The sequence below is a fragment of the Solanum lycopersicum genome, chromosome 3, assembly GCF_036512215.1.
Source record: "Solanum lycopersicum chromosome 3, SLM_r2.1".
Taxonomy (NCBI): Eukaryota; Viridiplantae; Streptophyta; class Magnoliopsida; order Solanales; family Solanaceae; genus Solanum; species Solanum lycopersicum.
In genome coordinates this window covers 31,814,062-31,886,150 of record NC_090802.1, presented here as the reverse complement: position 1 = coordinate 31,886,150, position 72,089 = coordinate 31,814,062, and the positions used below count along the sequence as shown (strand labels likewise).

General features: G+C 34.8%; 1 protein-coding gene across 1 annotated transcript; it reads left to right on the top strand.

Annotated features, from left to right (window-relative positions):
- Nucleotides 1-30,049: 30,049 nt before the first annotated feature.
- On the top strand, nt 30,050-63,800 carry LOC101248082 (protein PHOTOPERIOD-INDEPENDENT EARLY FLOWERING 1). Its single transcript, XM_010319601.4, has 21 exons — nt 30,050-30,226; nt 38,252-38,347; nt 40,161-40,241; nt 40,336-40,443; nt 40,573-40,653; nt 40,744-40,832; nt 47,027-47,178; nt 47,269-47,330; nt 49,499-49,634; nt 50,214-50,285; nt 50,370-50,437; nt 50,526-50,660; nt 51,163-51,213; nt 51,400-51,468; nt 51,620-51,682; nt 51,758-54,824; nt 55,270-55,334; nt 55,495-55,559; nt 60,229-60,985; nt 61,814-62,334; nt 62,921-63,800. The coding sequence occupies exons 2-21, from the start codon at nt 38,288-38,290 to the stop codon at nt 63,339-63,341; spliced, it is 6,123 nt and encodes a 2,040-aa protein (XP_010317903.4). The 5' UTR covers nt 30,050-30,226; nt 38,252-38,287; the 3' UTR covers nt 63,342-63,800.
- Nucleotides 63,801-72,089: the final 8,289 nt, after the last annotated feature.

Below are 72,089 nucleotides of genomic sequence, written 5' to 3'. Positions count from 1 at the left end.
ATTCAATCACCAACTCATTCTTCCCAAGTACAAGCATTTGATGTAAATGATTTAAAGGCTAATACAACCGAAAGAAATCCAATTTTGATTTATCATCTAAACCTTCATGATGAGATAAGGAACACATACATCATTATTGGTCCTTGTCAACCTCGAACTCATTAGTTTCCTCAAACTGATTTTTTTGGAACACCACATTGTTTTGTTTATACTTGGTTTGATAAATATTGTGATTGGTTTGATATAATATTAGTGCGGATGCTTCTTATTGTTTAACTTGTTATTTATTTCAAGAAGAAAACTTTAATCAAGGTGGTAGTAATGTATTTTTTACTAAGGGATTTACAAATTGGCATAGAAAAGATAACTTTACTACACATATTTTTCCACTAAATAACGTTCATAATCGATCCATAAGAAAGTGTGAAGATTTCATCCGAGAACGGCAATCCATTCAAGCCGCATTTTACAAGTTGTTTGATAAAATTAAGCATAAATATCGGGTTCGCTTAAAAACTACAATCGAAGTGGTAAGACTTCTCCAGAATCAAGGTTTTGCATTTTTTGGTCAGGACGAGATTGAATAGTCATTGAACAAGGGCAATTTTCTTGAAGTTCTCTCTTGCTATGCTGCTAAATGTGATGCAATTAAACTTTTGTGTTAGAAAAATCTCTAGAAATAATAGAAATGACTTTTCATGACATCCAAAAATATATTGTGACTGTGTAAGAGTGAAACAATTAAGGTTATAATCAAGGATATAAATAGTGACTACTTTGCTTTATTGGTTGATGAATCTAGAGACGTGTGATGCAAAGAGAAAATGACTATTTGTCTAAGATATGTTGACACAAGGGGGTTTGTGCTGGAGGTATTTATTAAACTTGTTCATATTAAAGATACTAGTGCTTTCTCTCTAAAGGAAGCAATTTTAGATGTACTTGCTCACCATTCTTGGGCTTCGTCTAATGTATGTGGGAATCATTAGGATAGGGCAAACATTATCCAAGGTGATCTATGTGGTCTTAAAATGTTGATTAAACAAGAAAGTAGATCGGCTCAACGTGCAGTTTCTAAAAGTATGTTCAAGTTGGTGAACTTGTATTATTAATTTCAAATATTTTGAATGTGCTGAGAGCTTCTTTTACACGTATGGATAATTTTTGAGAATCTAAAAAAGAAGTATCTTAGAATGACATTGGATATAGGTGAAAGAGAAATGGGCAGAGGGTTGAATCAAGAACTTGGTCTTGTCAAAACCGGTGATACTCGTTTGGTATCTCACTAAAAGTCATGTGGAAACTTTATTAGTAGCTTTGACTCTATTGTTGATGTACTTGATACTCTTTTTATAAATGCAAGTACTTTGGAAGAAAGAGCAAGCACATCAGGATTTATCAGAAGTTGTCAAACGTTTGAGACTATTTTATTGTTGTATTTGATGACTAACGTTTTAGAAAACACAAATGATTTTAATTTCGTTACAGAAAATAAGCAAGATATTGCAAATTCTAAGATTATTGTAAAGATAGCAAATAGAAAGTTGCAAGCTTTTAGCGATAATAAATGAGATCCCATCGTAAAAAATGAATGAGATTCACATAAAGAAAAGGTACAAGCATTTTGTATCAAGCATGACATTTCATTACCCATTTTTTATGATTAATATGCTAATTCTTGGAGATCATGACAAAAAGTGGTTATTTGTACAACTTTGCACCATTATTATGTGAATGTGTTTCATAAAGTCATTGATTGGAAGCTACAAGAACTTAATGATCGTTTCAATGAGGTGACAAGTGAATTGCCTAATGGAGTATCTTCCTTGAATCCAATTGATTCATTTTCTGATTGACATAAAGAAGATAATGAAAATGGATGAATTATATTTTGATGGCTTTGATGGGTCCAACATGAGAGCTCTTGAGAATCAACTTGTTAGTTAAATTATTGATGTTTGTTATATTGATGAAAGGTTCTCCAATCTGTGTGGACTTGAGGAACTTTGAAGAAAGTTGGTAGACGAAAACAAGCATTTAAATTATTTTCTCGTATTCTTTTTGGGAAGTTTGCTTTGCTTCTACTGGTTGCCACTGCTACCGTTCAAAGAGCATTTTAGCAATGAAGATTATCAAGAATGACTTGCGAAATCGAATGGATGAATTCTTACATGGTTGCATAGTGCCTTATATATAGAAAAAAAGTATTAAAAATATTTCTAATTAGTGTATTATGAAAATTTATAGAGATAATGTGTCTTCAAGTGCAAATGTAGTTACCACTTAGCATATTTTAGTGTATATGAAACTATTTGTTAATATATTTTTCCTACTTCATATTTGTTAGTTTATCCATTAGTATTTTGTAAGTTTTCGTTTCAAGAATTTTCATTTAGGAAAATTGGTTAATTTGATATTGTACTGCAAAAGAGTATGAACAACTTGGAGCACTATTTAGAAATCAAGAAGGTGCTGTTTGGTAGAGTGTATAAGAATAATGCTAAATAGAGTGTATTAATAATGCTTGCTGTTTGGTAGAGTGTATAAGAATAATGCTAAATAGAGTGTATTAATAATGTTTGCATTAGCAATGCATGTATTAGCTGTGCTTGCATTAGTTATATACAGATTATTTTTTATGCATTGTTTGATTTGATGCATTAAAAAACAGCATGTATTGCATAAAAAATTGATTTAAAAAATATATCCTCCACTATATTGGTGGAAAAGATGCATAAGGGGTTTTGAGGGTCTTTACTCCTGCTTATGCATGCATTAAAACCAATGCATTGCTAATACATAGAAATCAATGGTATTAGCATTACACATCTAAATACACAATAGAGCTTTTCACTAATGCAAACATTGGTTATACATAGGTTGGCAAAGAGTACTAAACAAGTAACTATAATACATAAGCCTAATGCCTGCAGTTTTACCTAATAGACTCTACGAAACAACCCCTAATTGAAGTATGACTATTTTGTAGCCAATCTTCATAATATGACCAACAAGGTATATTTTTTTACTTATCCTAAAGTATGAACAACCTTGAAAAGACATAAATCTTTATGCTTTATTAATGGAAGTAAAACCAATAAACATAATATTAGAATCTTAGAACCAACATTTACTCGTTTAAAATCAGGTAGACCAACCTTAGACAAACACCCCCATACTTTCAAATGTTTCAACTTTGGAGCAAACCCTTTTCACAACACATTTGAGATCTTGTCTAAATTCTTATGATGGACTCTATTGAGAATATAACATGACGACAACACTACTTCTCTCCACATGTTATCGGATACACCACAACTTAAAGTATATAGTTCGTCATTTCTTTAGGGGTTCTATTTTTCATTCATCTAAGCCATTTTGTTGGAGAGTATACGGAGCACTAACCTCATGAATGAATAATATATTTTTCTCAAAAAAAATCGTCGAGAGTTCTAGTACTATATTAACCACTCCTATCAGATTTACATCTCTTGATTTTCCTATTTGATTGATTTTTGTTTTGAATTTCAAGAACATGCTTTCAGCTTGATCTTTAGATTTTAAGAAGATATACCTTAGTGTATCTAGAAAAGTCATCGACAAAATTAATGTAATACTTTTTCCACCTTTGTTAACAGTGTTCTTGAAATCTGTTAAATTTGAATGTATTAGTTCAAGTAATTAGGTCTTTCTACTTATAACATATTTGAAAGGTTTCTTGGCATGCTTTGCTTCTACTCACACTGGAAATTTAGGAAAACATAAGCTTTTATCATATGAAGTAATTTCATTTTTTAATATCTTTTAATAGAAACAATATTAGCATGACCTAGTCTACCATGTGATGAGTCCACAATTTGGACTTATTTAGGGATTTATTTGAATAGATTCAGTGTCCTTCAATGCTTATTTTGTGCCAATAACTTATGTAAAACCCTTGATTTCCAAGTATTTGGATTAAGGAACAAATCACGGACATTATGAAGAAAAAAGAACAAGGTAACTAAAAGAACGAAGAAAAGAAGGCATGTTGATCACCTAATTCGTTGGGCGAGTCACCGAGTAGCTTATCGCTTAAAGTCCAAAGCAAAAAGGTGATAGAACTGACAAAAAGGAGGATCACCAAGTTGATTCACGATCCTTACTTACTACGTCGAATGGTCCTTAGCAGCATATATTTGGCAACTATAGATATATTTTTGAATATTTAGTTTAGTATTAGTTTTCAGAACATAGTGAGTTTTTCATACCGTTTTTTTAAGTTGGAACTCTGAGTATTGAGGAAATATCTTTTCCTTAGCTTTGAAGAATTGAAGTTTCCTTATTTAAGAAATTGGAAATGGGTCGTTGAGATTTTTCAATTTGGACCTCTTTGTTTAAAAATTAAATTAATCTTACCAAGTTGATGGAAACACAATTTGGTAACGATTTCTATCTTTTTATGATGTCTAACTAAACCCCCAATTCTTGGGGTGTGATTATGTGATTATGGGTTGATTTAATTTGTGGGTATTGTTAATTGTTAGTGAAAATGTTGTTTAAAAGTGATTTCATTCAGTAATTTTGATTTAACTGAAAGGGTTGTAGTTGCAAATGCAACTCTATCTTTGTGTTTTTGGCTTGCCCGAGAGAGAGGTTTTAAAACTAAGATTATTGGATTGATGGTATGTGGAGGGTTTTCATGGTTTCAGCTCGAGAGAGTGAATTTGAAACCTTTTTCCACACATTCATCTCGATAAAGTGAATGTACTAAGTGTAGGTTGTTCTTAATTGCTGCTTCTTGGTGTTCGAGAGAAACCAACTTGATTTGGGGTAAATTATTCGAGAGTAAGTTCACCCACTAAAGTCTAGTTTACTCACTGATTTACAACTATTTATTAACAGTTGCAATCACCCACATGTCTACATTAGCCTATAATCTAATCACATCCCAAGAACCTGTCTTATTACTTGTTAGTAGTGTTATTTGTTGTTGTTGTAGTTGATAATTACAACCAAACACACCCCACCCTTTGTTATTTGACATTCGTGTCACACTAATTTGAACTATACTTTAATTCTATTCCTATGATTCACTTGAACATATTTGTACTTTGTTATTGAATCTTAAACATGTACAACTTTATGTGGAAATGATCCCAACCCAATTGGTTAGGTTATATATTGACTAACGATGGTTGATAGCTTTATTCAATCACCATGCCAGAAAATAATAGATTCAACAATATAAGCAGAAATTGAAATACTTACATTTTTATAATCTCTTGAACAATGTTAAACACAAATAATCCTCCACTAAGATATCCCTTCCCAACAAAGTCTCCTCCATTAGAAATTATTATTTTATCATCGCCAAAAATAATTTTAAGACCTACTTTGTTCAGAAGTACTTAGAAAACTAAGTTTCAATGGAGGAAGGAACATACCAAACATTGTTCAAGAATAAATTTTTTCTAGAAGTTAATTTAAGTAAACCTTCTCATATACTCGTAACTCTAGTAGTAGTGGATTTACCAATATAAAACCCCTCTCCATCTATGAACTCCTAAAATTCATGTAATAAATCTTTTATTGGCCCATAAATGCCTTGAAGCTTCTATATCTAGCACCCAATCAGTTTTGTTAGCCATCAGATTTGCCTGAACAATGACATCAACAATCACTTCATTACCCTCAGCAAGATGATCTTAGACATTTCTTTGTTCTCCCTACTTTAAGTAGTGCCTTTTATTTGATAGCACTTGGTAGTCTTGAGACCAAGTTTTTCACAAACAAAACAAGGACCCTTAAATTTTTTAATTTGGATCTTGGTTTGTTATATTGATTTTTCATATGCTTCTTTTTCAAAACTTTCTTTTGTTTGTCTTTGAACTTGTCTTCCACAACACTACCAAAAGATCAACAAGATTATCTCTAGAAGAATAAAGATAAAGTTCTTCCACCTTATCTTTAAGACCGTTCGCCTCTTCAGTCCTCATATAACTAATAAGTTCATGTAGAGTTGAATTGTTTTTTATGTTTTAATTTATTTCTATAATCACTCCAATATGATGGGAATTTTTCAAGAAAAACATTAGCTTGAAAAATCTCACAAATCTTCATATCCCTGTTGAGAACAACACTCAAGTTCTCATATTCGTGAACTTCTTTCATTATTAGCTTATTTTCAAACATATGAAATTTAATCCACTGATGGACAACATACTTTTCCTTTTTTACATCATCCGTACCATCTTTGTTTTTCAAATTATCTCATATTTCTTTAGCAGATTTGTAGGTAACAAACAAACCAAATACAAGATTAGTCATATGATTTAGCAAATATCCTCATACTGTTCTATTATCCTTTTCAAACTTCTTTTCAGCAATATCATCAAACATAATCAACTTCTAATTGTTCAAACAAAAGTTATGAAAACAAACCTAAGTATAGAACATGCCTCTCTACAAAATATCCTAGTATTCTGGATGCCCTATTTGGAGAGTATATTTGCAAATGTATTATCTTTTCTATGGCCTGTTATTTCAATTTATCATCCTAGAATGCAACTCATTTCTTCTTTCATTTATAAGAAACTTGCAAGATTATAATGTTGATGGTCTTCATTTCCTTAGGGAAAGGATAGTCTATGTACTGCTTCTATGACTCTACACAGTCCTTAATCATTTTTTTCTTCTTTCAGTTCAAAATCCAAATATTTCAAGTAAAAAATGGCCATATTGAAAACATCTCTAGCAAAGATCCTAGTTTTTATAAGTACTTCAGCTTATTATAGAACAAATACAGGCAAGAAGCAATAGAAATGCAACAAACTGAGATAGGTTAAAGATGTTTCATCATATTGGTATAGCCTACTGGAGATATCTATAAAAAGGTAATATCATAAAATTATTTTCTTAAAGAGACTATTTATGAGGTGTATGTTATTTGACATGTTTGACTTTGATGTAAAGGGAAGAAAGATGGAAATCCACCAGATTTGATGACAATTTCTTTGAGACTCATAAGAAAGATAACAAGCTTGTTAAACCTGACGTAATTGAAAAACATGTCCATTTGGTATATTGATTACTTGAAATCGATGTGTTGTGATAGAAAATGTTCTTTGATATATTTTGTAGGCTCAACTTGAAAATATGTTCAAGCAGATCCATCCCTACAGACTATAAAGATTGTTGAAAAATGTTTTGGACCTCAAACTCATAGCCATGTATTTGAATTTGGGTGGAGTAAACGCAAAAGTCTTTAAAGGTGAAACTTCTTATAAGGTTGAACTGTTGTTTTCTACGTTAAACTCAAGAGGATATCAAATCCTTGAATGAATAAAACAATTCTCTGGACGAGGAACACAAACCTTTGAATGATCAATTGTACGTCATATAAGATGAGATGAAAGAAATAATTAAAATTAAAGAGTTCTTCGCTGCTCAGAAATCATATGCCCCACCTATAACATCACCTGTTTTAACTGAATGACCACAACAATCAGTTTGTAACATTATACCTAACTTTTTAATTAATTTTGTTGAAATGTCATATCATATTGAATGACCACTGCATAAGGTCTAGTCTATATTTCAATCATTTTAGCGATATGTACCTTTTTTAGACTCATGATATTTGTATTCCTCTACCTTACTTTATGTCGGGATCTATTTTTTGTTTTATGCATAGCTGCATAACGATAGAAACCTTTTGAAAATAAATTATGTACGGTTGTAACATTGCTGCCAGCTTCTCTATGCACTGATGCAATATTTCTTGATAGCAATAGCTTAAGGCATAGTTTATAGCGCAACCGTTTAAGTGATATGTGCCTTATTTAGACTCGTGAAATTTGTATTTTCCTATTTTACTTTATGTCGGAATCTATTTTTATTTTCTGCACAACTGTATAACGAAACAAACTTTTTAAACATTTTACACTACTACAACATTGTTGTCAGCTTCTCTGTTTTATTGTTTTCTACACTACTGCAACATTTCTCAATAGAGATAGCTTGAGGTATAGTGTATATTTCAATCGTTTTAGCGATATGTGTCTTCTTTAGACTCATGAAAATAGTATTTTGCTATCTTACTTTATGCCGAGATCTGTTTTCTATTTTCTGCATAAAAGCATAACCACACAAACTTTTTTAAAAAAAGTCTGCACTGTTGCAACATTGTCGCTAGCATCTTAGTATTATTGTTTTCTGCACTACTGCAACATTTCTTGATAGAGAATGCTTTCCTAGCATATACTGACAAGAGCCTAGTGGATAAGTTTCTAGTGTTCTTGGTGTAGTGATAACGTTATGAGATTTTGTCTTTATATAGTATTTGTGAATCCATTGTATCCACAAATAATCTTTTTTCCTAGATATACTCTATAGGTGCTTCAAAATAATTTCTTTGTTTCAAAGCTCCAACTGCAACATATTTAATCCTCCTACAACCTTTGGTTTTCACACTTTTTTCCATAAAACCAATGCCTTCTTTGAGACACAAAATATTTTCTTCTGTATTTGCTCACGAGGAAATTAGTTGGCAGCTAGCATCCTCGCAACTATTGTGGTAGAGAATCTTTTGTACACAGTACATCAGATAACATTGTGAGGTCCTAACGATTTCTTCATCGATTTCATTTATACATGCATCATACTTGTATCATTTGTTTCTCAAACACAAATAAGTCATGTAGTAAAGAGGTCCGAGCAACCTACGAAGGATTCACTTGGCTTACTGGCCTTACTACCAAAATCCTTTCGGTTGGAATTGCACACACTCAAGTTAAGAAAAAATGACTAACATTTCATTCTTTTTTCTCCTCTTTCTTTTTTGAGGTTGTTCGAACTCCTTTTCTGCACAATCTTTCTACTCCTTTGTGTACTTTTTATACGAGCACTCAAGATTAGTAGACCACCTATGCTAGAAACCTTACTAAGTAATGCAGGAGACCAGTATTCAACTAGGAGTTAAGGAAACTTAACCCATATATGAGTGATACTCAACACATCCTGGTTGAAATAAAAATTGACCTGCCCCAACTTGAGCACCATAGGTTTATTCTAGAACGTGTACGGCCCTACTTGTAGGATCTGATCCCTATCCTTTGTGGAATGAAATTGGAATATGAAATATCCCTCAAAGTTGCACCATGATACAAATTTTATTTTACAATTTTCTGCATATAATGTTGTCAACTTGTCTGTTTTACCATTTTTTACCCGGTTGTTATACATCCAGAATGTGCCCATTTTCTATTTTATCATTGCTGCAAAGTTATTTAGTTATTATTCTTCAAAATAAATGTTGGATTCTTGATTAAAGCATCTAGAAGTTTTTCTATTAGTTTTATCTTATTTCTTGCAGCTTTTGTAGATGTCTTTGGATTCACTTGACAAAGACTCAACAGTAAGTTTTCTACCCAACTTTTGTTCATTCTTCAGTGAAGATACACGTTTAGATGATGCACTAACTTATTAATATTACTTTGCTATGAATGTTATATAAAACCTTAAATGTTATATATGTTTTATTTTTTGTTAATTAATGAAATATTAAAACTAACACCATGGAATAGTAACAAATTTACTGTAATTAATCACACTCTTTAGTTCTATCGTCCTGCCTCCTCTCTCTGTATCATCTTTTTTTATTTCAGATTTTAAGTAGTAATTAATTTGATATTTGTTGATGAGTATAGATTCTTGTGATATCAATGGTTGTATGATCAGGGTTGTCAATTACAGACAAGAATTATTGATTGTCTTTAAAGGTCAATCTATGACCAAATTGTTGCTTGTCTATAATGAATAATCTAGGACTAGAAATGATGTTCGTTTCTAAAGCTATTTTAGGACCAGATTTTTGTTCTTTTTTAAAACTTCTCTAAAACTAGTTTTTTATGGTCGCTAGACCTATTCTAGAGCCGATTGTCAATGCTTTCTGATGGTATTCGAGAACCAAGTCATACTCGTATCTAATGATTTATTAGGACCAGGGTGCAAAAGGTCACAAAAGAGGTTTAACGACCTGAATACCAAGATATCAATGGCTTATTTGAGACTAATATGTAGTCTCTAAAAGGATTTCATGATCAGAAAGTTTTCTTGTCTGAAAAAAATATTTAGCGACTAGTTCTTTGAAGTATTCCTTATTGAACAATGGTGACGGCAATTTCTAGGACGAGTGACGACCAAAATTTTATGGTCTCAATTGCGAATTTGCAACCAGATTAGCACTTTAAGAGACTAGATTTTCATTCTTTAAGGACTATTTTTCTAGTGTAGAATAACTCCTAAATTTTGGTTCAAATTTTAGTTGAGAAAACCCTTCAAACATATGAATCCTTCATGTGAGAATAACAATTCACAATAACAACATCAATTTTTTAGTATCAAAGCAAACTCAAATCATACATATCAATTTCATAAAAAGAACATGCGTCTCTTTATAAATTATTAGTTAAAAAACTTAAATCATATGATCATATTCTACAAATTATGGTTCTTGCATGGGCTCATGTAAATTTAACTTTACAACGTGTAATTACTTTAATTCATGCCTAAAAAGAAAGAAAGAAAATCAATTGTATATTGAAAAGAACCCATGAAGATTGAATCAAACACTAACTTCAATTGGAAAATATAACTGGTAAAATTGGAGAATTTAGGAACCCTAAAGAAGAAAGGACTCCATTGGTGAAGACTTTCATACCTTGATGTTAAAAACCCACAATGATTGGAGGAATGGAGACTTGTACTCGAACCCTAGATCAACTTATTGTTCCTTAGTCTTGGGAGATTTTGCGAGGAAAACTTTGTTTAGTTTTAGGGAATTTTTGGACAATGAGTTTAAATTGGTTAATTTGGGGATTTTTAAAATGTTATATAGGGCTTAGAGGAGAAGGAAAAACGACATAGTTTAGGCATTAAACGATTAAAGAAAAGACTAAAAGCTCTTCAAAATAATGGATAACTCAATTCTACAGGTTGTACCAACGGTCCGTTCGTCCTTCTATGGACTTGCAGACCGTACTGGTCACCCATAGAAAGGATACTGGGACCTTAAACTATAGCCTTGTTTGATGGATCCCATATACATTTCATAGATTTTCATACGGTTAGTACATAAAATCCGTAGGAACCAACTTTGACACTTAAAATTTCACTAACTCTGGATTCAAGACCTATCTACAACTCGTACATGGAATGATAGACTGTCATACTGAATCGTAAAAAGAGTACTAGACTTGATTTCAACAATTTATTTTCCCCTATTCCTATGATTGACATCTACGGCCTGTAAAAGCTTTTATGGATCGTAGATAGGACCAGTAGACACAGAAAACAGCCCAAAAACTACATTTTTCTTCCATTCCAAATTTGAGGAATTACATCTCTCTTGTCACATTATAGGTGCCATCTTGTCAAGATCAGACCATCGTGATTGTCACCCTCATTATCCATCCAGTGCGAGAACCATTAATACTAATGAACTAACTAAGAACTACACAACTTAATCAAACTAAGGCATTTAAAGATACGGAAGCAAGTTTAAATGCTAAAGGAAATATAGGGAGTTACCCTAAACTCCAATAAAGTCTAACAACCAAATGCGGAATATAATGCCTAGAACCTGAAAGTCAATGTACCAAAACTCTAACAAGGACCGTAAGTCTAAGGAAATGGGTACAACCCAATTAAAAATGGAAAAATCTAAAGTGCTAGTCTAAGTTCGAAGATGTGGATATAAACAAAAAGAGAACTTATGGCAGCACGGAAGAACTGGCTCACCCTTGAATTCGAGTCGACCACTGGTCCTCTAAATGAGGTTTGTAAATAACCGTCTGAAGATGCCTTGTACTTAAAAAAAAGAGCAAGTGCAGTATTATTATACAACCACATTGTACTAGTAGGATCACACGGCTATCCCAATAGGTGAAACACATATAAGTCATTACCACAATAATAATACACATGCATACACCGGAAAAATATAGAATATCAATTATCAAACAACGTAAAATTTCACAATCTCAAGATATATAATTATGCCAAGTCATTGCTTCTCTCACAGAATCCACACCCTAACTTGTATTCTACTGGTACGTGGTACCTGATCCACGTTAATGTGCCTGACGTGACACCTAATGCCATATATGCCCCGGAATGTGGAACCAATCCAAGTTAGTGTATTGGAACGTAACACCCGATCCATTCAATAATCCATAGTCACAATCACAATATACATTCTCATAAGCATACAATCAAGTCATGATTCATGGCGTACAACTATTCAATCATACTAATTTATGACTAGTGTGACCAATAAAGCAACATTCAAATATATAATACATTATAATAAAACAATTACAAATATATATCACCCCTTTATGAAATAAAAATCGTAACATATCTCGAACAAAGCTTGAATCCCCAAAGAAACTTGAAATTTCCCTTATCAATTCTTTTCGCATATTCTTGGTATACAAACATTCAACATAACACGGAAATCAATAAATAATGTCTGATTACCCGGATAAAAATCAAAACTATCCATAATCCCAATATCCAAATTAGGGATTTTTCCACCATACAAACAATTCCAAAACCCTTGCCCAATGATAACCCACGAATTTATGTTCAATGGATCGAAAAATGAATGAAAACACATGGGATCATTCCTTAGATCTCAAGGTTTAAAAGTGCAGAATAGAACAACTTTGGGTTTATTTCTAACTTAATTTGTGACTCTCCCACCACAACAATCCTCACCCAGCTAGAGTGGCCCCGCCTTGGTGAAAAAATCCCACCTTAGCGGCTAGCACGAAAATAGTGAGCAAGTGTTCCAAACCCCCATTTCATAACAAGCTTTCATCTCATGACACACAGAAATACTCAATCACGCTAAGATGAGTTTCTGGAATTCTATTCTCCCAAATTTGATTTCGTAAAGTCATACGGGTTCCCTAATGCCTTAGTCATATAGTCATGTGATCAAAATCATAATTAGATCTCCCATTTATTACAAAATTTATGTAAACCTCACTAACTCCAATTTTTTTGGAATTCGAACTAGGTTGGGAAATTTCAATTTACCACGAGAAAAGTATGTCGGCCCAAAAATCCCCATTGACTTTTCTATTACAACAATCACTAATCGCTACAATAGATAGCAATTCAGCCATCCATCGTCCCCTAGTGACAAACTAGAAAAAATGGTTCAAGTAAGAGTAGAGTAGTACCTGAATCGACGTACAACTGGGGATACTTGTCTCGCATATCCTTTTCGGAAACCCAAGTAGCTTTCTCAATTGGACGATGCTTCCATTGAACTTTCACGAACTTAATCTCCTTAGTCCTCATTTTTCGAACATCATGATCAAGAATTTCAACCGGTTCTTTCTCATGTAAGAGGTCTTTTTCTAATAAAGTTGAGTCCCACTTAATGATGTAATCCCTGTTACCATGATATCTCTTTAACATAGATACGTGAAATATGGATTGCCTCTAGATAAGTTAGGTGGTAAAGCCATCATATATGCCACTGGCTCTTCACATTCCAGTATCTCGAATGGACTAATGTATCTAGGACTAAGGTTCCCCTCTTGCCGAATCTCATTACCCCTTCATGGGTGATACCTTAAGAAGAACTTCCTTAGTTGTTCGAATGTCATGTCTCTTACCTTATGGTCTGCATACTTTTTTCCATCTACTTTAGGCTTCTAAAAGCTTATCTTGAATACTCCTCACTCTATCTTGAGCATTCTTCACTAAATCAACCCTTAAAGGTTTCACATTTCACACCTCTAACCATCCTATGGGTGATACATATCCCCTCCCATACAGTGCTTCAAATGGTGTCTTATATATGTTGAGTAGTAACTACTATTATAAGAGAACTTGCAAAAAGGTAAGAATATATCCCAATGTCCTCCAAAGTCAATCACACATGCCTTCAACATATCCTCTAACACTTGGATAGTCCCTTTCAATTGCCCGTCCGTCTACGGATGAAAAGTTGTACTAAAAGTGAGTTGTGTACCCAATTTGTCGTGTAACTTCCTTCAAAACATGGTGTGAACTGCGTACCTTAGTTTGAGATAATAGAAAGAGGCACCCCTTGAAACCTCACTCTTTTTTACATACACCTTAGACAATTGTTGAGCATTATAATCAACTCTAACAGGAATAAAATGGATTGACTTAGGGAATCTTTCAACCACTACCCAAATAGAATCAAACTTTCTCAAAGTTTTGGTAAGACCATTCTCTAAAGCAAACATGCCATCCTTTGATGCTCATATTTTACTTGTTGCAATTTTGACGCTTAGCCAAAAACTCTGCTATATTTTTCTTCATACCAGGACACTTTAAGAGTCACTTCAAGTCTCGGTACATCTTAGTCACACCTAGATGAATCCAATACTGTGAACCTTAGCATTATTCAAATAAATTTTGAATCAAGTCACCCACTCTAGGAACACAAATCCTTCCTTTAAAACTGAGTACACCTCTGGCATCAAGATTGATCTCTTGTGTCTTGTCGTACAATATTTTATTTCTGATCACTTTCAAATGCTCATACTCAAACTCTTTGGCCTTGAATTCCTCAATGAATGAGGACCTCACTTCACTGCTAGCTAAAACCCCACCTTTCTCTAAGATGCCCAACTGAATGAACTTAGATTCCAAGCTTTGAATTTCCTTAGCCAAAAGTTGCTTAGATGTACTCAAGCAAGTAAGACTACCCATGCTTTCCGTAATGCGTCTCCCACCACATTACCTTGCCAGGATGATACTGTATGGTCACATCATAATCCTTGAGTAAACCCATCCACCTTGGTTGTCTAAATTTCAGATCCTTTTGAGTGAAAACATGTTGCAAGCTATGATGATCAATAAACACTTAACATTTGACAATATTGAGGTAATGTTGCAAGATCTTAAGAGCAAACACTATCTCTACCAATTCATAATCATGTGTGGAATAATTCCTCTTATGCACCTTATATTACCGTGATGCATAAGATATGAAATTCATATCCTATATCAATACCACAGCCAAGCCAAAATGTGAAGCATTACAATAAACAATAAAATCTTTACCTTCCACCAGTAGTGCTAAAATAGATGATGTAGTCAAGAAAGTCTTGAGCTTTTCAAAGGTCTCCTCAAATTTTTCAGTCCATCCAAATGGTATCTGCTTTTTGGTCAATTTATAATGTGTATGGTAATAGAAGCAAAATTTTCACAAATCAATGATAGTGGCTAGTGAGCCCCACAAAACTCCTAACTTCAGTCATAGCCGAACCCAATTCTTAACTGCTTCAATCTTTAACGGGTCTATCATTACCCTTTCTTTTGTAACTACATGACCCAAAAAAAGGCAACCGAAGTCAACCTAAATTCACACTTAGTGAATTTTCCATACAATTTTTGTTTCCCAAGGACACCCAGAATAATACGAATATGGTAGGCATGCTCTTCCTTACTTTTCGAATAAACCAAAATGTCATCAACAAACACTATCACAAACAAATCCAGAAAGGGTTTGAGCACACCATTCGTCAAACTCATAAAAGTTGTAGGCATATCTGTCAACCCAGACATAACCAGAAAATTATAGTGCAAATAGGGGTCCTATACGCCGTCTTAGGCACAACCTCATGCCAAATCATTAATAGATGGTAACCACATCAATCTTGGAGAAATAGGATGCACTATGCAATTGGTCAACAAATCATCTATTTGAGGCAATGGGTACTTGTTTCAAATAGTGACCTTATTCAATTGTCAGTAATCTATACACATCCTCACACTACTATCCTTTTTCTTAACAAACAATGCATGAGCACCCCATGAGGAAGCACTAGGACGGGCAAAACCTTTATAAAGAAGTTCTAGGATTTGAGCCTTAAGCTCTCTCAATTCTACCAGAGTCATGCGATAGTAGGAATAGAAATGGGGCAGGTAATAGATTCCAAATCAATGCACAAATGTTTATCTCTATCCAGAGTCATACTAGGAAAATCAGTAGGAAACACTTCTCTGAATTTTGGAACCAAAAGAATAGACTCAATAGAGGGAGATTCGACCTCACCATCCCAAATATGAGCCACATAATCCAAAAAACTCTGTCTTACCAGTTTCCTAGCCCAGATGAAGGATACGATCTTAGCTAGCTTAGACTTGTACACCCTTTCCCACTCTAGATTTTTCGTACCCGAAATCTCTAGAGTACTCTAGATTTTTCGTACCCGAAATCTCTAGAGTCACAAACTTAGCGTTATAATTCAACACAACATAATAGGGGGACAACAAAGTCTTTCCTAAGAATATATCAGAGTTACTCATATCCAAAATTTCTGAATCAGCCCAAGTTTGGGGACCCATAAACAAAATACGAAAAAAAATGATAGACATGGGTAACTATGACAAACTCTAATACTAGGGTAGAAACATGGATGAGGACATCAAGTATATAATAAACCATAGAAAATTATAAGGAAAATTGCACAGACACATAAAAATAAGTAAAACATGGACATAGTAGGCATCAAGTCATTGAAAAAGAATAGTACATGTGATAACTGCTTCGGACGGCTCTACCTCGATCTTGCTCAGAAAGGAAGAATATTGAGCCCTGTGATTGTGACCGGTGACGTCCCTGCCTGAATACATTGTACCTCTGCATGTGTTACCATTTCCCCTATCTCTGCAGCCTCACTGATTTCCTCCTCGCCCACCTTATGGACTCCCTCGACCATTACCATTTACTGTGGGTACCACTACTCTAGTTGTTGCTGCGTAAAATCCATCAAGCGCGAGTGGGGAAAATCTCTTCTCATATGCCCAGGTTTTACACAGTTATAACAAGTGCAATCAAAAGATGGGTTTCTACCCATCGAAGGTGCGGCTCTCTGGCTATCTTGAATCAAATTTTGAGGCGGAGTTATAATTAATTACATGTAGAAACGGGGATAGCAGACTGAATTAGTCGTTCGCAAGTTTCAACCTCCCTAAACCTCTAGAGTAAGAACTCTGATAGTAACCTGAATTCTTGTCTTTCATAGCCGATGTCTTAGACTGACAGTCTCGCATCACCCCCTCCACTTTCTTCACAAATTCTATTGCCTCATTGAAGCTTTTTCCTGCAGAGGTCATGAACAGATAATACCTGCAACTCAAAATTTAGTCCATTAACAAATAAGCAGATCCTATCTTCCTCGTTAGTCACCAATTACTTAGCATAACTAGACAAAGAATAAAACTTGGCCTCATAAGCAGCCATAAACATACAACCATGCTCCAAATTCATGAACTTATCCTTCTTATGGTCTCTCAAAGTACGGGGCACATACTTCTCCAAGAACAGAGCATGAAACCGGGTCTGGGTAAGTGGGGGTAAACCAATGATTTGCATTACACATAAGTTCTCTACCATTACTTAGTTTCACCCTGAAGTTGGAAGGTCATAAACTCCACTCCATGTTGATGGACAATTCCCAACTTATGAAGAATCACATAACAATCTAGGATGAACTCGTAGGCATCCTAACTATCTGAACCATGGAACACACATGCGGTTTCAACTTCAAGAACATAGTCAACATCTCATGTCCATTACCAGTCATAGCAGGACCAGCAAAGGAAGGAAGAAAGCTCATTACCTACAGTTGCACCCACCTTAGGGACAATGACAACAATAGGGGGATTGAGGGGACCTTAAGTTGCTTGAACTGAGGAATGCACTCTACGACCAACCAATCCTTTCAGGAACAACATAATTTATTGAGCGAACATTGGGTCTAAGGAAGAAATACTTGTAGTCTCATCCTGGACCTCTTCCTCTTGTCCCACATTCTCCTCATTCTCAACCTCTACTATCCTCTACTTCTTCATGATGCGTATGAGGAGCCTCATTTCTTGGAGCGTTCTCAATTGGTGCTCTGTCCTTAGTAGGCTCCACCCTTTCCTTGGAATCTACCTCTAGATTTTCCTCTATCCCTGCCTCAACCGTGACTTCTTGTTCTCTGTTGGAGCATTGATGGAAGCTACTGGCCTAATGCCGTTGAACCTAGTTTTAACCATCAGCAGACAGAAGTGTGAAAGATATTGATACCAATTAGAATCACTAGATACTTATTGGAATCACGTTATAGCACGAAAGGAAACAAAAGAAAACAAAGAGATTTTTCTAAAGTCTTAAAGCCTCTCGAAAAAAAGTAGAAATGTCTTTGTACTGTTCTAGAAGACTCTACTCGACTTCGTCACGACCGAGATCATTGTGATTTGCACCCACATTATTCCTTTTGTGGGAGAACCATTAATGCTAATTAGCTAACAAAGAACTACACAACTTAATCAAAATTAGACATTTAGATACGGAAGCAAGTTTAAATGTTGAAGGAAAAATAGGGAGTTCCCATAAGCTCCAATAAGGTATAACAACCAAATGTGGAAAATCTAAAGTATTAGTCTAAGTCTGAAGATGTGGACATAAACAAAAAGAAAACTCATGGTATCCTGGAAGAACTGACTCACCCTTGAATTCGAGTTGATCACTATTCATTGGTCTTATAAACAAAGATTGTCAATAACCGCCTGAAGATGCCATATAATCAACAAAGAAAGAGCAACTGCAGATCACACAGCTATCCACATAGGTAAAACACATATAAGTCATTACCACAATAATAATATATATGCATACATTGAACATATACAATACATATGTCAAACAAAGTACAATTTCATAATCTCAAGATATATATTTATGCTAAGTTATTGGTTCTCTCACGAAACCAACACCCAAACTAGTAGTGTACCGTACGTGGTACCCAATCCAAGTTAGTGTGCCGCACACGACATCCGATCCCATATAGGCGCCGGAATGTTGCACTTGATCAAAATTAATGTCACAACCTGAGTGTACACCCTGGATGTGGACGACACTCGAAGACCACTGCTGGTTCTCAAGCGAACCCTCATCTTGACTGACTACAAGAGGAAGACTAACTTAAACATGCAAATGCTTAAAACTAAAATAAAATTAATTAAGCTAATCTTTACAAAGCTTTTTAACTTAAATGAAAAACATTGAATAAAAAAAATATATCAAATACACCATAAAATAGACAACTTAAATTCTTAAAAAATTTAATAAAACAAATAAATGATACAAACTTTTTAACTAAACTAAGTATCTATAAAGCCTCTAAGTTAAAAAGATAAGAGTTAGGACAACACCCACGACATGTTAGCTAAACTGAAAAGTAAATACAATCCTCCGGAAATAAGGAGGCTCACCATAGCTAACTAAAAGTATACTCAAGATAGGGAAATCTAAAGCATAAAATATACTTACCTCTTTAAAAACATACTCAACTGAAAGAATAATCAAAATACTCAACAATACTCAACTCTAAGATATGATATTCGACTCTGGATACTCAACTCAATATAAAGCAAGAATATGCATCGAATATATAGAAAGCTTTATAAAAACATTAAAAATGACTTAGTTAGTTAAATAAAATGAAATAACAAACACAACTTCACTTATATAATAATGTAATATAATTTCTCTGGGAGATTCTCCAACTGGCAACCACCACTATGAGCCTAAGTGGTGATATAACGTCTTCCCCACCTTGCCAGAACTGTTTATACTTTGTTATCGCATAGAACTCCTTAACTTAGTTGATCCACTAGCTTAACTTGCGTGATCATCTAAAAGGTATAACCCATTAATACTCATGATGGCTACATGGTTTACATGGAGACTTGAGTTAATATAAACTCTCATCCCCATATCGGTGCTCAAAACTACTCCCAATATATACTTTACTCATGCTTTTAAAATAACTTCCTTCATTTGGGTTGAGAAAATTTTATCAACACTTTAGCTTTAAAAAGCTCTCTTGTAATCAATGTTCCCTTTTCTCGTTCAAAACTTTTTTGAAAAACCTTGCTTTCCTCTTAAGTTAAATGTGAAATTTTTTTGTAAAGTTTTAAGGAATACTTAGTTCCCTTATAAATTTTGAGAAATGAACTCAACTCTTACGGAATACTTATTTCCCTTATATTACTTGCTTCAACTCTCTATTATTTACTTGACTTGAAACTTGAGCCTTAAAAAGAAGTTAAAACATTTAAACAAGACTCTTGAAAACTTTAAGAAACATTACTTTGACTTGATTCTTAATTTCTAACACTCTTAACTCCTTTGACTTTGATCTTAATTTTACTTGAATTAGATTATGAATTCAAGGTTCATGATAACATATTTATGGATGATTCCATGATGTTCAACTTAGAGGGTTCATGCGGAATTATGAGTATGAACTACTCATCTCAAGGACTTCATGGGTAACATGTAATAGTCCCATGATTAGGAACATACTCTCAATGGTTTAGAAACTTATTACTCAAGACTTAGGACTTGAATATGCTACTTATCTCAAAGGTACTCAAGTAATTGGAGTGCATGTGAATGTTATGGGCATGAACCACTCGACTCAAGGGTCAAAATATAAATAACGAACTCATGTATATGACTCTTATCATTCTCATATTTACTTCGTCAAAACATAGTTCAAATCAATGATTTATCTCAAAGGGTTCACTATTAAACTCAAAAGTTTTCTTGAACTCTAGCTACTCTTAACTCTCTTTCTCTTGAATATGAATTATGAATTCAAGAGTCTTAGTTCATGACATAGAGGATCTCATGATTACAAGGTAGACTTATGAATACATTCTTTTCATTCTGATATACTCACTTGCTTGAGTCTTGAAACAAGTTACTAGAAATTGTAGAAGACTCCACAAAAGGACTCAAAGGGCTTTCTTAGAATGTTGCAAAAAAATCTCAAACTTAATCCTCAATTCCAACTTGAATTTGAGTTATGAATCCAAGGTTATGACCATGTTAGGAATGATTTTAGGATTTAAAAGTATCTTAGAGTAGTTAGAAATGAAAAGGAGTGAAGGTGCACTTTAAACAAACTCAAACGGAGCAACCGAGGGCAAACTGGATGGGGCAAGCGACCCTGGGGATATGGATGGCACGGGGAGGCAACCCGTGAAGTAGAAAGAAGGTTTTGGGGCGCTTTGGCAGGCGCGTCACGCCAGGCCACAACCCAGAAAATCTGCAAAACATCCTTGGTCGTTTTCTCACCCTAACTCGCCTCAAATTGAAAAGTTTATTCCCCAATCACTTGGATTCGATTACTTACCTTAATTACATTCTAATATACTGGGGGGAAAACACTCCAATAACTCAGTTTCATCTCAAGAATTTTAAAAACTCAACTCAACAAGATTTAGAATGAACCTCAAGAACACCTATCAAGGATATTCGGTGAAAAATAACATATATGGCATGTGGTGAATTAAACCAACACTATGGAAGCTTACATACCTCTTAGGGGTTAAACCCATGGCAAAAATCTGCAATTAAACTCAAGAACGTCAACGAACGCCTTCATCCTTTCCTTTTTTCTCCTCTTTTCTCTTTTTTTCTCTTCTTGTCTTTTATTGAACTCTCAACTAAACCCTAGGTGCATACTAAGATTATAAAACAGAACCTAAAAGGATTAGACCCTTAAAATATTACTAAAAACGAATTAAATCGGATTGGGTAAGAAAAATACCAAACTCGAAACTTAGCAAACTCGGCGACATTGGAAAGATAATCGAAAGATCATTCATATGGTATCTTCTAGCACACCTAAATCATCATGTACTATGAGTTATGGTGGTTTGAAGTTGATTAAAAACACATACTTATCTTAACTTGCAAAACTTCAGATTTGCTATTCCCAATTTAATTCTTTTTGGAACTCAAGGTGCGAAATCTAGTTAATTGATGTTAATACTTAAGAAATTTTAAATTCCTTTGTAATATGTCACTCACTACGATCAATGGTTCCAGTCTTAGTTCAAATTTTTTTTTTGGTGTTACGGTATCTCCCCTTTGGGTCGAATGGCGACTGAACTGGGTATAGAATGGTTTGCTCTTACTAAGGTCTTTGTCTAATGGTCTTCTCTTACTTTATTCAAGATTAACTCAAATATTTAAGTTCCGATTCTATGCCTCTATAGGGAATCTCCTCCCAAGACTATTACACTTTATAACCACATTGCTCATCTCAAGAAATCCACCTAATGTTTAAAAACACCACATTCAACATTATTACTCTAACAACTTCATGGACTCTTACTATACAGCTCTTTTGAATCAAACTAAATGCTCTCATTTAACTATTTCTCACAGTTAAACCTAATCCTCTTAATCCCCTTATTAATAACCTTATAGAATTATCACACCATCATAACACAATAAGGTTATCAACCTCCTCATTCTAACATCAGTTCATAACTAAAAGGGCCTCGGAAAAGATATCTCCCCTACTGCTTGGAACTCATTACTATCTCATTCTCAACAATTGACTTGCTTTCTCATCTTATCATCTCCCCATTAGGTATAAAGCTAACACTTGAAAGCTATAGACCTATTCCATATCTCTAACTGGTGTACATTCTCTTAATGATCTTTTTACACTTGTGACTTAGCCACACTTCACTACCCTTATCTCAAGGTTAGGGTCTCTACTACTCAAGTTCATTGCAACAACCATCTCAATATCTCACCCATTATATGTCAAGTATACCAGATCAACTCCTAAGACTGACAACATCACCCTCATTTGTCATTCTTTTGATCATGACACTCATCTTAAATTCAAGTTTAATGTTTATTACTAAACCCGAATATCAATATGATTGCTTGCCTACTATGCAAACTAACAACTACTATGCGCAATTTAGAAACACTTGTCCGCTAGAACCTTATGACAATTAGTAAATCCTTACCATTCAGTTTGCATACTCGAATTACCATCACATTCTACTTCAGAACATAAGTATTACTTATTTACCCACTTACTGCGCATTATCTCTCAAACAACTCTATTATCCTCTGAATACCATGTGGTTCTCCTTTCAAAATTCATAAGCCTAGATTGATCTTTAAACTTATGAATACTCTAGATCATCTATATATATTCACCACTTACACTTGGGCATTACTAACACAATGAAACATCAATATAACCCATTTTAGTTAAGGTATACACTAATCATATTGACTTGCAACACTTACTCTACCTCCTACCCTAAACTCTTTATAAGTATTCACTTCTTATTCTACCACAAGTGGAAACTCTTCATTAATAACTTATTAGGTTCATGAATATAGAAGTATAGCTTGTCAAAACACCATCTCCCTTACTTAGATCACTAAACCTCTGCATATTTTCCTCTAACTCTGGCTCTTTCACTAGTACCACTAATGATCTCATAACTCATGTTACCCCTTTCGGGTGAAAAGCATACCCAAGCTCTAAACATACTTCTTAAAAAAGGACCTCAGCTGAAACAAGACTTAAAGGAAAAGAGTACAACTCAATTCTTTCTCATATGTACAATTCATAAGAAGGCATTACTCTAAAACTGAACACTTAACTTACTCCTGGACTTCTCTTAAGCCCCTCTGATGTCTCATGACTTTCTCAAGATTTTTCTAAGAACTACTCATTGACTAAGGACTAAATCTGTTTTTCAACCACCTCCAGTATGATGGGTAGTCGAATGGAAATGAGAACACACGAGTTGGAATAGATCTCCATGACTTATCTCTATTACACAATTAAGAGTATGAAAGAAGGAAAACTTTTCTTAAATGTCTATAGTCCCTCATTTATAGAAGTGGGGCCCTCACAACCGTAGACAAGATCCTACTTGATACGGCTTCATAGACACCCTAGGACACTTGAACTCTATGCTCTAATACAAAGTTTGTCAAGACCCGAGTCTACACCCTGGACGTGGCCGACACTCGAAGACCATTGTTGGTCCCCAAGAGAACCCTCATCCTGGCTGACTACAAGAGAAAGACTAACTTAAGCAAGCAAAAGCTTAAAACTGAAATAAAATTGATTAAGCTAAACTTTACAAAGCACTTAACTCAAATGAACAACTTTGAATGAAAATAATATATTAAACACGCCATAAAATATGCAAATTCAATCTTTAAAACATTTAATAAAACAAACGAATGATACAAAATTCTTAACTAAGTTGACTATCTATGAAGCCTCTAACTAATGAAGATGGAAGTCGGAACAAGACCCACAACATCCTAGCTAAACTGAAAAGTAAATGAAATCCTCCGGAAATAAGGAGGCTCACCATAGCTAACTCGAAGTCTTGGATGTATCAACGAAGCTCCTATTGATGATCCTGAATACTTATGTCTACATCATGAGAAGATGCAGGCCAATTGACTCAGCACGTGGAATATACGAGCATGTAAGGGGAAATCTAAAGCATAAAGCATAGTCTTGAACTTGATAAAAAAGAAAACATACTCACATCTTTACAAACTTACTCAACTGAAAGAATACTCAAGATACTCAACAATACTCAACTCTAAGATATGATATTTGACTCTGGATACTCAACTCAATATAAAGCAATAATCTGCATGAAATATATAGAAAGTTTTATAAAACATTAAAAACAACTTAGTTCGTTAAGGAAAATCGAATAACAAACTCAACATTGCTTATACAATAAAGTAATATTATTGTTATGTGGGAGATTCTCTAACCGACAACCACCACTATGAGCCTAAGTCGTGATACAACATCTTGCTCACGCTGCCAGAATTGTCCTATACTTTGTCGTTGCATAGAACTCCTTAACTTACTGGATCCACTAGCTTAACTTACGTGATCATCTAAAAAGTATAACTCATTAATACTTATGATCGTTACATGGTTTACATGTAGACTTGAGTTAATATGAACTCTCATCCACATATCGATGCTCAATACTACTCCCAAAATATACTTTAGCTGATGCTTTAAAAGTAACTTCATTCCTTTGGGTTGAGATAATTTGCTCAACAATTTAGCTTTAAAAAGCACTCTTGTAATCAATGTTCCCTTTTCTTATACAAAACTCTTTTGGGAAATCATACTTTCCTCTTCACTTAAATGTGAAAACATTTATGAACTTGTAAGGAATACTTAGTCCCCTTATAACTTTTGAGAGATGAACTCAACTCTTAGGGAATACTTAGTTCCCTTATATTACTTGTTTTAACTCTTTATTCTTTACTTGACTTGAATCTTGATCCTTAATACGAAGTTAAAACGTTTAAATAAGACTCTTGAAAACTTTAAAAAATATTACTTTGACTTGTTTCTTGACTTCTATATTTCACTCTTAACTCCTTTGACTTTGATCTTAACTTTCCTTGAATACATTATGGATTCAAGGTTTATGATTTCCTACTTATGGATGATTTCATAATTTTCAACTTGGAGGGTTAATGCGAATTATGAGTATGCACTACTCATCTCAAGGACTTCATAGGTAACATGTAATAATCCCATGATTAGGAACATACTCTTAAAGGTTTAGAAACTTATTATTCAAGATTTAGGACTTGAATATCCAACTCATCTCAAAGGTACTCAACTATTGGAGTGCATGCGGATGTTATGGTCATGAACGTCTCGACTCAAGGATCAAATATCAATAAGGAACTCATGTATACGACTCTTATCATTTTCATATTTACTTACTCAAAACTTGGTTCAAATCAATGGTTTGCCTCAAAGGATTCACTATTCAACTCAAAAATTTTCTTTAACTCTATCTCTCTTGAATGTGAATTATAATTTCAAGAGTCTTGATTCATGACATGAAGGATCTCATGATTACAAGGTAGAATCATGAATACATTCTCATATACTCACTTGCTCAAGTCATGAAACAAGTTACTAGAAGTTGTAGAAGACTCCAAAAAAGGATTCAAAGGGCTTTCTTAGAATGTTGGAAAGAATTGTCAAACTTAACCCTCAATTCCACCTTGAATTTGAGTTATGAATTCAAGTTTTGATCATGTTAAGAATAATTTTAGGTGTTTAAATGTATCTTAGAGAAGTTAGAATCAAAAAGGAGTGAAGGGGCACTTTAAACGAACTCAAACAAAGCAACAGGGGGCAAAATGGATTGTGTAGGCGACCCTGGGTCTATGAGTGGGCGGGGCGCCAACCCCTGAAGTACAGAGAAGGATTTAGGGCGCTCTGGCAGGCGCGTAGCGCCACGCACCAACCCAAAAATCTGCTGAACATCCTTGGTCTTTTTCTCACCCTAACTCGCCTAAAATCGAATGGTTTCTTCCCTAATCACTTGGATTCAATTACATAACTTAATTACACTCTAATCTACTAAAAACAACACTTAAATTAGTGAATTTCATCTGAAGACTTCATTAAAAATACAAAACAACAAGATATAGAATGAACCTCAAGAACACCTATCAAGAACTCATCAAGAACTCTAATATTTAAACTTTAAGAATGGAATTTCGCTGAAAAATAACATAATTGGTGTGTGGGTGCACCAACCCAACACTATGGAAGCACACATACCTCTTAGATTAAACTTATGAAGAAAATCTGCAACTAAACTCAAGAACGTAGACGAATGCCTTTATCCTTTCTTCTTTTCTCTTCTTTTCTTTTCTTGTCTCTTTTTGAACTCTCAACTAAACCCCTAGGTGTATATTAGGATTATGAAGCTGAACCTAAAAGTATTAGACCCTTAAAATATTACTAAAAATGAATTAAATCTGATTGTGTAAGGTAAAAGACCAAAATACCCCTCACTATTTTCAGCTAACTTTCTTTAAATGGACAACCTAATTTCAAAAGGTCATATCTCACTTATTCGAACTCGAAACTTAGCAAACTCGGTGGCGTTGGAAATATAACACAAAGATATTTCTTTTGGTATCATGCAGTACCCCTAACTCATCTTGTACTAGGAGTTATGATCATTTGAAGTTGACCCAAAACTCATACTTAGCTTAACTTGGAAAATTTTAGATTTTGCTATTCCCAATTTAATTCCTTTTGGAACTCAAGGTCCTAAATCTAGTGAACTGACCTTAATATTTAAGGAATTTCAAATTTCTTGGTAAAATTTCACTCACTACGATGAACGGTTCAATTCTTAGTTTGAAAAATTTCTGGGGTGTTACAGTTAGTGTGTCGGAACGTAACACCCGATCCATTTAACAAGCCACAATCACACTCACAATCACAATATATATTCTCATAATCATACAATCAAGTTGTGATTCAAGGCATAAAATTATTAAATCATCTTTATTTAGGACAAGTGTGATCAATAATGTAACGTTCTAAAATAACACATCAACATGAAATCACAACCATCACCTACCTCGAACAAAACTTGAATCCCATAAGAAACTTGATTTTTCACTTCTTAGATTTTTTTCGTTTGTTCTTGGTCTACAAGTAATCCTTATAACAAGGGGAACAATAAACGACCTAATTACCTTGATTAAAATCAACACTATTAACCCTAAATCAAACCCATGATCCTATATTCAAATTAGGGTTTATCCTTCCATCCAAATACTTCCAAAACCCTTCCTAACAACAATTACCCACAAAATTACATTCTACGGATAGAAAAACAAATTCGGGAGTGAAAACCTTACCTTTAGCCTCAAGAATGGTGGAAAACTGTGAAGAAAATACCTATGGTCGTTGGTTAGCTCTCAAGGTCAAAAAGTCCAGAATAAAATAGTTTTTGGGTTTATTTCCAACTTAATTCGCTACTTTGCACACCCGGCTACGGCGGCCCCGCCTTGACGGGAAAATCCTGCCTTAGTGGCTTGCATGAAAACAACGAACACATCTTCATCTCATGACACTTAGAAAATACCCATTCATGCTAAGATCAGTTTCAGGAGTTCTACTCACTCGAATTTAATCGTAAAGTCGTACGGTTCCTTAACGCCTTAGGTATGTACTCATGTGATCAAAATCTTAATTATATCTCCCATTTGTTCCTAGATTTACCTAGACTTCATTGACTTGTATGTCATCCGAATGCGGACTAGGTTGAGAAATTTCAAGATACTAAAAAAATGTTTTCCGACCTAAAAAATTTCCCCCTTGGCTTTTCAAGAACGACGAAACCGATTGTTACACTTCTCCACAAACTGGGTGATCCTCCAAGAGCTGAATAAACTAGCTGATGTTTTAACTACTAGCGCCATAACTAACTACTAGTGCCATAACTACTACTTTGGTTGATAATACTATTGTTAAGCTATTTTGGGAATCTACACCATACATGTTGGATATTTTGCATGCTAACAAGTCAAGAGATTTATCTTGTAGAATAGTGTAGGCTATGCCTCATTCAAATATGTTATTATTACTTCTAGTCGATAGGTTGTACATAGTAATAGTGCATCAGCAAGTACTACCTCAACTGTGGCAATGGCACAACCCAGATAACAACCTTGTAAGTTTTGTTATGAATAAATAAAATAAATAGTGAAAAGACAATTTTATCTAAAATGAAGTCTTTTAGTGAAGGGTAGAAGTATAAACAACAATATTAATAGTATAAAATAAAATATGAATGTGATATCTACATTCAAAACATGCATTAAACTAGTTATAAAAATTATATACAAAATCACTAATTCAATTAGACTTTCTCATTAAAATCAAATTATTTATGATAAGTATTTATTCTTTTATATGCACGTATGTTCTCTTCAAGTACTTTTAAACTATGTTTTTAATAATGTCTAGATATATACTCATGTTAGGAAAATGCTCGAGCGAGCAATGACATCAAATGCCGGCCACGTTTATGGTATAAGTTCAATGCGTGATACATCGATATGCTTCTTTTGGGGATTCAAAAGAGATAAACAAGTACACTGAAAAAAAAAGAAAATGTGAGCAAGAGAGCATTGTGTAGCTCGAACCAGATTTGCTTTACATTATTGATTTATTGCCAATCTAGAGGTAGGTTATGCAATATGTAAATAGTAAAATAAAACTCTCTTCACTTATTGTATATTCATTTTTTTCATTATTGTGTATGTAATATATAATTTTACATATAAGTATTATTTCTAACCATATATTGATTATTGTGTAATTCTCCTATATATCTTCTAAAGTACAAAATCTTTACTTTAATTTTTAATTACCAATTATTATCAATAGAATTTGAATATTTTCTAAGTGAATTTTTACGTTCTTTTAAGTATAAGACAAAACCTATTTATCTTAAAAAGGAACATACATACAATTAAAGAGGAACTATATTTAAATACTTTTATTTGAAAAAGTTTACGTTATTTTTTAAAAGTTTAGTACTTAATAGTATAATATGTATTCAATAATTTTTCTATATACGGTTATTATTAATTAACGTGATACATACCTACAAAACAGATTTATTAACATGAAATTAGTTTTAAAAATTATATACTTGATCACTGATTCAATTCAACTTTTTCATTAAAAAAAATCAAAATCAATATTGCAGATTTTAAAAAGTTAAAAATTAAATCAAGCCAAATTTTATTTATTTAAAATTTAATTTAAAATGTAATGTATTTGATTTTGTTTTTGGAAGAGTAATAAAAGGAGAAATTACATAAATTAATACATTTTAAAAAATAATTACTGATTTTAGCGATATTTTCTGTTTATTACCATTTATAGCAATGCTTTGTTAAATCTATAATATGTATTAGAAGTAAATTATGTATGCAATATATATGAATTATAATTATTTTTTGAAATAAAATTAAATAAAATAAAATAAAAAGTTATTTATTGAAATATATTATCTTGTAAAAAATTATTACATTGTATTATAAGTATATTAAAATATATGATAAATATCTTATTCATCATTAAAATTTATATTATATGTGAATAATAAATTATTTTTTATAATACATATTAAATTTGTATTATAAATAAATTAAAAATAATCAAATAAAAAATAATATCATTGCTATCAGGTAAAGTAGAAAATTGTAAAAAATCCGAAAAAAGACTCTCTTAAGCGAAAGGGAGTGGGAGTCCACCTGTAAGCTTATTTAAATGACACTTCTGTCCCACATATAAATATACCAAAGGGGTAAATCTGGTTTCAGTCCCATTCCTTTCCCTTTAATCGAACCTCCGTCGCGAAATTTCTCACTACGTCGCTGCCGCTGCCGCGCCGCCGTTGCTGCCGAGATTGTTTTTCCATCGGTGCTCTTCGCTCACCTTATACGGCTAGTTCTTCTTCTTTACCAGAAAAGGTTAGCGAGGAAACTTCATTATCTCTTCTCCCTTAACCCTTAGCTCCCCGTCCGACGGGAAGTCTTTATCTTTTGCAGTTTTTTCGTTTCAAAAATTTCTACTTTGCATGTGTACGTTTGATTCTAAAGCTTGGACTTTATTCTTTTGATTTTTTCTGTGATTTTTTTTTCGCTTTCTTTTTGGAGCTTTTATCTTGCATTGGAACTCCTATACGAAACATTTGTATGGGATGTCAAGGAAGAAAGTAAAAGATCTTTCTGCTCTCAGTATCAAGAAAAAGACTATGCTTTTGTGAAAACTTTGATCTGCCTTGTGTAAAGGGTAGTGGCTAAAGTCATGCGAGTAAAAACTATGAGTTGTCACAAATTTCTGGCCCTCATTTTTTTTGGTAACTATGATAGTGTCTGGGCAGCTTAAACACACGTCAATTAATCCAATTGTTGTCTCTAGCTACCACATGTACTGTATTTACTCTTTAATCTTCAATGAAAGGAACATTAGAAGAATTAACCTAGTGTAATCTCTGCAGGAATTTGAACCTTGATTTTCAAGTTGTCTCTCCAACTCGCTTCCCCTTAGAGTTAGTGCCACTCCTTTTTGAAAAGGCTGCTTTAAACAAAGTGGATTACATAGTATCACAATCCTAAGATAGGTTTCCCAGCAAAGACGCTGCCTAGGAATTAGGATTTCTTTTTGTACATGTATGATAGTGGAGTACCATAAGAAAGCTACCACATCCAAGCTGTCAGGGAGTATCTATATAATAAATTAGAGGAATAGGGTCCTCTTGTAAACCACGTGGATCTCAAGATGATGAGGATTCATCCTATTCAAGAAAAGGAACGATGGATGAGGTTTGAGATAAGGATGTCATCCCCTCATTATGAAGAAGGTGTTGTTCTTTTACACCTAAGACATAAAGTAGGACAAAGGTCTAATCTTCTTAAATATTGGACAATTGACCCGCTCCTCTATCCTTCTCTATTCAAATATCAATTTTTTTTGTCTACAACAGGGTACAAACCTGTGATATGCGCCTAATTAATCGTGGACATTCATCTTGATGGAACAAATCCTTTAACTAGTAAAAATCTGCGGTATTATTGGTCAGTGACAATCTTTGTTGTTGATATAGACTAGAAAGTCCTCTCTTTAATTCTTTTTGAGCAGGTAATATTTGTGTATATTCATTGAATGAGTGCATGGGTTGCGCTGAAAGTCATATATGGAACTTGTCGAAAGAGTAAGAAAACTGAATCTGAATCCTAATAGGAACCTAGGATATCTATAATGGATTCAGTGTCCTCTGTTTGTACCAGAAGCAAGGAAGCCTGATACAAGTTAGTTTGATCTTTTGAAGATCACAATTCGTGCTCTCAAAGCATCTAGCATTTCTTTCTTTTCAAACAGTCCACCAAATATAGGCTGGAACAATCCTCCATCTATCTCTATATACAACTTCCAGCTTACTTCTCCCCAATTGTGAAGAATATGTGTGATTATGATAGGCATAGCCCAAGCAAAACCCTTGAGACTAATGAAAATCCTCCATAGCTAGGATGTTATTCTGCATGAGAGAAATAGATGGTTGACTGTCTCAACCTCTTCTCCACATAGATAACATCCATAACACATGGAGAACTTCATTTTCTATGTGTTAAAACTGCTTCTCTTACTAGAAGCCAAGTGAAACATGACACCTTGAAAGGGAACATGGGCTTCCAAATCTTCTTCCAAGGCCAAAGAGAAGGTTGTTGTCCACCTTGATTTAGCAACTTATATGCAGTGTTTACCTTGAATGTGCCTTTGTTATTTCTGCATTACCATAAGCTATCATGTTCCTCCTATTTTCCCGTAAAAACTTCCAACCTAACAAAAATGTCAGTCACAACCGTGATTTTCCATTCATTGGAAATTCCATCCATACTGTGTCCTGACCTTAGCTAAACTCACTTATTTATTCACTTCCAAGTCATGCATCTCTAGAAAAGATACTTTTTAGACTAGAATTGCCCAAGCATTTATCTTCCCGAAATGGAATCTTATTCCCATTTCCTACCCTAATGGTTGTATTGATCTTCCAGAGAGGCCACAAGATTTTGATGGACTTCCATAGGCTACCCCTTGGTGTAAGAACCTCCTTTGTCATCCACTTGTTCTCCTCTCCATTTTCTTCTTGAATTACTTTTCCCGGTATGGTTGATGCTCTTGAGAATACCTCCATAACCACTTTAGTTTAAGGGCTTTGCTTTGCTTTTTCAGATACACCCATGTTTCTTCCCAGTGAAACTTGTCCCACTTGACTAAATGTTGGACAGTGGAATCATTTCCCTTTGCCCCTTTCCATAAGAAATCCCTCCTAATTTTATCCCGTCTTTGTATCACTCCATCAAGAATGGGAAGATAGACATCATTTTAAGTAAGAAAGGCATTTAAAACAAAATAAATTAGAGTGACTGCCTCTCCGGAACATATATTGAGATTTCCATCTGGCAAGCATCTTCTCACACTCACAATGACAGATTCCAGGTGTTCATAGCCTTTGATTTGGCACCTAAGGGCATGCCCAGATAAATGGTAGGCAAATCCCCGCCCCCACACCACAAATAAATAATTAATCCCAAGACAATTCCTCCATATTCGAGACATACCACTGACTTTTTCTCCAATTGATATGCAAATCTAAGACTCCTTTGGCACCAAGATTGACCTAAAAACCAATATTGACTTCTATGTTGCCATTAGATATTGAGGTTTGAGTTTCCTCTCCTAAGCAGGAATGCACTAAATAACATAACCTAGGAACAATGATTATATTTCTTTTTGTAGAAGGGCAATGAACACATATTTCTAAGTCAAGTTGGAAAAATGTTCCTCACAACATGTTTTACTCGGTTAGGAGACAGATCCCCTGCTCATTTTCTGTGTTTTGACATCGTATAAATTTTGTAATTCTATAAGCATAGTTTTTGATGAGTGCTCATTTTATAATTTTCTTTAGATGTCAAAGCATCTTCCACAATTTGTCATGTTAGGTCTCCTTTCTTGTTGCAGTCTAGAGGTCTACTTTCTGTCTTTATTTTAAGTGCAGGTGGCTGTAATTTGGCATGACTTGTCTAAACTGAAATGGCATGATGTCCATGAGATCTTTTTTATCATCAGACTAATTGTTACCCAATTTGCTATTTGTTGTTTTGGCAATTAGACTTGTTTCCTCTTTGCACTTGATGCAATTTTTACCAAGAAAAAAGTGAATGTAATATTTATTTTTGACGACAAGGGTAATCCGTAGTCGTTACCCTTTTTGGGTGCGCACAGGGTAAAACCCTGCTCCTATGCAATCTAAGTTGCCCGGGCTCGGGTATCCGAGACGGATGTGAATCCGAGAGTTGGATTCGGCAAAATCCAAATTTCAAGATTCGTGGGTGCGAATCTGAGTATGGATACGAGTGAGGCAATACGACTAAAAAATTCCAATATTATAAAAATATAGTTATGAAGATATTCTACTTCTTAATCTTATAGCTTGTAATGTCTAGTCTGCGTGGATTTAAAATTTATACATCATGTGTTAAAATTTGAAATTTTAACAAAATAATAATAATATATTTAAAATTTTAACAAAATAATAATAATATATTTAATATAATTTTACAATGAAATTTATAGATGTAAAATGTGTAAATACCTTATCTTTTATCTATATAAGGTAAAAAGTTGTTTCCAATAGAATCTCTATTTAAAAAGGAAATTTTAATATAACTTATAGTATAATTTATTGGTATGAATTTTGTTACTTCATTCATCCCATTTTATGTAATACAATTGAGTATATGTAAGAGTACTAACACACTTTAATATATATACTAAGTACTAAATAAAACTACACTTATTTTTTTTTAAAAAAAATCCTTTCTCTGGCTCCCTGCAGACCTTGTTCTTATTTAAGAAAAGTCAATGTACCTTTTCAAGAAAAAGTAAAGAGCATGTACTTTTCAAGAAAGATTAAAAAAAAGGCTATGTATATTTCTGTTTACTTGTTTCAACTTTTAAGAAATATACATTTCTTTTGCTTGTTTCAGCTTTCAATAAAAAAACTCTTCTTTTTCTCTTTTCAGTTCTCTTTAGTTCTCAACTTTTCGGCGTTGTCGCCGGAAACTGATTTTCTCTTCTCTCTTCTCTATACTTTTTCAAGCTTTGTATTCTTTACGTGGTCGGAAATTGATTTTTCTTCCCCAATCTTTTCTCGGCTTTGGTCGAAGTGTTTGAATTGGATTGACCGAATTTGGCACGAACCCCACACCCGCACCAGAGTCGTGTCGAGACGGGTTCGCTTGCAAAATTAAAGAGTCCGCACAGCTTAGTATGCAATAGCTCGCAAACCACATAGGAGAGGAATGTGATATTTAAACATACCTTCCTATTTTTAATATTTTATAAGACAAAAAATACAGGTTCTTCATAAGCTCTATGTATTAATATGCTTAGGTCTATAGCAAACCTTGTACCTCCTCTATTCTATTTCAAGTTATGGTGATTTACTAGAAATGGTGTTTTAAGATTTTAATTAACCTTCATATTGCTGAAGTTTAAGTAAAAGAAAGTATTAAAGTAATGCCCAAGATATTAAGACATGAAAGACAAAAATTTAGTTATCAACTAAATTTGAATCTTGAAAATTGTGAGAGCCATACAAAATACTATTATATTATTATTAGTGAATAGTGTCAATTTTTTTTGTAAGATCCCAAAGTGGGAAGTGTCGTGTAACTCTGAACAGAGTGTATTATTTGTACTACGTGAACATGAGTTCACAATGTTGAGGTTATTTTCTTCCTGGTTAGGTGATGTAGGATAGTGAAGATTGCTTCAATTCTTTTTCCAACTTAAGAAAGATTGCTTCATATTTTTTTCTAGATAAGGAAAGTTTGCTTCACATTTACTTTTATTTTTATTTTTTTTCTAATGGTATTATTTTTTTTCTAATGGTAAACGTTACTCCTATATATACACAGGTGTGATGTAATAAAGTGTAGTCCTCCATTACAAAAGTTGTGCCTTTACAAGTTCCTAAAATTTTTTAGTTATCTGTACGGTCTATAACTACTTGTTTTTACCATAATAGTGAAGGCCTAATCGATCTGTCTTGATCTTCTGTATGTTTCTTTTTTTGCCTTAAAAAAATCTCTGATTCTCTCTTTCAATATGGTCCACCAAATATACGAGGGAACCATCTTCCTTCTCTCCTCTTTTCTTGCATTACCATCAGTGTTCCAACTTCTAAGCACTTCGATTCTCCCAGGTTTCACCCACTTGATCTTCCTTTCTGGATGAACATCTAACATGACTGGTTTGTCCATTTATAATGCAAAATGAAATGGTTGATTGGCTCTATTTGTTCTTTACATAGATAACATATAGAGCATAGGCTGTGTTTCCTCTTGTTAAGGTTTTCATGAGTGAGGACTGCTTATTTTGCCAATAATCATGTAAAGCAGTACCTTATAAGGCACTTTGGTCTTCCAGATCATTCTTCATGGCCATCCTATGTCGAGTATTAGTTCGTGTCAGATCTTTGTAAGCAGACCTGACAGTGAAAATACCTTTAATATCCACCTTTCACACTAGACTATCCTTTTCTTCTGTGAGGTTGACATCTTGAGGGACTGTATTATGAAGATTTGCTATAAAGGTCACTTCCTAGACATTTAAATTCCTCTCTAGATGAAGATTCCAACCTTGTCTTGTCCATAATTCAGCCGCAGTAGCATCCTGGCCTAGCATAAGTTGTAAAGCTCAGGAAAAGGGAAAGTTTGCTTCCGAGGCCATTGCCCACAACTTATATCCTTCCACACATTCTCTCCATTTCCAACCTTGCAGCTTGCTCTTGTTGAAACTAGTTGCCATAGACACTACACTTGCAAGGAGTTGTCACCTCCTCTGTCATCGATCTATCCTGTATGCCATATTTTGATTTGATCACTTCTTTCCATAAAGCTTCTTCTGGGATGCAAACTTCCCTAGCCACTTCATATCAGACTTTTGTTATGTCTGGTTAGCTCCCTGGGGATTAAGCCCCCTCATTTCTTACTTTCCAGTAGTAGCTCCTCTGTTTTTACTAGACTATATTTCTTTTTGTCTTCACTTCCTTTCCATATGAAGTTTCGCCTAACAACATCCTGTGTGTCGGTAACACTGTTGGGTAGGAAAGAGTGACATTGTATATGAAGGAATAGAGTCCATTACACTGTTTACCAAAGTGAGTCTGCCACCTGAGGATAGGCATTAGCTTTTCCAATTTGCTGATCTTTTTTCACTTCTCTCTATCACACCACTCCATATGTTCTTGGACTTGCTCTTAGCTTTAAGGGCATTCCCATGTATGTGGTTGGGAGTTCACCCACTTTCCCCCAACTTTTCTTTCAGATCTTCAATGTTTGGCACTATATTAATTGTTTATTTGAAACTACCCAGTTTATGTGCAAACTCCGAGAATCGACATTTGTTCCCCTGTGGCACCACAAAACACTAGAGTGTCATTTGCATATTGCCGATGTTTAACTTCTAGGTCTTCCACTTGAAAACCTCTGACCCGTCCTCTAATTTTTGCTGGTTGAATGAGGTTGCTTAGTCACTCCATGGCAAGGATGAAAAGGAAAGGGGATAGTGGATCCTCTTGCCACCCTTATAGGAGGAGAAAAAGCCACATCAAATTATGTTTATAAAGAAAACTTTATTGGTGCTGATACATTGTTTGATCCATTGAGCCACCTTGAACCAAAACCGGTCCGCTGTAGCATGTTCATTAGGAAGTCCCAGTTTATATACTCCTCCCACAATGCTTATGTGCCTAAAATCATTAAGCTCCATTGCTTTTAATCGCTCAACGTCCCGATACTTTTCCTTTGTTGATACAAGACACACTCGTCCTAATACATCACGTAAGAGTTATGTATCAGAGAGTAAGGATTTTTGTAATTTTTTGAAATGGTAGAATTTTAGAGAAATAGTAAAATAAGTTGTGTATTTAGGTAATTTTTCCTTCTTTTGCTTAGTTTGAGCCTTTAGTGGTCTTCACTCGGTCCTCTGGCTTCTGGATTTCATCAAAGTTCCCTTATTTGTTTTGAGTACCTTTAAAGCTGACTTTTTCTTATCTAATTTACTTGAACATTGTTCTACAAATAGGCCCTGGATAGGAAGAATATACATTAATCAGTATTGTCATCATTAAAATATGGCTTAATGATAACAAATCCAAGGGGAATATTTGACCCTTGAAGGGAAGTTGCTCTTCCAAAATTGCTTTTCAGGGTTTGAAACCGTGAGAGTGTTGTAGCAGCTATTTATAGAGAAGTGGCCTTCAGCCCTTCAGAGTGTGGTTTCCGAAAATGCAATCGGGTAGAGATGTTTTAAGAAAGAATTACTCAGTAGAAGGATCAACTGCATGTAGTCCTCGACTTCCCAATCATTGAAATTTCTTGTGGATGTTATGGACCATCTCTGGTCTTTTTTGAAATTGGCAATCAATGCATTCCGAGAAATGGAACAATGGTAGAGAATAGGGAAGTGTTTGGGAGAGATCCCGAGCCTTGGATCATGCCAAAACCTGATTTCACATCGGTCATGAATCACAATGAACAATGAGAAAGCATCCATGTCATCTTCCCTAGCTTTGCTCATCTGGCAAAAACAACTAGCCTCCCTTCTCCTCAATAAGATCATAATCACTAGATTATTCTGCCTGAAGGCTGCAATTGAGGATTATTTCATATGCCTTTCAATGTCATGTACCATTTTACTCATCAGGGCTTGATCTATTAAATAGGATCCAAATGTGTTCCAGACTATTGACAGTCCCTTCAACAACGACTACATACCCAATGATATCCTAGAGGATACCTACATGCTTTGTTTGATCTAGTTAAGCTAGATGTATCTATATTCTTTAATTCACCTTTCGTTTGCTATTTTCTTCCATGTTATGAAGACAAGTGTGTTGTGCTAATTTATCTTTTTTCGTGTAGAAGCCGGAATCATGGTGTATATATCTTGAGATTATCATGGCTTCTAAAGTGTACAAGTGTAAGCCGGACCATGAAACACGCGTACGACGCCAAAAGGTATGAATTACATCTTAGTTGCAATCATCGTTGCACTTGAAGCTATCATTTGAGCTCTGGAGTTTTCTGTATTGATTTTTTTATGTTCGATCCATGTTGTTCTTTTATACCGACTGTTGCAAGGTGGATGTTTTTTTTCTTTTTTGATGACTGTGGTGTCCAGGCTAGCTTTCGCACACCTTGACTAATTCCACATGACTTCTTCTTCTTTCATCTGTTGGCAAGTAGGACTGTTTTGATCTATGCATTATTCCTTTTTAGTCTGAGCAAGTATACATGATACTAGCATAGCAGTATACCAAGAGTGTGAATGAACTTGTCAAAGAAAAGAAAACAGTTTTAATGGATTGGTGTTTAGCCTGAGATTATAATTTAGAATTGGTCATGTGCTGAAGATGTTCTCAAGCCTTTATTCCTGAGTGATATCTCAATTGAAGGCCCACACAAGGGAATCATGTGTACATCTAATTTAGGCCAGAAGGCTCTTATCTAGAATGGAATGGAGTCTGTTCATAATTTTGTTTCGGCTGAACCCTTGGATGTATCATCAGTTGACGTGAAAGGGTTAATACGTAGAACATTTAGCTGTTGCTTTGATAACTATGAATGCCTAGATGCTTTTTTTTTTGTTTGAAAGCAATTTGGATACCCTCCTAGATGCTGCCAGTGCTATAATTCTTGGAGAATGACAAAGATACCTGTAAATATGGAATTATATAATATTACCATTCAAGTCCATGCAGTTGTTTAATGTTTCTTTTGGACTTCTCTATTGATTGGTCCAAAGTTGCAAGGTGATCTTTTGGTGATTAGTTCGTTATACTTATTTCACCCTCTTGTATTCTCTTTTTTTGTTCTTTGATATTCTTGACTGGAACATGCTGAGTATCAGAAGGTTACACGATTGAACTATGGCATCATATTAATGATTACAAAACGGCCATCTAGCCTAGTAGTGTTGTAATCTGCACATACTTTTCTCACATAGCTAACCAATTGTGGTTAATGCTATGCGATATAAGTTTGGGATACTTGATAAAGAATTAGACAAAAAGCACATGTTTGAAATAGAAAGAATGGAAGCATCAGAGCCCGGTTCAAAAAAAGTTGGGAAGCATGAACGAACCATCTAAGTTTGCTATCTTTTTGTGAGCTCCTAGGGAAAGGTCCTACACCCAAAGAAAGGAAGCTTAAGGACATTCTTTAGGATAAGAGGTTCTTTCTTGATCCAGCTATAAGGATGGGGCAATATGGAAAGATAAAATGTGAGCATAATACAAATCAGTGTCACTAGTTTTAAAATCTATTTGGACCCTTTTTTTATCCTAGCAATTGTATCATATAGATCAATTAATTTTCTGCTTCCTAATTAGTAGATCAGATATACAGGTAATCACATAAAAGATTCTGCCTAATTAGCAGATAGATGAAGGATATAATGACGGAGTTTGTTCAATCAAGGGTAGGTTACGATTATACCTAATAGTTGATAGATGAAGGATATACCGATGGAATTTGTTCAATCAGAGGTAGGTAACAATCGTCCCTTTCATAGTCTTATAGGTGTAGACACTCCCTCTAGAAGACTAGAATAGGTTCAGTTCCTTGAGAGTCTTTTGATGTAAATATGGTGCAAGTACAACCAATGTACTGATTTCTCTTACATATATAGAAATATACAAAGTTACCTATTTCGAAAAAATAAAATAAAAAATAATCGACAGTAGCTACATGAAATGAATAATCAGGGGGTACCTTGTCCTTTCTTGTGTACTACTTTTTCTGTTTGCTTATTTTCTTGATTTGTATATAGGGTCTTGAAGCACCTAAAGAACCTCAACGACCTAAAACACACTGGGATCATGTTCTTGAGGAGATGGTCTGGTTGTCGAAGGTATATAAAGTTCTTTCCTATTTCAGGAGCAATTGTGTAAGCTGCTAGATGAATGTAAATGAAGTTATGCTAAGGAAGATTTCTTGTTTATCAGGACTTTGAATCAGAGAGGAAGTGGAAGTTGACTCTAGCAAAGAAGGTTGCTATTCGAGCTAGCAAGGGAATGCTTGATCAGGCGACACGGGGAGAAAAGCGTGTTAAGGTTATTTTATTTGCTTCTTCCTGTTCGTGAATATTTTCATATTAGTGACCGACACTTCAGGATGTATTGCATTTCTCACTAATTACATTGCTACATTATTCTTATTTCTCTTCTATAATATTTCATCAGGAAGAAGAGCAACGTCTGCGTAAAGTTGCACTCAATATTTCAAAGGACATCAAAAAATTTTGGTTGAAAATAGAGAAGCTGGTAAAATTGCTTATCTGGAAAACTTTCAAACCCAGTTGTTTTTCCCAGTCTTCAGCTTGACAGATTATTCACATGTGTTTCATATATCAGGTTCTTTACAAGCATCAGTTGGAGGTAGATGAGAAGAAGAAGAAAACACTTGATAAGCAGCTAGAGTTTCTTCTTGGACAAACAGAAAGGTTCAGTTCTTCCCCCTCCCCCCCCCCCCCTCTCTTGCCTTCCTGTTTCGCTGATGTTCTTTTTATTGCTATAAGACCCTCTTATCATATAATATAAAGGAGAACCCTAGGCCCGCCTAACTTTTATTAAGAGTTGCGACTTTTGTGTAAGGTTACGAAGTGTTGTGACCTTTCCGATAAGACACAATAAACATTTGTTTGCACTACCTTTATTGTCTAGCTATAAATAGAGGGATTTCCTCTCATTTTAAAACAACAAAAATTCTGAACTTCTTCTTCTGGATAATTAAATATTCGTGTATGATTTTATTGTTATAGATCCTGGTATTTTTTTTACGGCCATTAATTCATGCTTGTGTTATTAATTGTTGTTTTTGAGTAGATATTTTGTACTTTGTTGTTTATGTTTCTGCAAAGTTATTGTTATAACTATTTGTTAGTACAGATTAAATAACAGAACACAAGTAAGTTGAGTATTCATGCTAGTTTTCTCTACTGAACTTGTTGAAGGTACTTTTAAAAAATATCTTAAAGATCTATACTTCCATCTCTTTGAAGGCAAAATTCAGATTTGGTATGCCATTGTAAGGACATAAAGACCATAAAAACTTACCATAAAAACTTTATCGCACCTTGATGTGTGAAGTGAACCAGGAAAAGAAAAGACAAATTAATAAACTTTTGACATGGGTTTAAGGATGTGCCGGATGACATATAGAGGAATATGACTAGACTGGAGCTTCTTTTAACCCCAAAGATGTAGATAGCTACACAATAAATTAACTACTCATACTCAATATTCATTACTGCAAGTTGTAAATATTTTTCTTGAAGTAGTTGATGTGTTTTTCGACACTGTGATTGGAATAGAAGTGTAGTTTCAAATTGAACTTTACACTGTAGTGTAGATTTTTAAACAACACCTAAACAAACTGCATACTTTGTGTAATATTTTTCCCTTTCAGGTATATATAATAAGTTGAATTGTTATCCAATATGATACATTTTCCCTGTAATTTTTTATTTTAATAATTACTAATAAAGTAATAATACATTTAAATAGGAACTTTAAAATGATTTATGTAAAACAAAAGGTAGGGCTGAATTTTCTATACATTAGAATTAGAACATTTGTTCACATTTTTCATCCGTTTGAAGTTTATTTATCCATTTAGCAACAATTTATTTGTTAGAAAATTTCGTATCTCCGATTGATGTTCATTTGAATCCCAAGAATATCAAATAGTAACACTTCCCCGAAGCAAAAAGATAAATTATAAAATTAAATTAAAGATGATTGAAGGATAAATGATAAGATATTATAATTGTCATCTACCTTTACATTATTAATGCTTGTTACTACAGATCTTGTATGTGAGATAATATTCTGTTAGTTTTAATGACTCATAGGTTTTAAGTATTATTTTATAAATTTCGTGATATTAAATTTCTGCGCGAAGCGCAGGTTTTTTGTCGTCCTCATGGATAATATAGGGATCTCAATTCTTTGATACTTAAAAGCAGCTGCAATTGGCTTTTCCCTGCATATTCGCATTTTTGCTCCATTTTGTTGTCTTAAAACCAAGCCTTCATAATTGGTGCATAGTGTAGCTTTTTAAGTATTTCTACTTGCCCCTTATTAGGTCCCCTTTTTACATTTTTTTAAAAAAAAATGAATAGTGGTTTTTTTTTTTTTTTTTTTTTGAAATTGGTAAATTATATTCCTTCAGCATTAAGGCTATGCTGGCCACCTCCAAATAGTTTACAAAAAAAGAAAAGAGAGATACTTACAAAAAGCCTATAAAATCCACTAATTGGGTTTTCTCTTCTATACTCTGTTCTTTACACCAAAAACCTAGTGAAGTAATTACTTTCCACTTAATCTTCAAAATATTCCTTCAAAGCTCCTCTGGTTCCTCTCCTTCCAAATGGTCCACCAGATGCAGGCTGGGACTGTCTCCACCATATTTTTTGGCTTTTGCTTCCTCCTCTTCTGATCCAACAGCTAAGCAAGTCTGCAGTATGTTCAGGCATGATCCAATTGATTCCAGCAATGGCAGTGAACATAGCCCAAAGTTGTGTCGTTACTTTGCAATGCATGAAAAGGTGTTTGTTGGTTTCTAGTGCCTCCTTGCAGAGGAGCCATCTAGATGCTATGATGAACCCCCTTTTTGCAGTGCCTCATGTGTCAAGCATGCTTTTCTAGCTACTAGCCAAGTGAAGCATTTCACTTGATTAGGAGCCACACTTTTCCATATAGTATTCCAAGGTCCAGTTGACCTGCCTCCAGCAACACTCAGTTCCCTTTTATATACTCTGTTAATAGTGAGAATTCCGTCATTGTGGTGCCTCCAAATGAGTTTGTCCGAATCTGTATTAATGCCCGGGAAGTTTCCCATTAGTTTTAGAAAATCTACTACCCATGGTATTTCCCAATCATTTAGGGGTCTTCTGAAAGTGAGGTTCCACCCTTGAGGGGACCACATTTCTTGTATACTGCATCCAGTATTTAAGCTTATTGATAATAGTCTAGGAAAAAGGGATTGAAGTTTGCCATGACCACTCCAGTCCTCTTTCCAAAAAAGTATGACTGCATCCAGTATTTAAGCTTATTGATAATAGTCTAGGAAAAAGGGATTGAAGTGTGTCATGACCACTCCAGTCCTCTTTCCAAAAAAGTATCTTGTCTCCCAACTTTGATGTTTAGCTTGAGAGTCGTCCATAGATTCCTGATAGATTTCCAAACCCCAACCCATATGTATTAGTCACTTTATTAGTGCACCATTGCCCCTCCGGACCATACTTATGAAGGATAATCTCCCTCCACAAGGACTGATTTTCTTGAGTAAATTTCCATAGCCATTTGGTAAGTAGACTCTTATTATGAAGCTTTAAGTTCCTCACTCCCAGACCTCCAAAACTCTTGCTTTGCTGAACTGCGCTCCATTTTACCAGGTTGAAACTTTTCTCAATCTTGCTTCCTTGCCATAAGAAATTCTTTCTCAACTTGTCTAAGATTTTCAGCACCTCACTGGGGATGGGGAATAAAGACATTACATATGTTGGTAGAGAATCTAGGACTGCGTTGATTAAAACAACTCTACCTCCCAAGGAAAGGTATTGTGATTTCCAAAGAGCTAGTCTTTTTTCTGTTTTCTCTATTCCTCCATCCCATATATTCACAGCTTTGTGATTAGCACCCAATGGCATTCCCAAATAAATTGTGGGCAACTCCCCTATCTTGCACCTCAAAATGCCTGCCAGAGATTGAATTTGTTGCACCTCTTTCACTGGAAAAATATTGCTTTTCCTCCAGTTAATCTTCAACCCAGAGCAAGGTTCAAAGATCACCAGTATCACCCTTATTTGTTCTTGTTCAGCTTTGCAGAAAATCATAGTGTCATCAGCATATAATAAGTGAGTCACCTCCATGATTTCATTGTTCCTGTTCTTAATGCTAAAGCCTTTTATCCAGTTGTTTGTTGCAGACTGCCTAGCCCTTCCATAGCTATGATAAACAAGAAAGGTGACAAGGGGTCCCCTTGTTTCAGACCCCTTTCAGCTGGAAAAAAACCTGCAGGTTCTCCATTTATCAGAATGGAGAACCTGGTAGTTTTGATACAGAATGCTATCCACTTAATCCACCTTCTCCCGAATCCCATTTGCCTGAGAATGTTCAACAAGAATCTCCAGTTCAGGTGATCAAAGGCCTTTGCAATATCTAACTTGCACATAACTCCAGGCACATCTCCTCTAATCCTGCTGTCAATGCATTCAGTAGCAATAAGAGCAGCACCCATGATTTGTCTCCCTTTAATGAAAGCCATCTGGTGGTTGTTTACAACTCTGCTAATTACCTTCTTTAGTCTCTCAGCCAACACCTTTGCTATGATTTTGTAGACCCCGGAGATTAATGGGTCTGAATTGTCTTAAGATCATTTGCTCCAACCTTTTTAGGAATCAAAGCTACAAAGGTGGCATTGAAGCTCTTCTCAAACTTGTTGTGAGAGTTAAATCTGTGGGACGTTTGCATCAGTTGTTCCTTTATTGTTTCCCAAAAAGATTGAAAGAAGGCCATGATATAGCCATCTGGTCAAGGTGCTTTTTCTGCAGTACACATCTTTATCCCTGCCAGTACCCTTCTTTGTCAAAAACTCTCTCAAGATTGTTTCTTTCTTCTGCTGAAATGCTTTGTTCTTCATAAAGATTCAAAAAGGGTCTCCAATTTTCTGATTCTTCTTAGAGATTTTGATAGAAATCCAAAGTCTCGTCTCATTTGATATAAAATTCAAAAGCTCGGGGAATAGGAATAATGGGAGAAACACAACTCTAGTTTCAAGATGAAGTTTAAACTAGTGTCATGGAATGTCAGGGGATTGAACAACATCGAGAAGAGGGAGACTGTCAAAAGCTTAATTTTCAAATGGAGGGCAGACATCATCCGTCTCCAAGAAACAAAGCTTGAGGAGAATTCACAGAAGTAGCAAATCAGGTTTGGTGAGGTAGATGGATCAGACATGCTTGTCTGGAAGCCAGTGGAGCAAGAGGCGGAATCATTTTGATATGGGATGAGAGGGCATGGAAGGGGGAGGTCTTAGAAATAGAAATCTACTCCATACTTGTAGGTTCGAATCCCAAACCTACAACTACAATTGCCACATAGCTGGAGTGTATGCTCCAAGCGACTACAAGGAGAGGAGACTAGTGTGGGAAGAATTGGGTTCAGTAAGGGGATTGTTTGAAGGGCCCTGCGCCACTCTGTGGAGATTTCAATGTCTCTAGGTAAATATCAGAGAAGATAAATTGTAACAGTAGAAAATGGGGTATGAAGGAATTCTCTGATTTCACCGAAGACATGGAATTGGTGGATTTTCAACTAGAAGATACTCCATATAGCTGGTTAAAGGAGACCAGCATGTAGCAGCCTCTAGGATTGATAGAATCTTATTCTTGGAAAAAGGGAATGACAAATTCAATAATCTGAAACAGATCCCCTTGCAAAGGCTGAGTTCAGATCATATTCCAATAGCCTTGATTGGTGGAAGCTGGGAGAGATATAAAAGTTATTTTAAGTTTGAAAATTGGTGGCTACAACCAGAAGACTTTGTTGACAGAGTTAAAGACTGATGATCATCTATGTGTTGGCCTGTAAACATAAAGCTTTGAAGCACAAATTCAAGGAATGGAGAAAAGAAGAGAGTGAAAACTTTGGCCTACAACAAAAGAAATTGCAGAAGCCTCGAACAATTGGCGGAAGTGGACATGAGAGGGAAAATAGAGCGCTTACAGGAGACGCAATAACAATTAAAGCTGCATTTCTACTAGAATATGAGGAGCTGATTAAGGAGGAGGAAATTGCATAGAGACAAAAATCAAGAATACTATGGTCTAAGGAAGGAGACAGGAATACCAAGTTTTTCCACCAAATGGCTCTCACAAAAGGTACAACAACATTGATTAATTAATGATACATGGGGAAGTTACTCAAAGCCAGTTGAAATTGAAGTAGAAATAATCACTTACTACAAGAAGCTGTATACGGATCCCATAGAGACCTACTCATCAGTATGCACACTGCCCAGAAGTGAGGACTTTTGTTAATGGCTTTCCCTTTCCTTGTAACTATGCATCTTCTTGATGTATTTTTGTGAATGAACCATCTTACTTCATAAAAAAAAGTAGCAAGAAGTGAGGACTGCATCGCCCAAAAATGCAATGGAACATATAATCCAATGAGAAGAATGCAAGCAGTCTCAATGTGATGCCTACTCTTCCTTTCTGCTACTTTGTTCTGCTGAGGGGTGTACGGACAAGATGTGTGATGGATTATTCCTTGGTGAATCATAAACTCTTGTAACTGAGAGGATAAGTATTTAAGAGTTATCACTTCCAAAAATACAAATAGAAACACCAAATTGATTTCTTATTTCAACGCAAAAACTTTTAAATATAGAAAATAACTCAGATTAACATGCAACTACATTATATTAGTCATGCAGTAGAAAAATGTGACACAAATGATACTTATTTAATTAAAATTTCTATTTTTATATCTTGACTTTTGGCCGGGCTTAGCATGGGCCTCCTGCAGTTAATTTACTGAGTGATTGACCGACCTAATTGCAGTTAATTTACTGAGTGATTGACCGACCTAATGAATAACATGATTAGGCATATTTCCTTGTTTATCATAGGTACTCAACAATGCTTGCAGAGAATCTTGTAAGTTCACAAAGTACTTGCAAACGAACCAATTCTTTGCCTGCACCAGAAGCATTTAGAATTCAGTGTAAAGACGGGAGTGAAGGGGATGTAACAAATCGAGACTGTGTTGGAGAAAATCTTCGTAAGTACATTAACTAGACAGCTGACCAATATTGAGAAACTTGTAGACCATAACTTTCCCTCTGTTTCTTACTTAGACTGAAATTTTCAGAACCTCTTTCAACTGGTAGTGATATTGATGACGACTTCGGCGTGCAATCTGAAGACGAAATGGTAAGCTTTCAAATAGCTGGGGTGGATTTTGATACCATGCTTATTTATAGGTTCTTGAAGTCTTACATATTGATATCATTCAGTTTTATCATTGAGAAGGTGTTCGATATATATTCTTGAAATGCTTGAATGCGTGAAGCAGCATGAATTATTTATAATTGAGCTAAACTAGTGATCATAAGGTCTGACATGTCTTCAATATTAAGCTAATGTTTAGGAATCTAGCTTTGAGACAACTTTCTGATGAAACAAGTTTGGAATTTTCTTTCATGCCACCCCTGTTTAGGTCATGAAGGAAGGGATGAGATTTGTGTTGCTTAATAAAATACATAGCTTGGAATGAGCTGTGATTATTTGAAATAAGACCTTAATCAATAGGTTGATCTTTATGGCGAATTAAAATGTAAGATGACCTTGCAGAGTAAAACAACATAAATACATGATGATGCAAGCATCTGTTGTTTTCTTTTTATTGCAGGGAGGAATTAATAAATGAAGTAGAATCAATACTTAGCCTCTTAGAATCCTTACAAGATTAGGAAGGGATTCATCTTTTCTGTTTTTGCACTCTTGTACATATTTCAACACTTATTTGGTGCTTTTGTTTTATTCACCTTTATGAAAACAAGAGCACAATTTCAAGAGTCTTCATTTCTTCCTAAACTTGGTACTGTTCAAACGTTTCTATTTTTTATTTCTTCAGTAGAAAGTAAGGAGGTCAATTTTTTCACATAAATTGAAACGGACGCTGTACTGTCTTTTAGCCTGAAACATCTAAAGCAAGAAACTGGTACTCTCTTGTCACTCCCCCTTTATGTGGCGGTGTTGGACTGAGCACGAAATTTAAGGATGGAAGTATGCCTTTTGAAACTTGGGGTCTAAAATAAGCATGCATATATATATTTTATATATATATATATATATAGCACATATATATGTGTGTGTGTGTGTGTGTGTATATATATATATATGTTTGTGGTGTATTTAGAAAGGGTGTGTGTGTGTGTGTGTATATAATATATATATGTTTGTGGTGTATTTAGAAAGGGTGTGTGTGTGTGTGTGTGTATATATATATATAATTATATATATATGTTTGTGGTGTATTTAGAAAGGGTGTGTGTGTGTGTGTGTGTATATATATATATATATATAATATTTGTGGCGTATTTAAAAAGGGTAAAATGGGGAGTTTAAAGTTAATTTGTGAATAAATATAGCAAGTTCTCATTCTTTTTGAGATTGACTAGTAGGGGAAGTGCATAAGTTGGGATAGAGGGAGTAGTTAGGAAGTTCAAGTACCTTGTGTAAAGAATTCAAAAATGTATTAAAATATACAGTGTCTTGTCCTCAGTTCTGCCTTCTGTGTGACTTTACTCCATTTAGGGCATTTGTTAGGTTGAGAACTGAACAGGGATTTGACTACATTCAAATTTGTTTTGGATAAGAATTCGACTTCACTCATCTGGTCTCTGTGAAATCATTATTGATAGAACATCATTTTGCTCCGTACTGATGTCCTAGATAGCTTATATTTTTATTTTTTTTATAATCAATGTTCGGGCCAACTTGGGTGCACCTTGGTTAAATCCTTGGGGTATGTGTTGCCTCTCACCAACACAGGTACCAAGTAACTCTTGTCGCCAGGGCTTGGATGAATAGGAAGAAATCACATAATTTTTTTGTCTCTGCTAGAATTTGACCCTATGACCTCATCATGCTCATTCCACTACATTGACCGCGTGGTCTAATTCTTGGGTGCATTTCTGTGTTATGGTATATTATCTAGTGCATGGGTCAAGTCAAAACCATTTTTCTTTGTCAGCTGTACTTGCGAGTTGCCTGTTGACTTGGACTAGGAATCTGTGGAAAAATACCAGTCTTCGTTGTGATGAAGCTAATCTGGCTCTCACTTCCTTCTCAAATTGGGTTTTAGATGGGGCTCGTTCCCGAAGCTATTTCATTTGAGTCATCTGATGTAATTATATGGTTGTTTTTCTGATCCTGTGGCTTAATTTCATTGGTTTTTCTCTCTTATCAACATATCTGATTTTGGGTTATAACCATCTGAAAAGCTTTTGTTAAGAGGGTGATATTATAATGTTTGTTGCAGTTCTGCTAATGTTGTCCTATAAACAATGTTGTCATTTATGTTGATACTGCTTTAGGAAGATGACGAGCATACTATTGAAGAAGATGAGGCTGTTATAACTAAAGAAGAAAGGGAAGAAGAGTTGGCTGCTTTACAAAATGAAGTGGATCTACCTCTTGAAGAGCTCCTTAAGCGCTATGCAATTGGGGAAGGTACTATATGGTTGATTGAGTTATTGAAGAGTATTTCACATTCAAGCCTCTTCCTTCCCTTTTCCTGAATGTCATGTAGTGCATTTTCTATTATTTGTTATGTCTTCCTTGCGTCTGTATTTTCTCTTACAAACTGCGTTGATATAGTTACTTGAGCTTTTGTTATGCCTTCTTTACTTCTGTGTTTATTTTACAAACTGCTTCAATATCATTACTTGAGTAGAGGGTCTTTTGGAAAGAACCTCTCTACCTCCCAGTCGTTATTTCTATTATCTTGTACGATGTATGCTAAGTGGCTTGTGTAGGGCCTCTTGGGGTCCTATACACCATGTTCCACCTAGGGTACACTTTGGGTTGTGACACCAATTGGTATTCAAGAGCACAAGGCTTAGAAAGGTCCTAAGATGTCTCATAAGCCACGTCAAGTAGAGTCTTGTTATAATTTATTTTCGTAATGATGTGATGATGATACAGGAACCTGCCAAATAGAGGGCAGCAAGAGGCAACAATCACATGATTATATTGTAGTATCGTCTAAAGCATGTGTTTAATTTAAGCTTAATCGTTGTGAATTTTCAGCTAGCAGAGACTGTAGCCCCGAGAAGAGTGCTGCAGATGTTATAGTCAGTTCTGGCAAGGGCAGGGATAAATGTGAGTAGCAGTCAGCCTCTTTGTGTATTGCTAATTTGTAAGGTCAAGGAAATTTTCATAAATTGAAGTAATCATGTTGTTCAGGTAGAGATGTTGATGTTGCTACTGAAACCGACAAAGACAGCTCACCTGCAATTTCTGGTCGTCGTTCTGTAAGTTGTATGTGTTTATGGTTACTGCTTTGACTACTATAATTAGGTAAGTGGTCGAGGTGATATATCTGCTTTTTGGTATATGCAGGTTGAAAGTAATGGGGTCTTATCAGTTCCAAATAATTATTGTTCTGACCTAGGGAAAGAGAAGCTAAGAAGTTCTCGAAAGAAGTATCAGGAGTTCGGCCAAATTAATTTGTTGGATGACTTTAATGATGAACAGGTGAAGATTCTTGTCTAACAACTTTTGATTGAAACCGCTTATTATCAAAATTGCAGTGGTGGTTTAGGCTTTATAGATGTAATTTCTTTAGCTAACATCCAAGAAAACTTGGTTCAATTTATTTTGCAGCTTGCATTACTTATCATTAGAAAAATTATCCCTTGCATAACAAATGTCTGCATATATTTGTTTTTGGCATTTTAAATTGATGCATGACCAATACCATCAAGTATTATTTACTGCTTTGTTATAGAGGAGCTGCACCAATGTGATCTTCTTTCAATGATGTCCCATTAGATAACATTTGATCATCGAAGATCCAGATTTTAGTGGAAAATTCAAGTGTCTATTATTTGTGAAGAAAATCAAAATTTTCATCTCGCGTTTTCATGGAATGCAGTTCTTTTTCTATCAGGATTGTCTCCTTGGTTCCTTGGTATGCTTCACAATGAGTATCTTCAGTATTTTGTACCTTCCTCTGAATTTTCTCCATTTTATTTAGGATGATGATGATTATGTCGTTGCTGTTGGTGAAGATAAAGGATACAATATGGTAAGTTTACATTATACATTTGTTTACAGAGCGTCAACCTGTTTTGAGGCAAAATTTCATCATTTTTACAGTTCATTTATATTGTGTACCTCTATTTTCAAGATGAATTTGAGGTAATATCATCTGTCACCTCATCTAGTCTTCGAAATGGCTCATTAAATTAACTACTTCGCGTGGTATTGGTAGGATGATGAAACAACTTTGCTAGAGGAGGAGGAGTTGGCAAATGCAGAGGCAAATGACGCTGCTGATGAGGTAAAAGCTCAGTCTCTTGACCTTACCGAAATTCTGATGCATTCTGTTATACATAGACCCAGTCCGCAGCTTTCCCGTCATGTATAATAGAGTTTCAAAATGGTTGAATATTACATTTGCTGTCTCAATGACGTGCATTTTCAATTTTCAGATTGCACTGCTGCAAAAGGAGAGCGAACTTCCTTTAGATGAGCTCCTTGCTAGGTATAAAGAGGTATGTGGTGCTCTGCTCTTCTATGGGACTTGCTGTTACATTTAATTCTTACCACTGTTACATTTCTCTTGTTAGGATTTTGATACTGATGAATATGTTGACGATGATTCTGAATCATATGCGTCTGCTTCTGATGAACTCCTGGATTCTCCAGCACACAATGAATCTGAACCTGTTCGAGTAAACGATGTACCATGCGATGTACTGCCCACTACAGTCGCTGAGGATGGAGAAAACGAAGTTGAAAGTGTGGATAAAACAGGGGAAGAAAAGCAGAGTGAGGATATAATTGCTGATGCAGCAGCTGCTGCCAGATCCGCACAACCAACGGGTAGCACCTTCTCAACAACCAAAGTGCGGACTAAGTTCCCCTTCCTTCTAAAATTTCCCCTTCGTGAGTATCAACATATTGGTTTGGATTGGCTTGTGACCATGTATGAGAAGAAACTTAATGGAATCCTAGCAGATGAAATGGGTTTGGGGAAGACCATCATGACCATTGCTCTTCTTGCTCACCTAGCATGTGAAAAAGGAATATGGGGTCCTCATCTTATTGTTGTCCCAACTAGTGTCATGCTAAACTGGGAGACTGAGTTTCTTAGATGGTGTCCTGCTTTCAAAATCTTGACATATTTTGGCAGTGCTAAAGAGCGAAAGATTAAAAGGCAAGGCTGGTTAAAGCCAAACTCATTTCATGTATGTATCACAACTTACAGACTCGTTATACAAGACTCCAAAGTTTTCAAGCGTAAGAAGTGGAAATACCTAATTTTAGATGAAGCTCATCTAATAAAGAATTGGAAATCGCAGAGATGGCAGACACTTCTCAACTTTAACTCAAAACGGCGTATACTTTTGACTGGTACACCATTGCAGAATGATCTCATGGAGCTGTGGTCTCTAATGCATTTCTTGATGCCTCATATTTTTCAGTCTCACCAAGAATTTAAAGATTGGTTCTGTAATCCTATTTCTGGAATGGTTGAGGGACAAGAAAAGGTTAATAAGGAAGTTGTTGATCGCTTGCATAATGTCCTTCGTCCCTTTATTCTCCGCCGTTTGAAAAGGGATGTGGAGAAGCAGCTTCCTTCAAAACATGAGCACGTAATTTATTGTAAGCTCTCGAGGAGGCAGCGTAATTTGTATGAAGACTTCATTGCTAGTTCAGAGACACAAGCCACTCTAGCTAGTTCAAATTTTTTTGGGATGATAAGTGTAATAATGCAACTTCGTAAGGTGTGCAATCATCCTGACTTATTTGAAGGACGTCCAATAGTGAGCTCCTTTGATATGAGTGGTATTGATATGCACTTGAGCTCTTCCATTTGCTCGATGCTTTCACCTGGTATATTTTCAACTATCAACCTTGGTGCTTTGGGGTTGTTGTTTACACATCTTGATTTTTCAATGACGTCTTGGGAGAGTAATGATGTTCAATCCATGGCTACCCCGTCAAGCTTGATTGAGGGTCGTGTGTCTCTGATTCATGATGAAGAAACTTCTCTAGGACTTAAACGGAATAAGAAGTTTCATGGAACAAACATATTTGAGGAGATCCAAAAGGCACTTGCTGAGGAGAGACTGAGAGAAGCAAAGGAGAGAGCAGCAGCTATTGCACGGTGGAATTCCATAAAGTGTAAGCAGAAACCTGTATATTCTACAAGTCTTCGGGAGATTGTTACTGTGAAAAATCCAGTTCATGGCATTTACTGTCAAAAAAGTAATCCCATGTCATTTTTGTACTCCGCTAGGCTTGCGGAATCAATACTGACACCAGTTGAGAGATTCCAACAAATGGTTGATCAGGTTGAGACATTCATGTTTGCAATTCCTGCTGCACGTTCCCCAGCACCTGCTTGCTGGTGCAGTAAACCAGGAACTGCCATATTTTTCAGTCCAACCTTTAAGGAGACATGTTCTGAGGTTCTTTCTCCTCTTCTCACTCCTTTTCGCCCAGCCATTGTTAGAAGGCAAGTCTACTTTCCAGATAGGCGGCTTATACAATTTGACTGTGGAAAGCTGCAGGAGCTTGCAGGTTTATTGAGGCGTTTAAAATCAGAAGGTCACCGTGCATTAATTTTCACCCAGATGACAAAGATGCTTGATGTTTTAGAAGCTTTCATTAATTTGTATGGTTACACTTACATGCGTTTGGATGGTTCTACTCCGCCAGAAGAGAGACAAACTTTGATGCAACGTTTCAACACGAATCCAAAGATTTTCCTGTTTATTTTATCAACCCGTAGTGGTGGAGTTGGCATCAACTTGGTGGGTGCAGACACAGTCATCTTTTATGATAGTGACTGGAACCCAGCTATGGATCAACAAGCTCAAGATCGCTGTCATAGAATAGGCCAGACCCGTGAAGTACACATTTATCGATTGATAAGTGAGAGTACCATTGAAGAGAATATTTTGAAAAAGGCAAACCAGAAGCGTGCTCTGGATGATTTGGTTATACAGAGTGGAAGTTACAACACTGAATTCTTCAAGAAACTAGATCCAATGGAATTGTTCTCCGGCCACAGAACAGTTTCCTTAAAGAATATTGAAGTAGTGAAGAACAGCAATGTCACTGAGGTTCAGCTTTCTAATGCTGACGTTGAGGCTGCTTTGCAAAATGTAGAAGATGAGGCAGATTACATGGCTCTGAAGAAAGTTGAAGAGGAAGAGGCAGTAGACGATCAGGAGTTCACTGAAGAAGCAATTGTCAGGTTGGAAGATGATGAACTTGGTAATGATGATGAGACGAAGGCTGATGAGCATGCTGATCATGAAGTGCCAGTTACAACATTGAGTAAAGAACTTGTGGCAACGTCAAATGTTAGCAATCCATTAAAAGAACAAGCAATTACTTTTGCTAGTAAAGAAGATGACATTGACATGCTGGCTGATGTCAAACAGATGGCAGCAGCAGCAGCTGCTGCCGGACAAGCTATCTTGTCTTTCGAGAGTCAGCTACGTCCAATTGATCGGTATGCTGTACGTTTTCTGGAGTTATGGGACCCTATCATAGACAAGACAGCTATCGAGTCACAAGGTCATTTTGAAGAAACTGAATGGGAATTGGATAGAATTGAAAAGTTGAAGGAAGATATGGAAGCAGAGATTGATGATGATGAAGAGCCTTTAGTTTACGAGAGTAAGCTTATCTTTACCTTTCATAACTATCGTCTTTGTATTTGTTTCAAGTAAATAATTGAGCTAGCTAACTGTATATGAAAATTTTATACAAATAGTTTGTAGCTTCATCACATGTGTGGAATTTTATCAAATTTTGTCTTAATTATCTTTACCTTTCATAACTATCGTCTTTGTATTTGTTTCAAGTAAATAATTGAGCTAGCTAACTGTATATGAAAATTTTATACAAATAGTTTGTAGCTTCATCACATGTGTGGAATTTTATCAAATTTTGTCTTAGATGCTGTTCTTTAGTTGGGTTATATTGAGTTTTGGAACAGAAGTGTTTAGTGGTAATTCAACAAATAATGATCTTAGGTATTTGAGGCTGCAAACATTTTAAATTTGCTGTATCAACACTCTTAAGATAGTATTTTAATGAATTCCGTTGCCATTAATGTCAGGTTGGGATACTGATTATGCAACTGAGGCATACAGACAACAGGTTGAGACTTTGGCAAAGCATCAGGTTGGTAATTTTCTGATACTTTGGGTCGTTGTCTACCCTTCTTTTCCTTTTATCCCTTATAAAAGCTAAAGGGATGGAAGATTATATAGGTAAAGAGGGATAAAGGATAAACATAACTGGATGTAGGTTATGTAGAATAACTAACCTTATATTGTGACAGTTGAAGGAGGAGCTGGAAGCTGAAGCCAAAGAGAAAGAGCTTGCGGAATATGAGAACTCCATGGGGTAAGTGATTGCTTTTTCCTTTTGACTATCTATTTACTTTTAATCTAAGAATATATTACCTCTATTCAATTATTTAATATTTTTTATTTTTATACTAGATATCACATTACTTAAAAAAAGTGCACGCTTCGCTTCTCGCTTCTGTGAAGCGAGCCCTTGTCACTTTTTTCTGCTTCTTGCTTCCCTAAACACTGGGTGGCAGAGTAACACTTATCAATAGTGTTCTAGACAGCTTACCTACTTACTACATGGCCCTGCTCCCTATGCCAACTGAGGTTACAGAACGGATTGACAAGATAAGAAGGGACTTCCTCTGGAAAGGCAACAGGGAGAAACACAAATTTCTTCTCATCAAATGGGAGAAGGTCACACAACCAAAATACCAAGGAAGTCTTGGCGTTAAGAACCTTGCAGTCCACAACAAAAGCATGATGGTGAAGTGGCTTTGGAGATACAACTTGGAAGACGAAGGGCTCTGGAATGAGGTTATTATGGCCAAGCATGGAAGGTTGAATCAATGGTGGACAAATATTACTCACTTCCTTACTGAGTGGGACGGTGGAAGAGTATTAGGATGTTGTGTAACACATTTGATTGGAACGCTTACTTTGAATTGGGTTTTTGTTTACTCCTAAAATTTTGGACAGACAATTGGCTTGGAAATAACACTCTTTAGGAGGATTTCGCAGATCTTTATAAGAATTGCTCAAGATTCCTATTCTGTTATTGCTACTAATAGAAAAGGGATCAATTGGGGATCTGAGATTTAGAAGGAATATGCACGATTGGGAAGTGAATGATCCGGTAGACCCTTTTGCTAGACTATATCATTGTCACATTGATCTCCAGGCAACTAATAAGCTCAGATGGGGACACCAGAAAGGAGTTTATACCGTCAAGGAAGGGTATCAACAGTTGTGCTGCATAAATCCCGTGATAGATAACTGGCCCTCGGAACTCATTTGGATGACCAAGCTACCACCTAAGGTAGTTTTTTTTTAAAATCCGGACAGCTCTATATGAGGCGTGTCTCACCAAAGACAACATAACGAAACGAAACTACATGTGCAAAAAAGAGGCTGAAACCCCCAGACACCTTCCTCATTGTGAGGTGGCCTAAGAATTATGGAGCATATTTTTTTGTCTCTCTGGCATCAATTGGACCACACCCCTCATGCATATGAGAGTTGGAGCCTATGGAAAGTTGACAAAGCCATCAAGAAGATCTGGATTATGATATCTGCTTGTATTTTTTTGGTGTATTTGGTTTGAAAGGAACAAGAAATGTTTTGATAGAAAGTCAACTGCTTCAGGCATTTTGAAGAGTAGGTGCATTGCAAATTTGTTTAGTTGGTCCAACTTGTATCCTGCTGTTAATGTGGAACAACTCCAGGATTTTACTAACTCATTAGTTCTGGCTTAGATAGTTTATATAGTTAGCCAGAGATTTTTTTTAAAGCTCAAATGCCATATCTTGTAAATCTTGCATCTTCTTGATGCTGTTATTGATACCACTTACCTTGTCCCAAAAAAAAGAAAAAAATAAAAGAGGAATGGGTTGATATGTCTTGTTAAGAAATAGGGTTGGAGGATATTGCTAATTGTGAAGAAGTAACTTAAGGGCCGTTTGGTACGTAGGACAAGGATAATGATTCTAGGATAATTTTTTTTCTTTTTTTTTCGAGAATGGTAAATTTATTCTGGGAAAATTTGGGATTAACTTAACCCATGTTTGGTGTGAGGTATTAGCTAATCATAAGATTATTTTATCTCTCCATAAGTAATACTATCCCATATGAAAGGTGGGGTAAAATAGTCCCTGTGGGATATCCCTCCTTATCCCATTCTGCATACCAAACGATCCCTTAAAGATAGATTATGGCTACTATTGTTGAAACAGAGCGATAAAAATAGTCAAGTCTTCAACAAAATGACAAATGCCCACAGACGATACAATGACATTGGAAATTTCGGGTTGGTGGAAATATCAAGGAAGATCTCAAGGAGATAAAAGAAAACATATTGGATTTCTTCCGGAACTTATTTTGAAGGAGAAAGAAAGAGAAATTACTTGAAGAAAGAATGCGTGAAAACCCTAGATTAGTCGAACTAAATTGTGTCTCTTGAAATAAAAGGACGTGGTTCTTTTTTTATTTTTTTAACCTTTAATCGATCTTTTAAGACTTGAAAAAAATTAAGCGCCATTTCTTGTGCTTCGCCCTGTTTCAGCATTTGAAACAACCACTTCTCTTCACCTTCATCACTTCTAGTCTGAGAAGTGTAAATGACTCACGCATTGCATCACTTTATCGCTTTAAGTGATGAAACTCTTGCTTTCCTGAACACCGTGCATCACACTATATTTATTGGAGGAAGAGGGGTCCTCAGTGGTGATCTTCTTCTTGGCATATATGGTGGATTTATATATGTGAATAACTGAAGTAACGAACCAACAGGACACCAGTTTTGACTATTAATGTTCTGACTGTTGGGGTATAGGCATCCCTTTGTTGAAGAAAAAAAAGTACTCCCTCCGTCCTATTTTATACGTCACCTATTTACTTTGCACTTGCATTAAGAAAGATGTAACTTAACCTTGTACCCTTATTTAACTTTTGGAAACTCAAGTTTTCAATCAATAAATATGAATCAATATTTTGGTTAATTAATTTAACCAATGAACATGAATCATTTACTTAACTTTTCTGAGTTGGTCAAATGTATATTTTTAAGGCTAATAACTCATAAGGGTAAAAAGGGAACAATATGGTAATATATGCATTGATTTTATGAAATGACAAATATTATGGACCAACTATTTATAGAAAGGGATGACCTAAAAATGGGATGGAGGGAGTAGTAAATAAAAGAGATTTACATCAATGCTTTTCTTGCTCCCTTTAATTTTATGTATATTAATAGACAATCAATTCTCTCGACAATTATTGTGTAAAAAATGCTTGATGCAAATTATCTGGTACTAATACTTTTCAAAGAATATGCACTCAGAATATGAAAATCAACCTTCAGCTAAGTAGGTTTTGAGAATATGCGAAAATTCTACATATCACATGTTATTTGAGAACTTATCAACTTAATAGGAAATGAAGTACTTCATTTCAAAAAAAAGAAAAGGAAATGAAGTACTTTTGTACTACATATTGTAATCCTTTAAAGGAGGCTTTCCCTGACCTATTTCTTATTTGTGTAAACCCTGAGGTGACAATCCAAGAGTGCTGGTCCACACAGGCGTGGGATATCTCTTTTAGGAGGTGTTTAAATGATTGGGAGATAGAGAGGGTAGCCCTGTTACCGGGAAAAATAGGGCAAGTTTCTATTAGCAGTACCGAGGTTGATATACCTCTTTGGAAACACAATGGTAACGGGAGATTTTCTGTGAACAGTGCCTACACAAGAGGTCTCCAGGTGACTAATACAAATACTCGATGCAAGTGGAATTGTTTCTGGAAAAGCAACATTCCTACCGAAGTTAAGTGCTTCACTTGGTTTGTTATCAAAAGGGCCTGCCTAATCCAAGAAGTGCTACATAAGAAGAGACTATTGGTTTCTAGGTTTTTCTTTGTATGGTGACTGAGGAGACAAACAAGCACTTTTTTTTGCACTGCAAGTACACTGCTCAGTTGTGGAATTTGTTCCTCAACATTACTGGCTATAGCTGGGCCATCATACATCAGGCCTTCTTAGCTGCTGGACAGAAGAGGGGGAAGTACGAGCCAAAAGAGTTGGTGGAGATTGATTCCCTCATGTATATGGTGGTCAGTATGGAGGGCGAGAAATGACAGATGTTTCGAAGATAGGTCCAATCCCATTCATAAAGTCAAATGAAATTGTATTGTATCTTTACTCTTTTGATGTAAACAATTATGTATCGAAGATACTGATCAGATTATAGATCTGATAGGAAGTCTGTAGTTCAACTTTTTGGTGGTGGGCAACATATCCTTAATGCCGAAGAATACAAACTTACCAGTTTCAAAAAGAAAAACAACATATTATAAGAGAAGAGGAGAACAACTTGCAAAAAACCTCTTGCAGAAGCAGAAATAACGATTCATTTTTAAAAGGGTTATGGTTGTGATTATTATGAAAAGCCATTTTACAAATTAATTTTAAGAAGTTGCTTTTTTTTTTTTACGAAAAGAACACATCCATTTGGTTAGGGGCTGTTTATGTGCATTTTTAATAAATAGGATATTATATTTTTAAGAAGGGTATTTAAGTAATTCAATTTTTTTAAGTTTATTGGTTCACACTTTAAAGCAATAAATATAGAAGATGAGTGAATGATACTAATATTTGTATATGCTGTGTGTCTCCCATTCACCTCAGTTGTTCTTTATGTTCTTTTAACCTTTTATTGTTATTTTAAGCCGAGGGTCTATTAGAAACAATCTCTCTATCTGTATGAGGTAGGAGTATGGTCTCATACACTCTACCCTCCCCAGACCCCACTTGTGGGATACGGGGATTACACTAGGTATGTTGTTATTGTTGTTGTTGTTAAACCTTTGATGTGTTGGAATAGAGGTTAGAGAAGCTTTCCTTCTGCTTTGGTTATTTTACTCCTTTGAAAGTAAGCTAACTGACTATGACTGTTTATTTTTTTGGTTTTTTATTTACTGATTTTCAACTGCAATATGCTTTTCAGGCATACATCTTCTGTTCCAAAAACCAAATCGAAGAAGAAGGCGAAGAAAACAAAGTTCAAATCTTTGAAAAAAGGAGGTCTAGCTTCTGAACGGCAATCTTTGAAGGAAGAGTCTTCTATAGAGTTGATGCCCATAGATGATGATAATCTATCCAGTGAGCCAGTTACGACGCCGGATTCTGCTCAAGAGAAGAAGCGTAAACTTCCAAGATATGATGAGGATGTGAAAGGCGCCAAGAAGTCTAAAAAAATGAAAAAGTCCTCTGAGGTATCTTCTCTGGTAATACATTCAACATATCTTGGAAAGAGGCAGGTTGAATCTAAAGAATTGAAACAGTATGATGTTGGCACGATGAACATTGAACTCAAACCAATAAGCAGAAGCAAGATGGGAGGGAAAGTCTTAGTCAGTCCAATACCTGTTAAACGAGTCTTTTCTATTAAATCAGAAAGGCCAATTAGGAAAGGTAAAACATGGTCTAAAGATTATTTTCCATCAGCTGATTCATGGTTGCAACAAGAAGATGCAGTACTTTGTGCTTCTGTTCATGAGTATGGTCCTCACTGGAGTTTGGTGAGTGATATCCTGTATGGAATGACTGCTGGCGGTGCTTATAGAGGAAGATATCGTCACCCTCTTCATTGTTGTGAGAGGTTTAGGGAACTCGTACAGAGATATGTATTATCTGCTGCAGACAATGTAAATGATAGATCCAACAATACTGGTTCTGTTAAAGGTCTTCTCAAAGTGACTGAGGTAAGCTAGAATCTATTTCATCACCCTTGCTTTTGGAGGAGATCATTAAATTTCTAAAATGAAGGAAATAAACAAAGACTCATCAAAGAGTAGAACAATAGGCTTAAGGAAACTAAGAAGAATTTCCAGTTCCTCCCTTTATTCTTGTTGTCGAGGGTAGGGACCTTTCAAAGAATGAAACCATTGGAGATAGTGTTACTGGGGTTGATAAATTATTTTGGATGTTAACTTTTTAAGTCCACTCGAAACCGTGTTTAAGTTGAACACAATTGCTTGAATTTAAATCATCACTTCACATATTTTTCCGTCCTTTCATGTGGTGTGCTGATTTGGGGACATTGATACATGTGTTTAGATATTAGGGGTGTCAAATGTGTGGGTTGGGCTAAAGACCCACTCAAAGTTTACTTGGGTTAAAATCTTACCAAGTTTAAATTCTTTCTTTGTTTATTTTCTTGTAATTTGTGTAATCACCAAACACAACTAAGAATACTTATTTTTTCTTCTTTAGTATGGCTGAATATAACAACATCAAACAAAAATGTATGTTCAATAATTATTTGACAAGATTTCTCATGTGTCAGTATGAGCTATATACTTGGATAATTGAATGATGAATTGGTTGAGTGAAAGGTTGGGAGCCTACTGAAATTCGCCGCATCAACCTTTCTGTAGCTGGCCAAGCCAACCAGCTGCTGTAAAATAACTTCCTTTAGTTTGAAAGAATTATGTTTTATCATAGCAGTGTAATTATTAGTCAAATTGCCCTTCCCAGGAAAGAAAAGGGTAATGTTTATATTTGGCTAACTTTTCTGGTCTTCTTTTCAGGAAAATGTTCGACTGGTGTTGGATATTGCATCAGAAATTCCAGATCACGAGCCACTTGTTCAAATACATTTCTTTGCCCTTCTTTCTTCCGTGTGGAAAGTGCAGAAAAACCTCAAAAAGACGTTCTCATCTTCCCAGAATGGATTCTTTCATTCTGGAAGTTTATTTTCACCAATTATGAACCGTGTTTCAACGAATCACTCAATGGGTCCACCGATAAGGAGATTTTCTAATTCAAGTTTATGCACCAAGTTAGTAGCAATTGCTCTTTCTGATCAGCAGAGTGCACAGAGTGATGAGAGAGTCCGCATCTGTGACCAGAGAGAGGAAGTTTCTTTTCCTTCTGAGCATTTGGATATTACACTGGAATTTGGGGCAGAGAAAGATGATAAGACAATTCCCTTGCTACATCCGGTAACTGTCAAAATACTTGGTCCTGAATCTTCATTGTTTCCAAGAATGACAACAGCTGAGCATCATCATTTCAAGTCTTCCCAGATTATGGCTGAAAACCGATTCTGGTATGTAATGATGCAACTCTAGTTTGTTACATGCTCTCAGTTATGTGAAACAGAGTCAAATGGCAACTTAATTAAATGGTTTCAGTCTGTCATTGAAGCTACAACAGACCTTTTTCTTAGGTTTAATTATCTGATATCCCTTTCAGTTTCTAAAAGTATATTGCAATCCCTTAATTTGTGAGTCATTATAGTGACACTGTGCTAATTTTCTTCTATATTATAGTAGTTAGAAATATATGATCTGGAAAAGATTCTAGGTATTTCACATTCTCATACTCTATTTTTATCGATGTTCTGAATTCTCCATCATTTCGAGACTGTCATTCACATTTTTCTTCTAAGAACCAACCAATGCAGGAAGTTGTACTGAAAGCAAATGTAACATTCAGATATGTTGTTTCAAGCTCTTTTTTATAGATATGCTCTTAAATACTTGAATCTGAAAAGATAAATTCAAACATGCTTTATCCTTTGTATACAATATCTAATTTTGGAAGCACTGTTGAAGTTGGTAGTACTTAAAATTTAATGGGTGCACGTCGATCCATATTAATCAGTGTTTACATGCTGCTTCTATTTTTTTCAGGGCTGCATCAAGTAGTGAAGTTTGTTTGGATTGGGCTTCCCTTGCTTTTCCTATTAGGGATGCCAAGTCACGCACTCCGTTGAAATCACAATTTTTGGGGAAGCATAAGCCCTCTGATTCGGTGAAGGTATCGAAATCTAAGTCCAGAAAGATTTTAATGGAATCTAGTGACGTTGGTCATACCAAGGATCAATTGTTTCCGCCAATGCCATCTGTGTCTGATGATTCCTGTCCAACAGCTGATGTGGGGTTTTCATTCCTTACAGAAAGTGGAAATGATTTCGAAGATAGGACCCTGTTAGATCTAAATCCGATATTTAATGCAGGGAGTGAGGATGTACTCCGTCATGATTATGTTCCCGAATTTATATCAGGACTTGATGATTGGTCGGTGTTTCCTGAGTTCACAGATATCGGGTAGCTAGCAAAATGTGAACTATAACAACACCTTGGAGTCTAAGGTGTCAATTTGCTCTCATATTGGAGGCAAGAAACGTTTCAGGCACCAAGGCTTGGAATCATGAGGGTGCTCTCGGGGGGGGGGGGGGGGGCATAAGGAAAGGAAAAATCTCGTTTGTAAGATGCCGATGAAGAGACAATTGGTTTGCCGTGGCAGCTGTTTTCATGTATGGACATTGATGGTCAGAGGTATTTGGTGGACGCGAAAGCCGTAGAGATATGCTCTGCATATGAGATGTAAAAAGTTAGCAATTCATGTAAGTAGGCTGCTTAATTTTTTCGTTAGTGGGAAATCTGGGCTTGGAAATTTTGGAGGATTCAATCTAGTCAAATTCATTTGTGTAGGCACATTTCCCCTCTTTAGATTTCGAAAAAAAAATATGTAGTGGTTTAGTTATTGAAATGAAAAGTTATTTCTGCAGTTTTATCTCTCTGGCCGATTAGGTAAATAGTCAAAGATGACACTGCTATCTGTGTGTCGAATAACTAGACACCGTCCATTGAGCGGGATTTTACGTGGATACTACTACAACATCTTGGGGGGATAGGGTGTATTTAGACTCTACACTGGAGTTATATTACTTGGGTTTTAGAAAATACAAACTAAAAATAGCAACACTTGGTTAACAAAAATATATGCTATCTGGTAAAACATACAATTGGCATATAGATCACACAATTATATTGTTGCATGTGTTTTGTATGTTGTCTGCACGTATCTTTTATCTCGTGTGTGCGCTGTATGTCCATTGGTTATTCAACATACCAAGGACAATAGTACAATTTATGGTTCTTTGGAGTTTCAATTTGGAAATCCAACTAAAATCAGCTCTAATTTTCACTTAACTACACTAAATTGATGTATAAACTCTAAATTATGCAACAACAATTAACCCAAAGAACTGACCATTTTGCTATGGCTGATTTTAGAATTCAAACCTTTTCTTTTCTTAACGATTGTCAATGGAGTTTCACAACTTTGTACACATGATCAGTCATAGAGTGGTGAGAAAGAAGGTAGACAGAATAAATATTGTTATGGGATATATGCATCACAAAATATATGTAATCAGAGGCTTAAACATTGCTTATTTGTGTAAATCCATGTTCAAATGAATGAAATTGGTAGAGTGTTAGTCTCTCCATTTCAAATTGTTTTTCTTTGCTTTGTTTCAAAAGGGATGTCTCTTTTCTTCTGTATTAATTTTTCAATTCCAATTTTTTGTATGACATTATTAAGACTATAAGCTTAAAGAATATTTTGATACATTTTATACATTTTTATCATAAAATTAGAAAATTATTTTTGCCTTTTAAATTTCGAGTCAAATCAAAATCAAACAAACAAATTGGAACGTAAGAGTACCTTATAACAATCTTTAAAAGGTCATTTGGTCTGAATACAAGTTATGTTGAGATTAGTTATGCTGAGAAAAATTATAATGCGATAAGTTATGCTGAGAAAAATTATAATGCGATAAGTTATGCTTGGATTCGTTCTTATTGCTCGTTTGGTTTGTCACATTCAAACTTACATTCATTGCATAATTTCAAGGAATAAGTTGTTTGTTTACAAAAATACCTTCAACTTCTTTTAATCATTTTCTTTGCAACCTTTAGTTTTTCATTTTTAAAAACAAAAATTTCATTTTATTTAACTGAAATATTTTTGTGTATACATTATGATGATTGTGCCGTGTGTTTTTAAAATTAAACTTTTATATTATTTAGGGATAATACTCAATTACCCCCCTAGCCTATACCCAAAATTCCTACGACACACCTTATCTTTGATTAGGTCCTATTACCCCCTCCAACTTTTTTTTAAAGTAATTTATTACCCCTTGCGTGCCTACGTGACAATAATCGTGATTTCACCCATGTAGGGCGCGTGAGTGCAGAGTGTGTGCAGATTTTGGCTAACAATGACCAATAAAAGTTAGTCACGTGTCAAAGCAATTTGAAAAAAAAAATTCAATTTTTTTTTTATTGTTTCTCTCAAAAGCAAGTTCTTCTTCCTCTTTTCAAAAAATAACCTCATGTTCATGGTTCTTCATTTTTTAAGAAGCTCCATCCATTATCATTCAAGTTAAATAGCTCCTTGATTTAAAAAGGTAAAGTAAAATTTAATATATTCTTTAGATCTTTTTATGTCGATTATTAATTTTTATTTTTTTTGACAATGTTTATAAAGTTAGGGTTATGACAAAATCCGAGTTGAATAAGTTGTGTATGGATGAAATCGATCCACACACTGCAACCAAAAATTAACTACCAAAATCCAACATCGAAAATCAAATTTCAGTTGGAAATCTAATTTCTATGCAAGAGTTTCCTTCTTTCTACTTCATCTACTTTTTGGTAAAATTAATTTGGAAAAGATAAAACGCCAGCTTTTCAAACTTGGGAAGTGTAAAGTTACTTTATCGAAAGCTGAAAAAGTGGGTCCCGGCGCGTGTTCAACAAACACTTCGACCTTGTAGATTATTATTGCCACGTAGGCACGCAAGGGGTAATAAATTACTTAAAAAAAAGTTGGAGGGGGTAATAGGACCTAATCAAAGATAAGGTGTGTCGTAGAGATTTTGGGTATAGGCTAGGGGGTAATTGAAATTAAAAGCTCCATCTTATTTAGCTTAAAAGTAAAACTTCCGTCTTATTTAGCTTAAAAATAAAAGTTTCATAATATTTAGTTTAAAATAAAACTTACATCTTATTTAGTTAAAAATAAAACTTTCATTTTACCTTTATTAAAGTAAACACAATTTTATTATTAAAATTATTTAAATTTTAATTGATATATATAATATAATTTTTAAAAAGAGTAATCTATTCAATAAAAAATATGTAATAGTACTGAAGTGAACATTTTAAGAGGAATCAAAATATAAATAAACAAAAGAATTAGGCTAATAAATTTAACTTATCATATATTAATAAATAAAATTGTGTTTATAAATATAATTTTCTAATAGAAAAATATATTATCATAAAAACAACGAATAAGTATTGTTGTGAATCTTTTATAAATGTTGTTAAGAATTATGTTAGTATACATGAATGTAAAAGTAGTGTACAGAGAGAGTTTAAGGGGAATATTAGGAAAAGTTATCCGAGGATTATTATTCCACCCACAAGGGGGGATAACTTATTCTAAGGGCTGGCTAATTGTTTATCCTGTGATAAGTTAATTCATTTAAAAATAAATTTTCTTTGCAAGCTTTAGTTATTCATTATTAAAAATAAAATTTTCAGTTTATTTAACTTAGTTTTTGTGTGTGTATGCATTGTCATGATTGTGTCATGTGTTTTTAAAATTAAAATTTCATATTATTTAACTTAAAATAAAATTTTCATCATATTTAGCTGAAAAATAAAATTTTTATCTTATTTAACTTTAAATAAAACTTTCATCATATTTAGTTTTAAAATAAAATTTACATCTTATTTATTTAAAAAATAAAACTTTCATTTTCACTTTATTAAATTAAAAAAATTTTATTATTAAAGTTATCTACCTTTTAATTGATATATATAGAATATATTTTGTAAATGAGTGATAAATTATTCAATAAAAAATATGTAATTTAATAGCGGAGTGAACATTTTAAGAGGAAATAAAATATTAATAAACATAAGACTGGGAAATAGATTTAGCTTATAATATATTCATTACTAAAATTGTTTTTATGAATGTAATTTTCTAATAGAAAAATATATTATCATTAAAATATGATTAAGTAAGGTTGTTAATGTTTTAAGAATGTTGTTAAGAATTATGTTAATATATATGAATGTAAAAGTAGTGTATAAAAGAGAGTTTAAGGGCGGTATATTTGTTATTTTACATACTTAATCCCAGGATAGTTATCAAGGAATTATTATTCCATTAGCAGGGAGGGATAACTTATCCCAAGACTAATTGTAATCCTAGAATAAGTCATCTGATGAGTGCTAGATTTTCTCTCATTTGAAGTCTACTTAACTCTATAATCAGTGTCGTCAACGCCTAATTTTGTCCTGTTATAATAAAATATTGATTATTTGTAGTTACGAAGGCAAACAGACAAGGCAAAGGATTGATGTTTGCAAGAATGTTAAAAAATGCAAAATGATGTGCAAACTATACATTGACGATAACCTAACAAGAAAGACACTTTGTCAATTGAGAACGACCTCCCCCAAAATAATAGGCATAACACTTGTGGCTATCGAGTTTGGTTGGTAGACTCAAGTTTAAAAGGTGAAGCGCCGAATGAGAAAGACGACCTTGATGAACATTCGCCAAAAATGGCAATGTAAAAAGAAAATAGTGACTGCCTGAAAGGTGAATCAAAGTGGTACTTGGCAATTTACCGAACGTAAAAGGCTAACTCAATCGAGTTTGTCAACTGAGGTTCAAAAACTTGAATCCAAGAGCATGAAGAGATGAGCTGAGGAGCAAGAGGCAATTTTCCAAATGAGCTCTACTAATTTGCCGATTGAGTTACGTATCATATTTTGGGCTTAATTTTGAGAAATTATAAACAGGCCAAAGGAGAAAGAAATTAAGGAGGGAATCAGAGTGTGTGCGAAGGAATTAGTTTAAGTGCGATAATTGATAACCAAAGTTTTTTCATTAAGTTGGTGAAATTATCCACCATCCTGTTCTTTCTATTACAAATGAGCGATCTAAAATCTAAATTTATTGATAGGAATTCTCTACATCTCTTTATTGGGTATTTTTATTGACTATGACCTTTTTCTCTTTTAATTTATTTTTTACAGAGGATATTTGAGCATTATAAGGAATGGTGCTGCTGCCAAGGGATGGTGGTTAAGAATTCTAACTGACAAATTAGATTTTAATTTTGTTTAGTTGTAGTAGATTATTCTTTTGTGTTGTTGTTGGCTAATTTGCAGATCTTATACAATGAGATGCCATGGTAGTGATAACTATAGTTAGCATGGTCAAAATGATAACATGAGTGATTTGAATGGAATGCACATACATGTTATTTAAGCCAAGGGGAGTAATTCAAATACCTCACACATCAGGAAGGGCCGTGTTTCACATAACCGAAACAATAATACAACTGCTCTAGATAAAAGAAAATTTTTGGGGCATAGATCATGAGGATCCCCATGAACACCTTAGGAATTTCATGGAGGTATGTGGACCTTTTGTGTTCAAGAATATCTCTCAAGAGTTTGCAAGTTTGAGGTTATTTCATTTGTCTTTCACAAGTGAAGCTACAAGATGGTTGACAGAATTATCAAATGATTCGATTACTTTGTTCAAAGAGATAAATAATGTCTTCTTGGAGAGATTTTTCCCACCCTAGAAGATCATTCAAATTCGAACCCAAATCCAAAAGTTCAAGCCTAAGAAAGGTGAATCTCTACATCAGACATGATTGAGGTTCAAGAAACTACTCTTGCAATGTTCAACACATGGCATCCGGATGATTTGCTGTTGCAATACTTCTATTGCATCCTTGATTCAGTCAATAAAAGTGTGACTCATCAGTAAGTCCAAGGTTTATTAATGAGACAGATGCATGATTTGGTTGCTTTGTTGCTTGATGATATCCAAAAGGTAACCAATCATGTCATACCAGAGAAGATCAAGTGTCTGCTATACAACTGGGTACGAGCAAAGAAAAATTGAGAAGGACCATGAACGAGATGAAAACATGGCCAAAATGATGACCCAACTAGATTTGTTGTCCAAACATGTCATAGGAGGTGGACTTAAGCTGGTAAAAGCGGTTGGAATGTCGCGATCCGACCTTACACCCCGTATGTGTCCAACACTCGATAACCATTGTTAGTACCCAAGAAAACCCTCATCCTGGATGGCTACAAGCGAAAGAATAAATCAAGCATATATAAGCATCAACTTGAAAGAAACGTTTAATATCAATGTACTGAATGTTAAAACTTCGTTGAATATACCGAGAATGAAACATAAGTTTTAAATAAAATATTTGAAACCGTAAGACTCTACAAAATTTTCTATCTATGAATCCTCTACTATGCAAAGATGAGTATAGGGACAAGATCCACGACTATTCAAAATTCTACTAATACTAACAACTCATAAGACTAAAGTCCTTTGGAAGTAAGGGGACCTCACTCGAAAGTGGACAAGCGGATGAGATTTCTCAACAGACTCTTGTTGTGGATCCTAAGAACCTGTATCTACATCATTAAAAGATGTAGGTCGAATGAAATCATTACATTGAACATACGAGTACGTAATATTTCTGAATAATAAATAACTAAAAGAAAAGACTGTAATAGATAACAATGTACTCAAACTGAATGTACATAAATAAAGGATTTAAATCATTTAAAACTTAGAAAAAACTTTCTCATCTCTGAACTCAAGATGATAAGTGATATATAAAAATACTTTTTAACTCTATTGGGAGATTCTCTAACCGATAAACATCACTATGAGTTACGTGATGATATACCGTCTCGCCCATGCTGCCAAAAATGTCCTATACCTTGATAGGTATAGAACATCCTCAACTAAGTGGATGCACTAAGCTATGCTTAAAAAACAACAAGGAATCATCTAAAAAGTATTACCATTTACCCATGTTGGCATACATGATTTATGAGTACTTTGAGTTGACTAAATTCGTCCCCATATCCGTGCTCAATACTACTTCCAATAATAATATATACTTATGCTCATGTATTTAAAAACCTAACTCTTCCTTATAGTTTAGATAATTGCTCAAACTACCCTCTTAATAGAGGTAACTACTCTTGAAATATCTTTTGAACTCATAACTCATTCAGAAATTTCAGGTTCTTTTTTATCAATGTAAAAATTGATACCTTTGAAAATACATAGCCCCATTACACTATTACTTAATTCATACTTTAAAACTCTTTCTCAAAAACATATCAAAATCATTTTTTAATATGATCATTGATGACTCCGAAAGTCATATTGCATAAACGTTGATGGTATATCTAGATACCAAAATGTTTATACATTGATGATATACTCGATTGTCATACTAATCATGTTTTTGAAACTCTTTTCTCAAAACTCGTCTTTACTTTCTCAAAACTCAGCTTAAGTGTTAAATTTTTTTCAAAATTTATAACTCAAATCATAGGTTCATTTGGAATTATGGACATGAACGACTTAACTAAGGGATCTTGATAACAATAAGAAAACTCAGCACTCAGAACTCAAGAACTCGAGAACTCAAAAACTCATATGGTTCATGTTGAAATGTAGACATGAACGAATAAACACAAGAATCCCAATGCTTAACATATAGAAATTTAATAATCAGGAATAGAATTTCAAAAGAATATCATAACATAAGCATATAACAATAAAGAGTAAAAACACATTTTTCAAGTCTTAAATTTTTATACAAAAAAGCCGAAGTCTAGGCTTGTCTGAATATAGCCATCTTTTACAATACTTTGAATTAAATAGAGCCTAGCCCATCCAACATGTCCTAAAATGGAAATTCAATACAGGAAACTACATCATGAGAAAAAATACGTCCTCGAACCATGAGGACTCACAAATAAAGCTCGGAAGGTAGAAATGTTCAAGTAGTATCCTCTATAATGATCACCTTGAGAACCAGACCCTACACTTGGGAAAATGTAGGAAAACTAAGGGTCAGCAAAAAATTTACTAAGTATGGTAGCCATGCATAAATACATTTAAAACATGTGAAAAGGGATATTTCATTTGAAAGCATGCCATCTGTCAAGTTTGAACATCATATAAGACAATAGAAGTCATAAGTCATAATCACGGACAACATAAGTCAATATCTTCTATAAAACCTTTGAACTCATAATCAAAGTCTCTTCAGTAACCATAGTTTAGTATTCATGTACTTACTATGGGAGAATAGCCTTAACAGACATAGTGACCATGTGATCTAAAACATGACAACCTGATGTCTCCCACACCGAAAAGGGGTGTTCTACTTGCCTAAGGTATAACCTTGAACTCTCAGCTTAGGTGGACCCCTATCTAAATAGCCTATGGGAGCACATAGTTTATGGAATACGAAGATCGCTACTAGAAAGCCGACCTCTACTAATGGGAGAGATTCCATCTCATTGTCAATATCCATTCGGTGCTATGCATAATTTCGATGTTATACTTTATTAAGTCTTAATTAACTCATGTTTATGGAATAAGGTCCTTGACAATCAATCCAAGTTAGTTAATAAGGATAACACTTATTCATTGATTTAATTAGGTGAGAATAGTCTTTCAACCTAAGAATCATTTCTACGTAAGAAAACCTTTCGCATCATGGTTGTAAGCGTTTCATGAGAATGACCTTTCAACAAAACAACAACACAATCAATTTCACACTTTACTCTGAAAGCACCTTCATAACATTTACATAAGTTTCATAAGTTCATGCATATACTCACACTTTGCCCTTCCAAGGTTCAAAGCTATCATCAATCACCAAATTTAGAATTTAAGCATTAGATAGGGATTGCATCATAGATTCATGTAACTATATCAAATCATACATTAGGTCATAAAATACCTCTTTCTCAATTAACAACCCAATCTATGAGATTATAATTTAGAAAAATATGAGGATTTGCACGAGTTCATATGGGAAGTATCGTAAAAGCACCGTAGATCATAAATTCATGCATGTGGAGACATAATTAAACCATTAAATCATTAGATTAAAGAACCCATGGTGAA

Bases quoted from the DNA above. Each gene is read 5' to 3' on its own strand.
- LOC101248082 (XM_010319601.4), top strand. From the start codon at position 38,288: ATGGCTTCTAAAGTGTACAAGTGTAAGCCGGACCATGAAACACGCGTA. The intron at 50,286-50,369 runs GTGAGTAGCAGT...CATGTTGTTCAG, and splicing joins TGGCAAGGGCAGGGATAAAT to GTAGAGATGTTGATGTTGCT. The intron at 55,560-60,228 runs GTAAGTGATTGC...TATGCTTTTCAG, and splicing joins GAATATGAGAACTCCATGGG to GCATACATCTTCTGTTCCAA.